Consider the following 61,362-nt stretch of genomic DNA (forward strand, 5'->3'; position numbering starts at 1 on the left):
CGTGCCTGCTCCACCGTGCACCAGCACCACGACTGGCCTCCTCTCCTTGACGGAGGTGTTGAACTTCCCTGTTGTCCAGGGTTGCCAGGGCCTGTCTTTGTAGTGCTGCTTGCAAGGAAATCCCAGTGTACTGCCTCCCAATTTCAGGCCCTCTGGGACCACCCACGACACACAGCAGGTCATGGAAGAGTAGTCTTGGTAACACTAAGGTAGTCTGGTTCCCAGGGCGATAATGTCATTTGTTTTCCAGTTAAGGGTAAAAGGAACACAGGTGTTAACAATTTGCAGACCTTGCTTGTCCGACTCACTGTTGCAGAGCTCTGAGCCATGGGTCCATGGCTGGGCACAGACTTATAAATTAGAAATTCACTTTACTCCCAGGGTAATGGAGAACTGGACCCTCTGCTGTTACCTTTGCAGATGCCTTGTGACGGGGCTCAGCTCCCTGCTCGGCTGTAGTTGCTTAGTCATTCTTTCTGGAAATCTGTAGGATTAAAATATAAAGTTCTCCACTGTTCAGAACCTTCACATGCTGTGAAACTTCACCAATAGAATTTGTATTCTTCTGTAAAAAATAAATGTGTCCCTTAACTTCCCAAAAATATCCTTTGCCACTCCTTTTGATAATTCTTTTTTAGAAATCATTTACATTTGTCTTCCATATTTTTAGGGTTGCCCGACTTTTCTCTCCTCTTACATTTTTCTCATGTCTTTACCAGTTTTCTTTGGTCTAGTTTCCAGACTTGTCCTCATCTATATAATCTTTTCTGTCCATTCCATATTTGGAGTTTCATTTCTCATCACTTTTTATCAGTTATTTTTAACTTTCCCAGTGTTAAACTGCTATGATAAACAGCACTGAGACATATGGCTTTTATTGGACAATGTCTGCCAATATTAAAAAGGAATCTCTACTTTGATCCAAAATTACATTTGAAATAATTTATTTAGCAGATAACCTGGCAGATATGGGAAACAGCATACTTCTGAGGGTAATTTTGGCACTGTGATATATAATGTTCAAAGAGTGAAAATAAGGCTGGAGTCGTAACTGAGGTAAAGCTTCAGCTTGATCCCTAGCACAAAGAGGAAGTGCCCAAAGCATGAAGACAACAGTGAAGACAATGGGATTAAAGTATTTATCAGGAGAGGACTGACTGAAAATCAGTATTATGGAGAAAATTCTACATAATGCTTAGTTACAAGGCAGAGCTCCAAATAATGACTACTGATAGAGGATGATAGAATGACATTCAAATAATGACTACTGATAGAGGATGATGGAATGATATTCGAAGATGCTGCTATGGAGAGTGGGATGTGGAAGGGCAGGGTATTTTTGTACATGTGCAAAGTGTCTCTAGAAGGACATAAAGGATGCCAGTGTTATGGAATAATCTTTTTGTACATTGTAAAGATGTGTCTTTGCCAAGGCACCTTCGGATTGGACTGATAAGGAGCTGACTGGCTGGTAGCTAGGCATAAAGCATTTAGTCAGGAGAGCCAAACTGAGAGGATGCTGGGAAGAAAAAGGGCAGAGTCAGGGAGCTTTCAGTCACAGGTAGAGGAAGCAGGAGATGAACATGCCATACTGAAAAAAGGTACTGCCACTGGTAGAGCACAGATAAGAAATATGGGTTAATTTAAGATGTTAAGAGCTAGTTAGTAACAAGCCTAAGCTATTGGATGAGCATTTGTAATTAATAATAAGTCCCAGTGTGGTTATTTGGGAGCTGGCTGGAGAGACAGACCTGACTTGTGTTTCCAATGGGAAAACTCCACTTACAAATGGTGCTCAATGTGGGTTACCACTTGTAGCAATTTCTTTTACCATTTATTATAAAATAAAACTTGGGGACAAATAAAGATAAAATCCTGAGATAATTGCAAGCAACCATGGCATACACCACTGCCATCTGCTTCCCAGCTCGAAAGGGACATGCAAACTTCCAGTGGCACCTCTTCTTCTCAGGGGCCTCTCTTTCCGTAGTCTACCAGGGAACTCCATGATCCATTCTGACCAGCTGAATGTGAACCCTGCCTCTCTAATCAATGCCTGACTCCATTGGACCTTGGACCACAACACAGACAAAATTCTTGTACCATGTTGGTAACTCTCTGACACTGGGAGGAAACTGTATGTAAGAGACAAGGATGGGAAGGAAATTTGATTTTCCTTTCTTTTTCATAACCCATGAATTGTATAATATAAACTATCCCATCACAAATTTAAAGTGTCTACAACAAATAATATAAGAAAATGAGATGCATATGTTTGACTGATTAAAAATGCAGAATTCTGTGAACTGCAACGACTGTTTAAGGAAATAGAAAGGGTACACAGATACCAGGCTCCACCCTCATTGGAAACTATGGAACAGTTCTGTCTCTATATTGTGGCTGACATTCCCGTACATTCTAGCTCTATAAAGAAAATCATAGATGGACCTGGAATGTTGGAAGTTGCTTTTCTTTTGGCTCTTGAAGGAATGGAAATTACTAACATTGATGGGGAAAGATGGAAGAGATTTTGCCTCATTCTGAACCATTTTCAAGCAACTGAATAGTTCTCTTACTGTCAGATTTCTGGATCCATAGGCTACACCATGCATCTGGGGTATATAATACTGCTTAGAGCAGGGAAGACTGCATAATCTCCTGAAGGTTATTGGCCGATAACCCTTCGATCACAAAGTGCCCTGTCCTTATTCCAATCCTCTAATTCTTCGACTGAGTTTTAAATTTTGCTGATATGCTTTGGCCACCAGGAGTTCTTTTATTGCTGTTTTCATTTTGAAAAACAGGCTTAGTTGTGTTTATAGATAAAACATTTCTCTTCTCTCTGAGAAATTACCAACAGTATTTTGGAAGTTGCCCTCTTTCTACAGTTGCGTTTCTTTGCACCATGGTCTTTTGTCCAGGCTGCTCTCTATCTTGAAAATCAGGAGACTGGATCTAAGGTTGGAGTTGTGAGCATTTGGATGCTTTTGAGCAGTGTGAAACTCATGTGATCTGCTGAGCTTTGTAGCTGGGCATCCAGGATCCTGGCAGTATCTTTGCGAGCTCTTCCTGCCCTCCGTCCCCCAAGCTCTTCAGGTTTCTGAGCAAAGCTTTTCATCACTTGCTGGAAGCCTTAAGTTCTAAGAACTTGGAGGAAGTTGAGGATCTCAGTATTAGTGCAGCATCGGGGGCGGGGCAGTAGAGTCAATAGATCTACCTCTCAAGAACTAACTTACACTTATGGGGCTGCAGACAGATATGCTCCTGTCCAGAGTTGTGAGGCAGGTGAAAGATCTGTTCTGGTGGCCTTACTCAGGGTTGCATAGTCTGAGGAATATGACCACGCAAAGAAACAGGAAGGCATTGTGTGCGATTCTGTTCACCACTAAGGCCTACACCCAGGACCCCTGTGCTCTGCTTTGTCCTGATGACTGTGGCTGTGGGGCATCAGAACCCATCACACATCGCACCTCTGAGACTCGACCAAAGAAGTAAATTTGAGTGTTTGCCTTTGCAACAATTTAGACAGAGGGCTGGCTATTTCCACCTTGTGAAAAAAAAAAAGCCACGGGAAAGCAGCTCCCTGGAGAGGTTTAGTGTAAACAGAATGTTACTCTCACTCAGTGTAGCAGACTAGGAACAAAGACATGCTGCTTTCAGGGTCTGTTCAAGACTGGCACTTGGGAGTCAAGTAATAGAAAAACATCCCCAAGTCTTTCTTTCATTGTGTGGGCACTCAGGGGCGAGGGCATCTGTTCATTTGGGAAAAGAAAGCTTAGAAATAGTAGCATGTCTTTCACTTCAGGAATCCAGGCCAGGAGTTGATTGGCAGAATGTTAGCTTGTTGCTACACACACACACACACACACACACACACACACACACACTCACACACACACACACACACACACGCACGCACGCACGCACACACACTCTCTGTCTCTCTTGCTGTCCAGTTCAACCCTCTCCTGCTGATTGACAGACTTCCTTATCGCATATAAGTCAGTTTCTATAACTTGCATCACTATTAATGTTTAGAGAGTTTCATCTGGGCTCTTTAAGACCCATGCCATTTATTATAAGATGCAAATTTCCAATTTCAGTTCCTACCTTTTCTCCATTATGACAAGCTATAGGACCCTGAGGAGATATTTGAGTTGAATGTGTTGGGGGGTGCAAGTCATGTCTTCTCCCATTGTTCTCCTTTCCTGGGACACCCTGGAATAGGGAATCTGAGACTTTGGCAGCTGGCTGATCCTGGATGAGGTTTTGATCTGGACCGTTGATGTGCACAAAATTGAGCAGCAATTTTGTTCTAGCCATAGTCCACTGGGGCCTTGCATCCTGGTCCCAGGGAGGTCTGGTGTACCTGTTGGCTCTACAGGCCCTCTCTTTAGAGCGAGAACGTCATGACTACACTCCTTTTCCCATCTTGGTTGTCCTTTCACATTTTCCCCCCCTCTTCACTCATGGCTCTGCTTCAGGGCAACAGACACGAACCTCATGTGTTAAACAGACATCCAGCGGGGAAGGACACAGTGTGCTCTCTTCCTGCTGACATCCAGCGCGGAAGGACACAGTGTGCTCTCTTCCTGCTGACATCCAGCGGGAAAGGACACAGTGTGCTCTCTTCCTGCTGACATCCAGCGGGGAAGGACACAGTGTGCTCTCTTCCTGCTGACATCCAGCGGGGAAGGACACAGTGTGCTCTCTTCCTGCTGACATCCAGCGGGGAAGGACACAGTGTGCTCTCTTCCTGCTGACATCCAGCGGGGAAGGACACAGTGTGCTCTCTTCCTGCTGACATCCAGCGGGGAAGGACACAGTGTGCTCTCTTCCTGCTGACATCCAGCGGGAAAGGACACAGTGTGCTCTCTTCCTGCTGACATCCAGCGGGGAAGGACACAGTGTGCTCTCTTCCTGCTGACATCCAGCGGGGAAGGACACAGTGTGCTCTCTTCCTGCTGACATCCAGCGGGGAAGGACACAGTGTGCTCTCTTCCTGCTGACATCCAGCGGGGAAGGACACAGTGTGCTCTCTTCCTGCTGACATCCAGCGGGGAAGGACAACCTGCTGACATCCAGCGGGGAAGGACACAGTGTGCTCTCTTCCTGCTGACACTGGGTGTTTGCTAGAGGATCCATTTAAAGATAACAGAAGTAGAAATTTGGACACCTGGACACCATTGGATGCAGCCAGAAAAGGCTTCAACCTGCCTTAGGCTTTAGGCAACTAATAGGACTTGCAGTCATAGGAAGGAAACACCAGACTTAGAGCTCATTCAAATCTCAGAGTTTATTTTTGTTGTTGTTTACGCTCTCTGAGTTACATATATTTTGGGCTCAATCTTACCTGAAACTCATAAATCCAAAATAAGCCAACATTCAAAGTGCTCTGGACACAGCGGTATTTGTCAGTTCTTGTTGAATGACTCAGGATGGGAGAACGGGGGTATCTGGAGAACTGCTGTTGGACCCCATTGCTGGAAACCATCTGCCTTTCTTTTCTTTCCTTGCCCTCTCTTAATTTAAGCATGAGGATGTCTGCTTTTCTTTCATCTGGGGAGACGGGCAGCAGATGTGAGACATAAAGGAGTCGGTTTGGGAAGAAAGACTGAAAACATACATGCTCCCTCCATCATTAACTATGCAACACAAAGCCCTCAGCAAGGCTCCCGCTCCGTCACTTGCTCCAGCACAGCTTGTTATCTCAACTCCGTCCTTTTGTCACATCCCTCCGTTCTAGCTGCTTCTCCCACTCCTGCCGAAACACCTGGGACACTATACATCTTCAGTTTGCAAATGTCATTTTTTTTTTTGGTTTACCCTGTCCATTTCTCAGGAGTTCTGTCACATCTCCAGCTCACAGAGACGTCTTCTCTAGTGACCTGGAGTGAGGCACACTCCAGATGGTGGCTCTGTTGTCTAAGTGTTGGTGGTAACACCATATGTGCCTCAGTGCTCTTCATTGTGCCACGCTCCGGTCTTCTGCCCTGAGCCCTGTAGACAGCTCACATCTTTTGGTAACTCTAAGCAATAGAAACTTAAACTGCAACCCTGAAGTCCTGTAGCCCTTAGGGGGCAGTGGGCAGAAGACACAGCCCACAGTGTCTCTTACCCAGGGTCTCTGGACTTCAGCACAGCTAACATTCTAGTGGGAGACTCTTCTCTGCCTCAACAGGTGCCTTGTTGGTCTCCACCACCCCCTGCCCACTGCTTCCTTCAAACACGTTCATTTGTGGATTTCTTTCCATGTAACCATTTTAGATAAAACTGTCCACCATCTTCAATGCTTTCCACACATACACAGTGAAGTCTCCCAAGTCCACCTGGAGGATATAAGGGTGTCTGTAGTAGAAGACCAGCAGAAACTTCCCAAGCACAATGCTGTTGGAAAGTAAGAACTCTGAACCACAGGCATGGTAAACAGTGACATTTATAAGTGATGTTATTTTAGAAAACTTGTATAAAAGACTCATGGGATTTTGGCTGTACCAGGCAAGCCTGGTGGCTGGTTGCACAGGATATGTGTCAACAGTTCACATCTAGTGAAAGGTATTAATGTGGAGGGAGAGAAGGTGAATTGTCATTGCCCTGCATTGGCCGCATCATGCATATGCAGGTTCCTATGTTCATTACAGGTACTAAGAGTGGGATGATATTTCTTCTCATCAGGCTAAGGCTAAATGATGGCTTCTGGGATTCAAAGTGGCAGCTGGATGGAGAGACAGAGCACAAAGGCAATCACTACCACAGAACTTTGCAAGACGACAGAGCTGTAAATGTGATACTTCAGACATGGGACACAAGTGGTTGTGAATTCCCAGCTAAGTGGTAGAGACCATGGTTTTAGTGCCCAAAGACGAAGTGCACTTCAAAAGACCACGAGAAGGGCTTCCAAGCTGTTTTCGGTTAAAATTGTTACAAACTACCAAAGGACTGCAGCACTTGCTCAGCAGCTGCTTGGAATTCACCCCATCTCCTCTCTCAATGTGACATTCTGAGTGACAAAAATTACTATGTTTCCTCTTTTAAAATATTACTAAATTGCTTAAAATTGGGGATTTTAAGGACTCACAGGAATTTAAGGTACAGAATTCAGGATTAAAAAATAAAATATATACTTTTATTCTTACAAAGTTTCATATAATTACTCAATGTGTACTGATTACATTTGCCCACTTCTCCCCCCCCAGCTCCCTCCACTGCCTCCCCAGCCTGTCTTCCTCCTGGTTTCGTGTCCTTTTTATTGCTATTAATAACTCACTGAGTACAATTAGTGCTGCCCATATGCTCACTGGTGTGTGGCCATTTACTGTAAAGCAGAGTGACTGTCCCTCCCTCAGCAACCATTAACCACCCACAGTTCCTCCCAAAGGGGCGGGGCCTCCAGGGCTCCTTGCCCATCCCTGGTGAAATTTTGGCTGGCAGGTAATTATGGTTGCTGAGAGTTCCTGTGAGCAGTAGCCATGTCACGCTCAGGCAGACTATGGGATTTCTTCACTGTATTCCATCAACTGCTGCTCTTGTCAGTTCCCGAAGTGACTGAAGCTGCCTATTATACAACATGATTAAATACCGTTGCAAAACAGCTGTGGTGAGAGTAGGTCCACAGCTTCTCTTTCCACTGTGTTGAGCTCTGACTTGAATGACTCCTTTCCAGAAGCTGGCATACTTAGTTAGACAGGGGCAGAAGACAGAGGGACCTGGGGCTGGCATCACTCAGCAATAGCTCCCCTGGGATGCTGAGGTTATTTTTAACTACTTATTAAGTAGTTATTTCTAACTACTTAAAGAGAGCAAAGTGGATTGCATGTCATCTAGCTCATGTTCCCAGATCAACATGTGATTCCTTTTTCTTCTTCATCAAACAATAGCAATTGTTTGGGTGATACCAGATGCCAAGATTTGTATATCTATATCTACATATTCAGTGAAGAAAGACTTTAATTTGTGGTAGTGTCTTGTTTTGAAATAATAGGGGCTTAGGTTTGAACTTGAGGCCCATGTACTATGCTGGTGGAGAAGGAGTTTGTTTTCTCAGGACCCCAGCTTTTAGGCCTACACATCTTTGCACAATAGCAGCAGGTAGCAATTACTGCAGTAAAAGCTGCATTTCTCAGAGTGTGATCCTTTGACTTTCAGAACAACTTTCTTCCCTAAAGATGGATTTGGACTGAACTGTTGTTATTTTATTGCTTACTTCCGTGGAGATGGTGCGTAGAACCTCCTGGGCAACAGTAAAAAGAGATCTCTAGACTTTGGGAGTCAGGCTTCATGGCTTCTCTCCACTGGAAAAGATGAATCAGAAAGGAAAGAGAGAAACTACTGAAAAATGAGAAGTGAAAATATGGAATGCAAAATAGAGGTACAGTCAAGGGGTGGGGCTTAGGAAGGAAGCAACTGGGCCTATGTAATATTTTAAAAGGAACAATGCAGATCTTGGGAAAGGGATGGATGCTGGGGGCATACACTAAAATTCTTGGAGACTATTAGGCAGATTTCCATGAAGTATTTTTTAAATTAGTAATTATCATAAATATATGTATATATGATGTGTGTGTCTTTTTCTCTGTGTTTGTCTGTGAGTTTGCATACATGCCACAGCACTTGTGTAGAGATCAGAGGACAACTTGCAGAAGTTGGCTGTCCTCTTCCACAGTGGGTTTCAGCTCAGGTCACCAGGCTTGCACAGTGAGTGTTTTTTAAGTGCTGCATCATCTTACCAGCTCCAGGAATACCATTCTTCCAAAGTGTGTGGCTGTATCAGGAATCTACTGCTGGCTCCCTAGGAAAGGCCTTACCAGCTCACGGCAGCTGCCTCCTGACAGCACAGCAGATCGGGATGAATACATGGAAGGCAAATGTTGTAAGCAAGGTGTTCTGTGAGCCCCAACACTTCCTTATTGAGTTATACACAACTCAGGTTTGACCCCTGCAATGACAAATGCATCAGGATCTGATATGCTCTATTCTTGTCACCAAATGGAGATCTGAGTTTGCCATCTCTGTGAATGATGCCGCCATCCACCTGCTCAACCAGACAGGAAACCTCAGGCATCCATACCCGGCTTTTCCCACTGTCTCAAGAGAGTGGCTGTTGGGGAGGTTCTGAGGAAGCACCTAAAGCTCTGGTGGGGGCGTCTCGTTCACAACCTGGGTAACTCACTGTTACCGCTCCTATTTTGTTCATATTCATTTCTCACTATCACTTGATGAGCAGTAACAAATGCTATTCTTTAAATTGTGTAGACATAAACTTCTTTAATTCCTTGATTTTTCTCACAACAAAAGGGTTAGTATTTTTAAGGGAGAAAACTGAGTCTCTGGAGGACTATCATCTATTTTTGTAGTCACCATGCAATCCCACACCTCAGTTCCCTCCTTGTAAATTATGGGAACAGGATTTTTGTGGAGGAAAGGGCACTTTCTGCTCTAACACTCTGCCACACAGTACACACCAGGCAGCTTGGGGAGATGTTGAGAAGTCCTCTGGTCCATCTCCATTTTTCCAGCAAAATTACTGGTGAATCAAAACCAGTAAAACCGTTTGATTTGGAAATGCCCATTTCTTACCTCCCAATTCCCGTCCCTTGGGAATTGCATTGCCTTGCTGGAGAACCACCTTTCACTGTCTCCAAGTCTTTCCTCTGAACTCAAGCAGTTTCTCTGTGCCTTGAGACCTCTTTTTGAGCAAGGTGGCATTAAGGATGAGGCTTCCTGTCAAGAATGTCATGGTTCCCAACATCATCAGGTGGCCATTGTGCCTTCCCAGGCAGGACAGGAAGAGACAATGAGGATGCATGCATGTGCATGTAGAAAGAAGGGCAGCAAGGCATGCTAGTTAATGTTCTCCTTGGCTACATAAAACTCACTGAGTTGGCACAACAGACAGACTATCCAGGGATCTCTGAAAGGAGAGATCCTGCCTGTGTCATGTTGATGTTCTGTCAGGCAGGGAAAGTCAAAGCCATATGCTCTGATGAAAATATTTTCTGATAATGTGAAACAAACATTCTGTTTCTCATCATCCCTCAGAATTGAGCTGCACTTGAAATCAGGTTAACAAGAGCTAAATTTAATCATTGTGTGACCTGATTGGGTATTTGCAACCTGGGGTATCAAATATCCTACTTTCTGTTGCTCTTCTCAATTTCATCTTTTATTTCCTTAGGGACTACGAAGCAATGGTAGGCAGCAAAATAATGAAATGTGGTAAATCTGGTCAGAGAAAAATATGGCTAAAACACTTTCCTTTGTTTTATTTCTACAGCCCCATATTTAGTGTGGGTTATTTTGGTTTACAAAGTAGGAAAGCTGGCTCTTAGAGGAAAGAGGCAGGCAGAGTTATTGCTCTGCAGGTTACAGGCATTACTCTAAACATGCAAAAGTCCTTCGTTTTATATATATATATACATATATATATATAATAAAATATACGTTATAAAAACAGGTCATAATCACTGACTCCCATCTGTGCAAGTTTGCCGAGCTTTCATGGAATTGACTGAGAAAGCCTATCAATGGTCCCCAGCACACTCAAGGGCTCTTACATACCCAGTGCTTCTCCCCTCACCACTGACCAACTGCGTGGATCTGGAGACCAGAGGGTGCCAGGGAAATGTGTTGCTCTGAGAGACTTTGGACTCCCTGATAAAGAAGACTGAGTATCTAACCTTTCTGTTGGTAACTGTGAGAAATAACACTTGTTTCTCAGCACTGAGAAGCTAGGAAGAATTTTAGCATTGGCCCCAAAACATTCCAGACTGATTCTCAAGGGAAAAGCAGTAGAACCACATCCTTTTACACATCTACATTTTTAAAGAGCCTTGTTAAGCATGGTAGTTCTATGCACTACCCTGAATGCTTCCCTTACCACCGAGGGAAATGCATGCTCCTAAAAGAAGTAAGTTTATGCCTGTGTTGGTGGCACATGCCTTTAATCCCAGCACTTGGGAGGCAGAGGCAGGCGGATCTCTGTGAGTTCGAGGTCAGCCTGGTCTACATAGGGAGTTCCAGGACAGGCTCCAAAACAATACAGAGAATCCCTGTCTCGAAAAACCAAAAAAAAAAAAAAAAAAAAAAGAAAGGAAAAAAAGAAGTAAGTTTATATAGGAACGCCAAAAGAGAAAGAAAACTGAGAAGGGAGACTGTTATCTGAGGAAATGTATCAGAAGTTGTATGTACACAGACTACTCAGTGCTTGAAAACAACCATGTAAGAATATCTTCTCTACCCTTTCCTTATATTTTAAAGTAGAGCAGCAAAAAAACAAAACAAAAATAACAAAAACAAAACAAAAACTAATCCAAAAAACACCACACCAGTTTTCAATCCTGTTCTAGCTTGCTTTCAATCACTGTGAATATCACTGACCAAAACCAATCTGGGGAAGAAGGCATTTATTTGGCTTTCAGATTACAGTCCATCATTGAGGGAAACAAAGACAGGAACTTTTTGTTTTTGTTTTTTGTTTTCAAGACAGGGTTTCTCAGTGTAACAGTCTTGGAACTCACTTTGTAGACCAGACTGGCCTCAAACTCACAGAGATTGACCTGCCTCTACCTCCCAAATGCTGGGATTAAAGGTGTGTGCTTTCACCACCTGGCAACCAAGACAGGAACTTTAAAGACAGGAATCTGGAGGCACCATCTGAAGCAGAGCCCATGGAGAAATGCTGCTTACTGGCTTTTCCTGCCTTGCTTGCTCTGCTACCTTCCTTATATAACACTCCAAGACATAGCACTGACTATAGTGGGCTGGGCCCTCCCACACCAATTATTAATCAAGGGAATGACCACACAGTCATCCCAATCTACAGGCCAATCTGATGAGAGCAATTTCTAACTGAGGTTCCTTCTTCCAGATGACTGTAGTTTGTGTCTAGTTGACATGACAAAAACAGAAGTCAAAATCCAGTAGACATATATGTAAAATTACTAGAAACACTTTCTACTAACAACTTAACAAACAATTGACCCCTTGTAAACTCATGCTAATATCACAACACAAAAAATATTATAACACAATCTTTAAAAATCTGGTACCTTTTAAAGTTCAAAGTCTCTTTAAATAGCCAACGTCTTTTAACTATGGGTCCCTATAAAATTAAAACAGAAAAAATTAATACTTTCTTAATCCAAAAGGGAAGATTCAGGGAATAAAAACAATTACACTTAGGCAAAACCAAAGTCCATCAGAGGGGCTCCAATTCTTGTACTGCAATGTTGACATCTGGAACTCACTCACAATCTTCCGAGCTCTAAAGTGCTTCGCCATCCACTTCTCTGCCTCTGACATTTTCATCTCCCACACAGACAGCTCTGATAGTCTCAAATGTCATAAACTAAACCTCCATTGTCTGCATTGCTCTCAGATTCTTACCTTCCAAACTCTCACAGAATAACTCAGTAAGTTCTGCACACTCAATACTTTTTCCAGTCCAATGCTCCAAGATCCTTCCATAGTCCTCTTCCAAATCAACATAGTCAGGTCCATCATAGCAGTATCCCACTCTCTGCTACCAACATCTGTCATGGTTTGCTTTCTGTTGGCATAGACCAGCTGCTTTCCTCTTACAGCATCAGTCTTCTTCAAGAACAGTCAGTATGGATTAGTACTACATTACCCCTATCTGCATAAGATAGGGTCTGAAGCCCAGCAGATCTCAGAGACATATAGAAGAGCAATTGGTACAGAGTGGTACGCTCCCTAAAAGAACTAACAGCAGGTCTCCTGAGAAGAACTCTCAACAGGTAATCCCCTAATCATTAATTATCAGTTGGACCAATATTTTCAACAGTGCACAGATATACTTGGGGTCTCCATAGCTTTATTCTCCTCTGCTGTAGACTGCTATAATTCAAGCAAAGCAGTCATCATTGTCATCAGAGTGGGTGAAGAGGTTCATTGTACTCACTAAATTACCCCGTGATTGCTCCCGCCTGCACCTCTGTATAATTCTGGCCTAATCACATGTAATCTTATGGTCTTGGGAGGTACTTGTGTATACAGTGTGGAAAGGTAGCTGAAGAGGGACTCCATTCAGCTATGGGGATGTCATCATCTACACAGGGTTAAGACGTTTTAGTGGTATGGCTGCTTGGGACCTATAAGTAATCTCTCACTCATGTTCTTTAATAAACCCAATAAAATCACTGGTTGGACTCTGATGGAACTGTACTTATATCTGTTATTGGTGCTCAGTCTTGAGGGAGCAGATGTCTCCCTAGGAAAAAAAACCTTGCATAATATGCTCTGATTTGTAGAGATGGGGAGGGGGGCCCAATATAACTTGCATACACATTTTCCTGTGCTTTATATTAATATTCTCAAGTACTTTCTGAACAGTTTTCCTTGTAACATCTACTCCATGTCTTTTTTAAAACTACACTGTGCTAGTTTTCTCATGGCTGTGACAAGAACATCTAGCATAAACACTTTAAAATGAGGAAAGTTTTGTTTAGCTCTGTTTCAGTCCATCACGGCAGGGAGGGCATGACAGGACAGAAAAATTCACATCATGGTGCCTAGGAAGCAGCGACGGGATATGGTCCCACCTTCCATAGCTCCTTCACCTCCTAAAAGTCTACTCAGATTTTGATCCCATCAATGACCTTTAGGCCAGATTCCTCAACAGAAAATGGGGTCACATTAACTCCTAGACATGTTTCTTAGTCTCCCAGACATTTCTCAAGTCAATCAAGTGAATAGTGAAGGTTGGCCATTACATACACTGTGTTGCAGTATTTATTATCCTTCACCTGGTAACACATTACCCCCAACACTGTGTCTTAAAACAGGCATGAGGGTTTATCTCATACAGTGTCTGTGGGTTTGGGATTTGAAAGTGGTTTGGGTGTGGGATAGATGGGCCAAGCAGGACTCTTTGGGAGGCATTTTGGAAGCTTCTGGGTGTTCATAAAACCCTGAGTGAATTGTATATTTCTCCTCTCATTGCAATACCGACTATATATAAACTCTGTTCCTCCGTGCATTCTCAAACATCTGGGTAAGTTTGAGGGTTGGGACACTTTGTAAGTAGACAGATATGCTAAGACCTCATTAGTTTTCAACAGGTCTCATGAGAACAGTCATGTTTGCTTTTTAAGTTAACAAAAGATACATTTCTGGTTCTCTTGTTCCTTTATAGTTAATCTTCAAAGTGACACATCGCTATTTCAGGTTAACAATGGTCATATGTATGCCTAACATGGAGCTTCCTACATTTGCCTTTTATTCTCAGTTCTACCTCTTGGCATCTTCATATGTATTAACTAAACTGGAAACAGCTAATGATTTATACCAGAGTGCACATAAATTGACTTCTTAAGAACAAGTACTATAAAGTAAAAGTCATATAAGATGACTATAGGCCAAAACTACAGCTCAATGCACTATTCATTAACCTTTTCTAAAGAAAATTCCTCCAATGGCCTGATGTAATTAGACCATTTAATTTCATGCTACAGCAGCTCATGTGTAAAATTTATATTCCAGTTCTAGCTAGCTCAGCAGTGATATTTTCTGAGAACTCTTTCTTCCTAGATCTTGTTTAAAACCTGCAGTATCACCTTAGAGAAGCATTTCAAACTCTTACCAGTTACACAAACTGAAGTTACACTTCACCTTGTACAGGAGAAAGCCCTTTTAAGCAATGGTCAGAATTCCCACTTAAGGACCAGATGAAGAAGATGAGTCATTTCTTCTTCCATTCCTATACTTCCAGAACAGGAAGCACATTTCACAGAATGGTGTTAGATCTCTCCCCTGCACAGCAACTGGCCTAAAGAGAGCCAGTGCTTAATAACTACAACAGGACTATCTTTCCTGGAGGAGACTAGCTCAGCTCACCACATAGGAGCAACTTGTAGGTTTATTCAGCTCAGGGCAGATGTATTTACCTTTCTTGTGACTGTTAACCATCTTGGAGACCAGGAGCCATAGAAGTCTAAGAATAAAAACCCAGAAGTCTGAAGCCCTGAATTTTAGTCTTGATCCTGCCACTCAGCTGGATACATTGGACTGAGCAGATTTTAGAAATTCACGAGTCTTTTTTAAACTCAGGAGTAAAAGTTTATCATAATTTTATCATATTATTAAATTTAGATGGAAAACCATAGCGAGGTGCTTTTAATTAAAACTGTATTTAACAAACTATTATCGTAAAAATGTTTTTTCAGGATTTGGTAAAGATAACAATAATCTCCAGAAAGCTTTTTGAACTTAATTAGCTGTAAACATTTAAAACTTGTCTTGCCTGTAAATGTTTAAGCTATCTTAGCTGCTTTTCTATTGTCATGATAAAACACCTTGATCAAGGCAACTTATAAGAGGAAACATTTAATTTGGGGCCTATGGTTCCAGAAGATTAGATCATGTCCATCACAGTGAGGAGCATGGCAGCAGGCAGGAGGCAGGCAGGCATGGTAGCTGAAAGCGACATCTTGAGACACAACAATGAAACAGAATGCCAACAGGGAATGGCATGGGGTCTGAAACCTCAAACGCCCACCCCAGAGACACACCCCCTCCAATGGGGTCACACCCCCAATCCTTCCAAAACAGTTCCATCAGCTGGGGACCAAGCATTTAGACGCAAGAGTCTATGGAAGACATTCTCATTCAAACCACTCTGAGCTATTTCCAAACTACACATTTTCATTTAAACGTCTCACAAATATACTTCCCTCTCTTTTTGTTTGTTTTTCAAAGCAGAAGGAATTCTAGCCCATCTCAGTTTCTGTAAGCTGGCTAATTTGTCCATACTCCGAAACACTTTGGCTAAAGCAGTAATCACTTTATTTTTTTAAAAAAGGATTTGCCTACTAAGGTTTTAGAATTATAGCTAGTTCTATATATAGACAATGTCAGGTATAGAAGAAGGAAGAATCAGGTAGGGACTGGGGCACAAAAACCCTGTACTTCTCCCAGATTCAGACAGTTACACATTCTACCGTGCTGGTGGAGGCTCACAGAGAACACAGGTTACATTACAAGGGGGGGCTGGCTCCTAACACTTGCTCTCCTTTCTAGGCGGAAATCAATCATCAGGGTCATCAATGGCCTTCACACAGCAAACCCCAACAGTTGATACCATCCTTCCTTCTACTCCAAAATTTGCTTTTCAAAAAAAAATCTCATCCTTTTAAGCAATCAAGCCACAAACACTAGATTTATTGTGGATACTCCCTGCCCCAGGTGACAGGCTCTACCCCTCACAATACCACCGAACCATTTTTAACTTCCTTACCTGCTGCACCCATGGTGGTCTTGGCATGTCTGCCTGGGCTCTGAGCTGGTCTCTACTTCACTCCTATTCCTTGAGCCCCAATCTGTCCATACCACTGCATCCAGAGTATCGTGCAAACCCTGTCAGACTGGATCACTCTGTGGAATAAAACAAATGCTCTTCCCAGGGTCCACAGACTGGATGTGATCAACTTCATTCTCCCTCCTTGGCTTCTTTAACTCCAGCTTCTCCAGGCTCCTTGATGCTTCTGAACCGCAGGCTTCCTTGTGCCTATAAACCGCCTCTTTCTTTTCCTGTTGTAAACCAATGTCATGACTCCCTTATAAAAGTGCTTGACACATAGCAAGTACTTTAATGAAGACCTTTTTTCTTTTTCAAAACAGGGTTTCACTGTGTCGTCCTGGCTGCCCTGGAACCTTCTTTGTAGACTGGGTTGGACACAAGCTCAGCGATCCATCTGCCTCTGCCTCCCAAGAGCTGGGACTGGAGGCGTATACTACCACCACTGCCCAGCTAATGAATAATCTTTTAATGATGGGATGAGGGTCCCTTAAGAATAAAACTCTGTGATGTACTAAGGACCTAAGCTGGCTTAGGAAATGAACTATAGTGGGAAAGGAATTTGCAGGGCCCCGAAGCCCTCCCATCTCTGTACAGTCACTGTGACATCTGAAAAGTACATTCACTTGAAATGCCTTTATTGTTTGTCATCTGAAATAATATACAATGTGAACATCCTAAGCATAAATACATAAGGGCCATACATCTTTAAACCTTTTCATTGATTATTTGTAACTATCAACAAGTACTCATATATTAGCAAGTCCAGCATAAAAGTAGATCATATGGAACTTGAAAACAGAGTGAAAACTGTTTGGTAAACTAGTCAAATAAAAGCCAAACACTGAGATACTAGAAATGTTTATCTTATTTGTAACAGTGAGCAATAAACATAAAGTAAAAATAATTATAACATAATAGGAAATATAAAACCAAATACAAATATAGTAACCAGATAATATACAGGAGAAACATTTCTACATAACTTTAAGTATGATTCTTGGCATTAATTTTGGCTTATTTCTGCTAATTTGTTTTGGTGTGGTGGTTGATTTCTAAGCCTTTGGATATAGGCAAATATAAAGCCATTTATGATTTAAACCTGGAATGGCCCTATAATGCAGAATTGGAAAGAATTTTTGGAAGGAGTCCATACTGCAAACAAAGTATCAAAGCCTTTAAAAAGTAAAGTTTGTTTTTTCCACGTGGTTATGCAATTATTTTGGTTCTCAGAAATTGAAGTCTTTTAAAAATATTTTTCATTTTATGTTTATGAATGTTTTGCCTGTCCTGCATGTATTATGTGTGTGCCTGGTGCTTGAGAGACTGGAAGAGGGCATCAGATCCCCTTGGAACTCGAGTTACAGATGGTTGTGAGCAGCTAAATGGTGCTTGGAAAACATGCATCCTTGATAAAAGGAGCAAATGTTCTTAACAGCTATCTTCAGCCCCCAGAAATTGAAATCTTTAGTATGAACCAGAATCTTCATTGATTTATCTGGTGAATTTGAGAACAGAAATTTGGTGTGTGTGTGTGTTTCATTAGAATAAATATTACAAGACAAAAATGCGCTTTATTCTAAGAAACAGACTCATAGAGATTCGTTTTAGCATAGCAAGCCTTGTAAGTAAATGCACACTTGTCTAAAATGAAGTGCTGGTGCTTGGGTTATAGCTCAGCTGGTAGAGTGCTTGCCTCACATGCACGAAGCCCTGGATTCCATCTCTAGCATGGCATAAACTTGGCATGCTATAATCTAGTATTCTGGAAGCAGAGGTGGGAAGAGCAGCTGTTGAAAGTTATTCTAGCCTACATAGTGGGTTCAATGTCAACCTGGGCTACATGATGCCTTGTCTCAAAAGAGAAAAAGAAATAAATATTAGAATGTTTTCAGTTCTAAGTAGTAAAATTTAGTACAGTAGAGGAAGAGGAATGATCAAGACTCTGTAAAGAACTGGAAAACACCATACATGGCTTCAGCAGTAGACTCATTTTTTAACTAGTTTGCTGAGTTGAGTAATATGATATCTTCACTGCCTAAGGCATAATGATGGAGCAGCCTCACCAGTGAATGATGGTCCAAGAATGACCACATGTGGATGACTGTGCTGACCACATATGCATATTTCAGTACATCGCTCTCAAAAACAAATACATTTCTACACAAGTCCTGGTCTTTACTATGGTCGGGTCTTCTGGCTGTCCACAATGTGGGTTGCATGAGAAAGGAAGACTTAAAATGGACTTTGAGTTAAATGTATGTTCTCCTTATGAAGATGGTAACTTAGGAACTAGAGATAGTTCTGGAAGGTAGCAGTGCTCACAGTAAAGGTACAAGAGTAAGTTAATTACTAAGCACAACTCTGGGAGTGGGAGCCACACTCACATGTGGAGGAGGTTAGCACTTTTGTTTAACTGCAGTGCTGTGATAAATTTGGAGAAGCAGCAAACCATATTTAAACAATCATAGTTCATCTTACATTTGATTCCCTGCTGGTTCTTTTTATATGATGAAGGATTATTGTGGTAGGCTATTCAACAAAGAGTTTTGACCTTTAAAAACATATGCCAATTATATGTCATCAAATCCATCTGACGCCTAAAAGTTTTGAAAGTGAGGAAGGTTCTCATTTAGTGAGAAGTACTACTTGTGACTCTCGCTTCCATTCCGCCAAATGCCAGAGGTGTGACTCTCGGTTCCTTCCTCCAAATGACAGAGGTGTGACTGTTTCTTCCATTCCTCCAAATGCCAGAGGTGTGACTGCTGCTTCCATTCCTCCAAATACCAGAGGTGTGACTGTTGCTTCCATTCCTTCAAATGCCAGAGGTGTGACTGTAGGAGGAAAACAATGAGGTTAATTCTATACTATCAGGAACAAATTCTGCAGTCTCAATGTGCAAGACAACTCTTTCTGCATACTGAGAATCCGTGACTATATTGAGAGGCTCTGTAAAGTCTTTAAGTACCATGAGAATGGCATATAACTCTGCCTTTGGTACAGAATTGTAAGGGCTTTGAACTACTTTACTTATATTTCCTGATTTATACCCTGCCTTACTTGATTTGTTTGCATCTGTGTAGAAGGTAAGAACTCCAGAAATAGGTGTTTGCCTCACGATACGCAGAAGAATCCAAATAATTTTCTTTATGAATTTGATTCTCTCTGTTTTGGGATAGTTATTACTAATAGTTCCCAAAAAGTCACTGCAAGCTATTTGCCATACTCATTATCCTTCCATAAGGAGGAAATTTCCTCATTCGTTAAAGGTACAATAATTTCAGCTGGGTCTTTCCCAGTCAGTTCATGAAGCCTTAACTTACCTTTTAATATCAAATCAGAGACTATATGTACATAGGCGGTGAACTACGTCACTAACCAGGCCCACTTTTGGGCATGGTTAGGGGGCATTATGGGGGAAGGCATAAAAGATTGAACAACGGAAGTCTTGGTCTCTTTTTCCGGCTTTTGGCTTCCAGTTCGGTGGCGGGAAACTACCCGGCTCATCTGGGTTACTTGTTTGGTATCTTGTGAGTAATTTCTACAAAAAATACTTAGTTTTACTTTCAGTAAGTGTGCCGTTTATCGTTACAGCATCATGTGACTGTTGCTTCTATTCTTCCAAATACCAGAGGTGTGACTCTCGCTTCCTTCCTCCAAATGCCAGAGTTGTTGGTGGAGGACAAAAAGGTGGTTCTAGACACTTGGTTCATCACATATATAACCCTAAGCCTGAACCATGGGCCCACATGAGTTTGCTAAAGACTAGACTCAGCCTTCAGGGAAAGTCCATCCTTTACCAAGGTGGACACAGAACATGGCTCACTGCCTGACATCTAGCAGGACTAATGGACTGATGGGCACAGAAATCTGTACTACAATAAAGGCTCTAATTCTGTAGTAAAATTGAACTCATGTCCCTGGTGGCTTCCTGATGGCCACATATAAAAACAAAAGTAAAATTTAGTGGAATATAGCACATCACGAGCCCCCTAAATAAACATTAAGATTATGAAGAAGCACCGTGGTTACGAAGCAGTCTTTTTCCTAGCATAACTGCACGTCGTATGGTCACTTTGGAGACAAGCATAAGGAATACTCTCAAAATGTGCAGTATAAATACACACGTTCTTTCTTTAAAATCCCCTATATCTTGCATTGGGTAATATTCGAGAGTGTTCATGAGTGAAATTGTGTGATTCCTTGTATTTGCTTTAAAATGTTACAGTAAAAAGTATCCTGGAGGGACAAAGGAGACAGTGCCAAATGTTAACAGCCAGCAGATCTGGGTGACAGGCACTTAAGTTTCTTCATGCTGCTATCTGTTATCTTTATACTATCGTATCTGTGAAGCCCCTACCCATTTGATAATAAAACAGAATCACTTCAAACAAATTTCAGTAATAAAAATAGTAAAGGAAAAACAAAGGTATTTTCAAGTATCAAAAGTACTCCATTGGATAAGGTGGCACCTGGGAGGCAGAGGCAGGCAGATCTCTGTGAATTTGAGGCCAGCCTGGTTTACATAGCAAGTTCTAGGATAGCTGGAGCTACAGAGTGAAACTCTGTCTTTAAAAAATAGTGTACTGTATAACTTACAAGATTCTGTATATAACAATTTACATGACTTATAATACTGAAAGATTGCAAACAACTTAGGTATTAATCAGTAGGAAGTTAGTCAAATATGGCATATCCATATCTAATAAAATACTATGCAAAAATGAGAAAGAACAGTGTTGAGGAATGCAACAAGGGTCCCAGGGCAACACACACACACACACACACACACACACACACACACACACACACACACACACAGTCTTCTTGCCCACAGGCAATGTCTGGAAGAAGTTCAGCAGTGTTCTGAGTAATCATCCCTGAAAAGAGCAGTTGTAGTTGGATTTTTACTCTTTAGAAATTTGTTATTTTATGTGTATGGGTGTTTGGCTGTATATATGACTATATGTGCAAGCCTGATATTCACAGAGTCCAGAAGATGGCATTATATCCCCTTGACTGGAGTTATATATTGTTGTGAACCACCATGTTGGTCCTGGGAATAGAACCTGGGTCTTCTGGAAGAGGAATCAGCGCAATTCATGGCTAAGCTATCTCTCTAGTACCCAATTTTTAAAAATTCATTTATTGAATTACTCCACATTAGTAAAAACAATTTTTAATAGAAGTATGTACTGATTCTATAGCTGGGGATCACTATAGAAACTACAATTTTCTCATTGTGACATTCTTCCTAATAGAATGGTTTCATGTTAACATCATGACAGGCATTAAGTAATTCAAAATGAGAAAGGAACCATACTTCTGAGGACATGGAACCTAGAACAGATTTCTCTTATCTCTAAAAATGCAAATAGCCATTTCCAAGGCACATACAATATGTTCCTCAGCCACATGAGAGCATTAAAATGAAGATGTTTAAAACTACATAAGATATCACATCATATCATATATAGGAATAGACTTAGGTACCTTTTAGTTAACTTAAAACAGGTTGAAGATTCTATTAGCTATAGAAAGAAATAGCATTTGGAAAAGAAAATGTTTTCTAGTTGGTTCTAGTTGGAATGTATGCCAACAATTTTATGTGAAGAATATTTATGGATGTTTTACTAATGTTTTCTCTTAGAATAGAACAGATGGCAACAAGGAATAAAATGTTATTTCCAGATGTACAGTTTTGTGGATTTGGTGCCAAGGACCAAATTTAAGCATAGTTGGCACTGTAGCACTTCAGGGGTAGATTTCAACTTAATGATTAGCACTGGGACTTCACTTGAGGTCTGTTATTTGGGTCATGGCCAAGCAGAAGGACATTTTAGTGGGGTCATAGGCTTGCATGTTCGGTCAGCTGCTGTGGCTGCAATGCTGGCTCTGGCTTCCTGGTCAGTGAGACCCCAGGAGTAAAGAGAAGGGCGACTGGGGGGTTCTTTCTGAAAGCCATTCTTCTTTGGGTCTACACAATGGAAAACAGTTGTCTATTCACAGGGTATGCTGTTCCTACTTCCTTGCTAGTTTAAGCGTAGCTATCTCTATGTAAGTAATTTAAGTGAAATGAGTACATACAATTGCAGTTACTTGGTAAACAGTCTCTGTTCCACACTGTACTCAGCCTCTGGAATGCTGAAGGAATTATTAGGCTTTGTTGTATTGGATACCTGTATCAAATTGAAGAACAACATTTTGTTAAAAATTAACCATATTACTAACAGATTTGATTCTTAAGCAAGTTGGTCTCTCTTTTTAAAATTCTTTTGACAATTTAATGCATGTATATAGTGAATTTTGGTCATTTTCATTCCCAGTACCTCCCCAAACCCTTCTTCCTCTTCTACCAAAGTCCTTTAATACAAGTATGCTCCTACTCTGATGTCTTTATTTTGCTGACCAACTGAGTTTAATTTTGGTTACTTTCATGAGCATAGTGGGAAGTTATTTGCTGGAGCATGATCAACATGTCAGTGACTACACCACCGAAGAAAATGATACCTTATCCTTAGTATCCCTTAACAGTTTATATTCTCTCAGAGTGAGTGGGAACTCATGAGCCTCTTTCCCATTCCCATGAAATGTTGGTAGGCCCAATCTTCTTCAGGTCTTTTGTAGGGAACCATAGCTAAAGTGAGTTCATGGGTGCAAGGGACATTGTTTCACAGACCCCCTTCCCCATCCTCCAGCTCTGTCATCCTTTCTGCTGCCCCTCCTACAGTGTTCTGTGAATCATCGATGTCCTTTGTGATGTTTTTATTTGTTTTTTGAGACAGGTTTTGTCTGTGTAGCCCTGGCTGTCCTGGAACTTGCTCTGTAGACCAGGCTGGCCTCAAACTCACAGAGATCTGCCTGCTCTGCCTCCCAAGGCCTGGGATTAAGGGTGTGCGTGCATCATCACTGCCCCGCTGTCCTTTTTAAGGTGGAGCAAGTGGGCTTTCTTAATAACCACATTTCTAAGTCAACCTGGGCAAATTATTTACATTCTTATTTAAGGGTCTAAAAGTCTAGCCTATTATGAATTTTTCCAGATTGGAAGAAAATGCAGATCTTCACCTGTTTCTTAGAGGAACCAGGTTGCCTCTGCTGTGCAGCATTAGAACGATGCTTTGTAGAAGATTTTGAAGACTGGAGACATAATTTCCATCTGTTCTTCTGGGATGCTTTGCTCGATATCAGGCCATGTTCAGCTCCATCTGCTTCTCTAGTTAGATTTGCCAATTGTTGCTGTTGTACTTGGGAGTCTTCAGTTTCTAAGTCTGATTCAAAAATGTGTGGCTGGCTTTTGAGTTTTAGTGACTCGTGGCTTTTCCCTAAAATTTGTGTTATAAAACTGCTTGTTAAATTGTCCTTTCCACTGGCGTGGCTGTCAACAGCATTTCTTATTGAACTTACACTGTTACTTGACATTTGTGTCATGGCAGTAGTAGGCAGAGGTTTGCCTGCACTGAGGTGCGCTGTCAGTTTAGCAGCAGAAGAGGGAAGTTCCCTCTGGAGCTCCCAGGTATCAGTGCTTATCCCTAGCGGAGGTCTGAAGCTCTTCTGATTGATGTTCCTAGCCTGTACTTGAATGTTACCGTCTGGTGCTTTTCTAGTAGCTGAACCTAAACTTGCTTTGCCTCTCTGGGTTACTCTAGTTTTCTGTGTCAGTAGGATAGGCTCTGTAACAGTGCTCTGGTTTCTTTCCACGTTGCCAAGCGCTGAGATGTCTTTGCTTGCTTGCGCAGATTTCCTTTTGAAGACTGGTATGAATGCCGGGGCTCTCTTACTTTGTGAGCAAGGGTGACTGCGTTGAACCTGTGCATTTTCTCTGCTGAGCTTTGACTCCCCCACAAGTAGCTGTGGTGCCTGGTGAGGCCAGGAGGGCTTTCTGTCCTGAGGAGAACATGGCTGGAAGCTCCCAGCTGAAAACAAGCCTGAACGCGGCTGGCTGACAAAGGGCTCCACCTTGTGGTTGGCTGCTGTTGGCTGAGGGACCAAACATAGAGGCCCTGTGGGGTTCCGCAAAGGGGCTTGAGTTAGAGAAGCTCTGAAGGGTTTCTTAGTCGTCAGATTGGGGGGTTTGACTTTATTTTCCTGGAAGGGTAGAGATTAGGGGAAATTATGTAATAATTGTAAGGGAAAATTGAAGGAAAACACGAAGTATCAGGACAAGAATATAAAGTAACACTAAAATGCATAGAACCGTTGAAAAAGAGACTATAAATGAGCCTTCTGGTGTAATGTGTAGATTTCTCACGGCACACTGTAACCCTGTGTAAGTCAACTGTAAAAATCACACACAGCTACCAAGTCCAGATGTGCTCAAGCACTCTTCTAGCTTCCTGAGGTCCCTCTTCCCAGCTCTCTGTTGTGGCCTCTCCTTTCTTTAAAGTCCTATCATGAGTCCTCCACCAGTCAAGCTATGGAGGAATGACCTCTTATTTCAGTTTTCAAGGCTCCCTTACTAGTTAGTATTTATTCATCATTTAAAACACAAGGTTGTATGGTTTCGTGCCTTAGTGTGGAGTGTAAGAACTGTGCTCATTTAGTCTTATCTCTTCCGAAGTTACTGAGAAATACTCACTAAAATGATCTAACAGAGGGGTGGATACATCTACACAGCACCTTTAAGTGAGACTTTGACTTCAGGGAAGAGAGGCCTGTCTTAAGCCTGCTTATGTGTTTATGTCCACCACAGTTTCTGGTGTCTAGCAGTGACTCAGCAAATATTTGACTAGTTGGATGCAGCCAAGCGATCCAAGCACATCCTCTCCTTTATAATCTGTTTGCCTATAAAATCAAGTTTTACCATGCTCACTTCTGAGCACACAGACTAAAACTGTAGTAATTCCGAGATTAGTATGGCCTCTGAACAAGAGTGACAGGCAGATTTGTGAAGTGCTCCATATTTAGAATAAAGAAACAAATGAAAAGAAACAAATGTTCCCATTACATTGTTCTAGGTGCACAATTGGGAGTCCTCTAGTACACTTACCACTGAACTGGGTGATAGAGCTGTCACCTACATTGTCTTCATCCCACACAAAAACAAAACTTTGTATTTTGTAAATAATAATTCACACTTCCTCTTACACTGGCATTCTGGTAAGTTCTGCTCTATTTTCTTTTGCTATGCACCTGCTCATTCTAGATATGAGATCACACAATATTTTTCTTTTAGTGTTGGCTTTATTTCACCTAACATACTATTTTTTCAAGATTCATGTATGTTGTAGCATGTATCAGAGTTTCTTTTCTTGTGGTTGACTATTCCACTGTATGTATACATGACAGTTTGCTTATCTGTTCAGTTGCTGATGGACAGTATCTCTAATGTTTTAAAATAAATGTTTACTGGGCTTCAGTTTCTAAAGAACAATTGCACTAGTTAGTTTTTGTCAACTTGCCACAAGTTAGCGTCAGCTGGGAATAGGGGGTCTCACCTGACTGAGGAACTACCGATATCAGATTGGTCTATAATTAGGCCTGTAGAGGTATTTTCTTAATTAATCATTGATATATGAGGGTCCAGCCCACTGCGGTGTTCTTCAGTTACATAAGAAAGCTGGCTTAGCAAGCCATGGAGAGCAAGCCAGTAAGGACCATTTCTTCACAGTACCTGCCTCTGCTCCTACTTGAATTCCTGCTGGGTTTCCTCTTCTCTACAAAGAGTACTAGATAACCAACATCTCCACAAACCACTGTCCTTGCCTTATACACACTATGTAAGCACACAGGTGCTGTCATGAGAAAAATCATAAGTTTGGCTGAAATTCCACCAAATACATTGTCAAACTGATTGAGTAACTCTGGAGAGCAAATGTTTTCCCATTGCCTTGAAAGAAACATATGTAAGAACAAAGTTAAAATTGATTATTGATAAGCAAAGAACACTTGCCTTTTAGATCCTTGGGTTTCACAAACTGTATGTTTTTTAATGTATTCATTACTTGAGGTACGCAAAGAAAAACTCTAGGCAGATTTGGGTAAGGACAAATTACTTGCTTTCTGAGATGTGTTATATTCACACCAGCTTTTCTTCACCTGTCTGAGACGCACATCTGGTGAGAGTAGTTTCCAGGATACCAGTTTGGCCCCTCACTTGTCAATATATTATTCACTCTGTTTTAATTTTTAAAATACCATACATAGCCAAAAGGGAGGAAACTTTTAGGTTTCTATTCAAAATGTATAGAAAAGCAAAAGGGGCCTATGTAAACAGCAGATGAGATCATAAATAATTCACAGAACTTAAATAATCTTAAACTGTCAGCAAACTGAAGCTCTGTGAAGCCATGAGTTGATTAAAAAGCATATGCTTCACTATTCATCTAGATGTTGTTGGAAAATGTAGCTTGGTAGAATTTTAATTTCCCAGATGTACATAATGAATACAACTTTGTTTAATGATATAAAATTATATGAGCTAAAAGTTTTACGATATCCAATAGAATGCCAGTACTAAGGTAATTGTAAGAAGAACTTGAGAAGTCTACCACTTATCTAGGCTATGTGGTTGGATGTCACCGAAGGGGAAAGTCTTTCTGTTGCACCCAGGCACTTGGTGTGGGAAGATCAGGACAGTGTCTTCCTTCCTGTTAACCATAAAACATCCAGGAAGGTTGAAGCAAAAAGGGGACAGGATGCTAAGGCTTAGCAACACACACACACACACACACACACACACACACACACACACCATGATTGCTGAACCTGGAGATAATGTAATCCAGGGTGCCACACTTTGTCAAAACTAGCAGTAATGGGCAGTGTTATAGAATGTCAGGGGAGGGAGCGATAAAATTAAAAAAAATATTTAAAAAGAAAATTGAAAATTAACCAGAGTGACTAATCAGATGTTCATTATTTATTAAATTGTGGTTATATGTGCGGCACCACACTTGAGGAACACTCAAGAGGGTTATGCAGCTTGGATATTGTCCCCTATGAGGAGCAATGGTCTCCTGACAGGGTTGACCTTAGCTGTGGGAACATGCTTTGGCTGCTAATTTCTTTGCTTCCTTCACAGGGCTCCCTGTGTAACTCCTAAGGGCTGACTCTGACAAACATGTGAGCCCTGGACTCCACCCTAGAATGCTCCCCCCGCCCAATCTGGGACAAGTGCTCTCATCACTACCACTGTACCTCACCCCTTTTTCAGCTGAGGAAACTAAGGCACAAGGAGATCAAAGGTCTGCTCCAAATCACGAAATGCCAAGGAATTTGGATCCAGACAGCCATTTTTCAGAGCCTGAGCTATCAACCAGAAATCTAGGGTTTATTTGAATTCATCTTCTTGATTATTGTGCTAAGAATCTGACCAGGCTTCAATTTTAAGTCAGAAATGTATTGACTTTGTGTTGGTGAGGACACTTGAACTCTGTGCTGTGGGTCCCACTGTAGCATTGAGAAAGCAATTCTTAATCCCAAGAATCCTTACTGAAAATTAAATGAGGTAGTATACAGAAGCAGCTGGCACATAGAATATCAGGCATAAGTAGAATAAAACCTCATTGTCAACAGCAGTGTGCAGACAAGAATTTCAGTTAAGTGCTACTGTACATTTATGAAAAGCTTTGCAAATTGGATATGGGCTGAAAATATGATGTATGCAATATGTAGTCAATACAAATGTATGATGTGTCTATTCAGCAAAGATTCCTCAGATTGGATTTGGCAAGCAATGTAATTTTTAAAAATTTGATGCCAGCCAGACATGGTAGTGCATGCCTTTAATCTCAGGGCTCCAGGAGGACTAGTGGCAGATCTCAGTGAGTTTTAAGTCCAGCCTACTCTACAGAGTGAGTTCTAGGACAGCCAGAGCAACATAGTGAGATTTTTGTCTTAAAAATTAAAAAAATCCATACTTTTGTTAATTTTGAGATATAATATAGGTATCAAATAAGGCATTTGTCCACTCACACTCCTTTTCAGGAAAGCATGTTGCAGAATGAAGGGAGATACGGTGCTCTATACAGCTGATGAAGAATTCATGCCTAACATGCTATAATAATACCTATCAATGAAATTGGCAGACAGCCTTTCAAAACAGATATCCAAATATTAGTATACATAAATAATCAAGACATGCACATTAAAAGCAGATGATAATAAGCATATCTGCCAGAGTTGCTAAAGTAAAGGTCAACAATACCACATATGAATAAGGGAAAGGAGCAACAGCCAAAGGTTCACAAACTGCTACAGACACACAGACACTGTGGGAGATAGCCTGGAATAGTCCTACACTTGGAAATACACATACTGATTCTACATTTATGAGATATGTGTACATGGCCTAGAGGATGTCTACTAGAATGTTCACTACCACATTACTGCAAATAGCCCTCAAACAATCCAGCTGTCAATCAACAATATTCTGGAAAAATTAACAGCTATGGCATAACCACATAACTGTATGGAAATGGAAGGGAATGGACTGTAGCTTAGTGGAACAACACAGATGAGTGTCACAACACTTTTCTAAAGCAAAGATACAGTCTTAGAAACACAAACAATGCTTTCTCCTGCATAAAATTCAAAACTGGACATCACTAAAACCTTGCTTTTACATACATGCTTCCTAAAGACAAAGGACCATCAGAGGAAGTCATGACAGTGGTTACCTCTCTGAACATACAGTAAGGAAAATGAGAGCAGGATGCTGCACTGGGTTACACGAACAATTATACAACAAGATGTATGTGTATCCTTTCTCTGTGTGTATAGAATGGCACAATACAAACAGATTGTAAAAGGCAGGGGTGGGGCCAGAGCCAGAGGTAACTCTCCTCCCCTTAAACATTTCCAGCCCTAGAAAATATAAAAAACCGGAATAGTTTTCAGGTTGTGTCTTCCTCCCCTGTTCTGCTAAGTCTGGGGTGTAGCAAAATTCCCAAAGAGCCATATCTTCTGACACTTGTCTGTCTGCAGGGAGCTGGGGAGCCAGGTTTGTGTGCTGGTTTCCTCCTGAAATTATTGCAGAGGCAAACACTGGTATGGCTTTCCTCATGCTGCAGGGTTCAGAGACACCCCTTCCTGACTCCACCTGGTGGGCAGCTGCCACCAACTTCTACTGAACAGGCCCGCCCTCTCCCCCAGCCCCCGCATTCAATATGTCAAGGTGAACACGTCACAAAACTCTCTCTTAATCGACAATAACCCTTCTTGTGCACATCTAGATATGGATGAAACATATCAGAAGCAATGATTGTGTATCATATGAAATACAATAATAGCAAACTGCAGGGCAAAGAGTTAAGTAACAATAACAACAAATAGCATTTGTGAGACGGTGTACTGAGAAAAGTTTACTAAATAATTCAGAGACCCTGGATGAGATAAAAGTACATCTTACCTGTTTTTGTGGTCTGCTAAGCTCCTGTGTGTAGTAGCATGGCTTATTTGTCATCTTTATGGGAAATCCACATATGTGTGGCAGTTTAGATTTTAAATCTGAAAGGAAACTTTTCAACACACCTTCCAAATCCACCCTTGGGAAGAATTGAATGGGCTGACTTCTGATGCAGCTGAGAGGGTACCTGAGCACGATTAAAGATTAAAGAGCAACAAAAGATTTCTGTCTGCAGGGCAGAGAAAATTTTAAGCTGGCGGCAATGTCCACAAGACATAGACAGACAGATTCTATTTTTATGTTACATCTTACAGTTGTCAAAGCTAAAATGCATTGTTTCATTCCTCCTATTTTAAGTTTATTTTTATTATCAAATTGTGTGTGTGTGTGTGTGAGATATGACACAATCAAGGTGACTCACTGTGTCTTCATTTTGTAAATATAATTGTAAGTAGAGTAGATTACAATATCTCAGGAAAGATTTATAAAGAATGTGCCATCCGTCACCTGTACACACAGAGAAAAAGAACAAAATTTGTGAACAGTAAACTGCTCCTATTTTCAAAAGCAATGAAAAACTTGGCACAGAGAAGAAACACATTGCAATTATATTCAAACTTCAAAAGCAGTCCTTCAAGGAAAGCAGTCGCTTTTCATAATGAGAAATCTTCTAAACACTTGGGATAGTGTTGGCATATAATGAAAGGGAATTGCTAGCAGTGTCGATTGTAGGTTTATTGTGCATTATCTGGATTAGGAAAGAGAGCAGAACATGGGCTCTTCCATTTGTAAACCCCAGCCTGTAAGAATGGTGAAAGCCAGGCTAATTGAGATTCAAGAGCTCCACCTAGTTACTCGTGTTCTGTTTCTCTGTATATTTTAAAGTAATAATAAGAAAGATATTTTCCTAAATCAATGCAGTGTGTTAAGTGCAAGTCAAATCTAAAAAAAAAAAAAACAAATCTTTTAAAAAGGAAGATCTCAGTAATGTTGAATTTAACATTTTCAATAATGTCCAATCAACACTGGGGGAAATCTTGACTTAAGAGAGTCCTACAGTTGGTTTCTTATGTTCTACTAGGAAATACATGTATATATGTTTTCCTATTCTGAATTTTCTTTTCTTGTCTAAATTTTGCAATAGTCTTTAAAGAAAAGTCCTTATTGTAGGGAAAAGGGTCCAGCCAAAGAAACACACCTTGAGCACAGCCAAAGAAACATACTTTGGCCCTGCAACCAGAACCAAAGAAATGTACCCTGACCCTGAAACCAGTGCCAAAAAAACACACTTTGTCCCTGGAATCAGAACCAGTGAAAGAAATACACCCTGGCCCTAAAACTAGAGCCAAAAGGCTAAAAAGGATCAGAGAAAGAAACACACTTTGGCCTTGAAACCAGAGCCAAATCTGATCCTAAACCTGTGCAGAAAACTAACCAGTCCCTGAGCAGGAGATCTAGTCATCATAAGCTCAGGATCGAAAGCTGACCAATCCCCACTCTGGAAAACTCCACCCCCTAAGAATCCCTATATAAACCCTATATCTGTTCAGCTTGTGGTTGTTCAGGCTGCCCTGCTGTCCTCTGCTACCCTGGCAGAGGGCAGCCACTCTCCTGGATTCTTCTCTCCCAATAAACCTCTTGGATGGGCTTTGGGTGAAGACCTTCTTTTGCAGCAGAGTAGAGCCGACCCTGGGCAGAGCAGAGCAAGCAGGGCTGTAACACTTCTGCCGGGGAAACCTTCCCCTGGCAGAGCAGAGTTGCTACACTCTGCTCTCCACTCTCCAAGAAGCAGAACTGAACAGTAGTAACTTCACCCAGGAAACCCTTTCCTGGTGGAGCAAAACTGCTACACTGGGAAAACATCTCCAGCTGGAAAACCCTCCCCTGCTGGAGCAGAGATGATACACTGATGAAGCTTTCCCTGAAGCGGGGCTGTAAGCTGCTATGCTTACTGTGACTTGTGGTAGTTCTTGGCTCCCGAGCTCCAGAATACCTTTCCATCCAAGCTGTAACACTCAGAATTCCTTGGCTCCCAAGTGCCACAATCCATCCCTGTCGAAATGCTTACACTTATAGCCTAGAATGGTAGTAATTCCAGCACTGAGGAAGCTGAGGCAGGAAGAATGACCAGTTCAAAACTAGCGTGGGTTACATAACAAGACCCTATCTTCTTCCTGTCACCAAAGTGGTTTCATATTAGAAGCAGTTAAGATCTGCTGGGTCTTTTATTAAGAAATGAGAGGTTGGGAATACATCTCAGCTGGTAGAATGAAGGCCTGTCTTGCAGTAAGTGCTGAATTCAACCCTATCCTCAGTGTAAACTGGATGCGGTGGTGTATGCTTGTAAGAGAAGTACAGACAGGAGCATCAGAAATTCCAGAATAGCCTAGGATACACAGTGAGTTCTCAGTCCGACTAGGCTATATTTTACCAGTCTCAAAAAAAAAAAGAACCAAAAGTCACATAAATTCTCATTAGTATCATTTCCCAAGCTAAATTAAAACAACTATGCAGGAAAAGAAGTGCCATTAAATAATGTCAGCATGGGGCATGAACAAAGCTGGCTCATAAGGCAGACAGAAAGTATCTGTTATCATTAGTGTGCAAAGGATACGTGAAGGTCTTTTCTTTGATCATTTTGAAATAGATGCTACAGTATATTTTCATATCTCCACAGTCTGCTGGAAGTTTATAGCCATACTATAAGGTAAGCACACATTATAGATACATTTAGAGGAGGCTATTCTTACGTTACATGGAAAAAAAAAAAGAGATCAAATAAGATTTAGTGTGGTACACATGTGATCCCTACCAGGTCATCCCAATGCCTCTGGAAATCTTCAAAGGAATGATAGGGACATTCGGGTGGTGCAGTATGAAGAAAATTTATTATCTGCCCCATTTTCATACTATGAAAAATGAGATTTGATACAGCATTATGTCAATGTTTAAATCCAGCTAAATGTTGTTTGAGAAGTTAACTGTGCTTTGGAACATATTCTAAAAGACTCAGCAAGTATGCTACTATCCACATACAAACAACAAACTAATTACTTACACCTAGTGCCAAACTCAATCGCATTAAGGCTTTTGTCTTGACATGCAAATTTTAGATATATTTGGTATGCTTTGAAATATAAATAGGTTATGGAATGCCTTAATCAACTTAATATACACAGTACTTCACATATGTATATGTTTTGTGGTAAAAAAATACTTAAAATCTATTGGTAGTGATTTTAAAGATCAGATTGTTGATATTAACTATAATGTGTTGTACAATGGATGTCTTCTTTTTTAACTTATTTCTCCTGTCTGGGATTCTTTATCATTGACCAACATTTCTCTACTATAGTCCTAAGCTCCATCCTACTCCTAGTAATTGCTATTTTACTGTTTTTATGAGTTCAACTTGTTAGATGCTACATATAAGATCACATAGAATTTGTCTAGCTTATTTTGCTTAATACAACATGTTTCAGGCTCATAGTTCTTATTGTCACACTCATGACACGATTGCCTTTCTTGTCAAGGCTGAATTTTGTTCCACTGTAAACATACCACGTCATGATCTATTCTACCTAGATACAACCTAAGTTGTATCTGCATTTCAGCCAATGTGACTAGTACTGCAATGAATCTGAGTGCAAAAATAACTCTGACATAGTGATTTTATTTCTTTTTGATATAAAGGATGATCATATGGTAATCCCAGTTTTACCCTTTTGAGAAATTTCCATATTGTTTTCTATAATACTTATACTAATTTACATTCTCATGAGCAGTATGCTGACATTGCCTTTACATGTAATACTTACATTTTTTAAATTTAAGGATTTTGTACATGACTACATTGTATTTCCATCCTTTCCACCCTCAACTCCCCATATTCTCCCAACCACTCCTTTTCAATTTATATATATATATATCAAACAGAGGAAGTCATATACATATATATATACATATATATATGTGTGTGTGTGTACATATATCATACCTATACATGAATATATCACCTACTGAGTCCTGTTAGTTTGCACTTATTTGCATTTGTTTAGAGCTGACTTTTGAGGACTGTGGTTTTGTCCCTAAAACCAAAACAACACCAAAAAATTGTTCTCTGTCCTTAGTAGGCTTTGCCTACAGCTTTTCATCTAGGTGAAGGATGTCATGAATTTTTTCCAATTCACATTGGTGTGTTGATAAGTGTGGTATTTGCAGGTTTTGTATAGACAACCACACTCGTGGAGAGTTCATGGGTGCAAATCCCCGTCCAAAAGAAACTACCAGACAGCAGGCATCTCAGCCCTCTGGTTCTCAGTCTTTCCATCCCAGCCTCCAAGATGTTCCCTGAGCCTAGGTATAGGTGTTGTGTTACAGATTTCCCTTTGGGGACTGGGGATGCCACAGTCACTTGTGCTCTACCTGTTGATGGGTTGTGGATCTAATAGTCTGCTGGAAAAAGAAGCTTCTTTTGCAATGAGAGCCACACTTATCTATGAGCAGATGGATGAGTATGCAGAAGACAATTGGAAGCTGTATCACTTCAACAATAGGGCCCTGTTCAGCCACAGATTCTTGGGAAAATTTACAGTAGCCGGTGGGAGTTACCTCCAAGTGAGTAGATGGGGTTCTAATTAGACATTGCTTAGTTGCCTTCAGAATACAAGCACCACTACTGCACTGTCTTCCAAGTCCCCATTACTGTGGTTCTCAGGCTTTAGCATTGGGTAAGACTGGATATCTTTCCTTCTTAGGCATCTGACACAGCACCTTCTAACACATGGCAACTAGCTTCAGGGAGGAGACTCCCAGATAAGTTTCAGCTTGGTATCTACAGGTTCTGTGACCACAGTTTGAAGAGTCTTCAGCAATCGGGTCTTACCTTCATGTTTTGTTAGGCAACCAACAACAATGGACTCCTTGACTAACAACCCAAGGGAAGCAGCTGCTGCCTGACACTTGGTTTTTTGTTAAATAGTCCAAGTCTCCTGGGAGGAGCATTATCCTGCTCTGTGGGATAACTGCTTCAAAACATGTTCTCTCTATCCATTTATATCATACTTATATTATGTTTCCTCATGCTCCTCAGTTAAATTCCCCATCTCATTTCCCCCTTCACAGCACCCATGTCCTGGTATTCCTCTCTCTAACACTGCTTTTCCTCCCTCTTCCAATGGTCTCTTTCTACTTCACAGGCTTCTGTGGGTACTCCAAGTTATACACTTCCAACCTATAGATTCAGATTTAGAACCCACAAATAAGAGAGATCATATGCTGTTGGTCTTTCTGAGTCTGGGTTATCTCAGTCAATGTATTTTTAAGTCCCATTCTCCCACCTGAAAAGTTCATGGTTTCATCTTTCTTACAGCTGAATAGAATTCCATTGTGGATGTGTACCACATTTTTATTTTCCATTAATCACTTGATGGACATCTAGGCTCTTTCCATTCTCTAGCTTTTGTGAATAGAGTGGTACAGAACACAACTGAGCAAGTCTCTGTAGCAGGATATCAAGTCCTTTGGGTACACACCAAGGAGTGGCATAGCTGGATCATATGGTACATCTGTGTGTGTGTGTGTGTGTGTGTGCGCGCGCGCGCGCGCGCGCGTGCGTGTGTGTGAGCATTTGCTCTCAGTTGTTTAAACTTAGCCATTCTGACTGGGGCAAGATGAAACTTTAAAGTAGTTTAATTTGCATTTCCCCATTTGGTAATGATGGTTTTTTTTTTAGAACTTTCTGTTAATATCTTGTATTAGTTATTTTCCATTGCTGTGATAAAATATCAGGAGCAAAAGATATTATGGAAGAAAGTTTTTGTCGTTTTGTGGACTACTGTCATTATCCATGGCCTTTTGTGCTTTTGTATGTAATTTTGAGTTTTTTTCTGTATGTCACATATAGTTTAACTGAGACTGCATTGAATCTGTAAACTGCTTTTGGTAGGATGGTAAGTTTCACAGTATTAATTCCATCAATCCATAAACATGGAAGGTCTTTCCATTTTCTAGTGACTTCTTCCACTTATTTCTTAAGAAATTAAAATTTTTCATTGTAGAGATCTTTCACCTACTTAGTTGGGTTTACTCTCAGGTATTTCTTTTTCTTTCTCTCTCTCTTTCTCCCTTCCTTCCTTCCTTCTTTATATTGTGAATGGGCATGTTCCCATAGATTCTTAGCATGTTTGTTATTGGTGTGTAGAAAGGATATTGATTCTTGTAAGTTAATTTTGTATCCTGTCACTTGCTGAAACTGATCATTTCTAATTTTCTGGTATAATATTTGAGATTCCATATATATATATATATATATATATATATATATATATATATATATATCGTACCATCTGCAAGTAGGCATACTTTAACTTATTTGTATCCCTTTAATTTCTTTCTCTCATCTTAATACTCTAGTTAGGGCTTCAGTACTATATTGAAGATGAATGGGGATAGAGGATATCCCTCTCTCATTCTTAATTTTAATGAGATTGCATCAAATTTCCCTCCATTTGGAATGTTGGCTAGTGGGTGTCATTATATAGCTTTTGTTATGTTGAGGCATACTTCTTCAAGTTCTATTTCTTCTGGGACTTTTATCATGTAGGGATGTTGAATTCTGTCAAATGCCCTTTCTACATCTATTGATAATTTTTATTTTTGATAATGCCATTCTAACCTATGTGAGGTGATATGTCATTATGACTTTAATTTGGATTTCCCTATTATTGTTGAATTTTTTGTGTATTTATTAGCTATCTGTATATCTTCTTTTGTCTATTTAAGTTGAGTGTAGTGGCATCTGCTTTTAATCCCGGCACTCAAGAGACAGAGGGAAAGAGGAACACTGTGAGTTCAAGGCCTAATAGCAAGTTCTAGGCAGTCAGGGCTTCACAGAGACCCTGCCTTGAAGAATGAGGAGGAGGAGGCTGAACAGGAGGAGGAGGAGGAGGAGGGGGAGGAGGAGGAGGAGGAGGAGGAGGAGGAGGAGGAAGAAGAAGAAGAAGAAGAAGAAGAAGAAGAAGAAGAAGAAGAAGAAGAAGAAATGTTTGTTTCTTTGTTCATTTGAAAGCCAAGTTGTTTTCTTGCTACTGAATTGAGTTTTTGTATGTCTCTCCTAAATTTACTTGACAGAAGGTTCTGTTCACAGTGATGTAATTATCTCAGTTTTGGGTTCCTTACCAAATAGTAATCTTGGCCTTTTTGTGTGTCTTTCTGGCCCTCTCTTTGCCTGCTCATCATGGAATGATGCAACAAAGGACTCTCACTTAAATGTAATGCGCTGGCACTTTGATCTCAAACTTCCTAGCCTCCAGACCTATATGAGAAATAGGCTTGTGTTGCATATAAATTACCCAACACCTGAAATTCTATTATAGAAGCACAAAATATTCTAAGAGAAGTGTGGTTTAGAAGTATTTTCTCCTACTTCACCTGTGATCCTCATTCTTTTGACTATTTTCTTTGGTATGCAGAAGCTTTTTAGTTTGATGAAGTTATACTGATCTACTTCTACTTTTGTTGTAGTATATATATTAAATATAGAAATATACATACATATATATATTTCATCCCCAGATCAAAGTATGAAGTTTTTCTGAAGTTTTCATAGCATTAAATGATTATATTTTTAATAAAATGAGAAATACGGGTCTAATTTAATTCTTCCATGTAAAGATTTACAATTCCCAGCATCATTTTTGGAAAAAACTATCTTCTCCATCTTGTCTTTCAGGTAGTTTTGTTGAAAATCATTTGATCATGAATACATATTTGCTTTTGAACATGTTGCTCTGTCCTGTTAGTCTATCTGCCTGGTTATTGTTTTAATTACTATAGTTTTGTAGGATAGTTTGAAATCAGACTGTGAGGGCCCCAAAATTTCTATTTAGCTCCTTGGGGTCTTTTATTTCTATGTGAAAGTAAAACCTTTTTTCCTATTTTTTAAGAATAGTATAATTTGGTAGAGAGTGCATAAAATCTATAGATTTTTTTTCTTCTGGTATTGTAGACATTTAGAAAGTTATAATTCTTTCAATTCATGACTGAGTTCTTTTTCCAATTATTTATGTCTTCTTAAATTCCTTTTAGAAGTGTTTTATAATTTCACTTTTCACTTGTTTTTTGGTTTTTACGAGACAGGGTTTCTCTGTATTGTTCTGGAGGCTGTCGGTCCAGCCCGGCCTCAAACTCACAGAGATCTGCCTGCCTCTGCCTCCTGAGTGCTGGGATTAAAGGCGTGCGCCACCACCACCCGGCTCAATTTTCATTTCTTTGGTTAGATTTATTCCACAATTTCTTTTGTTAGATGCTTTGAATGAGATAATTTTATTTATTTCTTCTTTATATAGTTCCTAGTTAAGGTATAGAAATGCTGCTGGGTTTTCTTGCTGTTGTGAGTGAGTGGTGGTTTGAAACTTAGTCTTGCTATGTAATCCAGGTTGATCTTAAAATCATTGTCCTCCTACCTCAATCTCTTACATTCTGGAATTACAGGCATACACCAGATACTATGGATTTTATAAGTTGGTTCTGCAGCATTTAATTTTTTGAATTTATTTCGTAATTCTAGGTTTTGATGGAGCCCATAAAGTTTTCTATTTGTAGCATCAAATTGTTGGTTAACAGTACAGTTTACCTTCTTCCTTTCAGTTATGATGCTTTTCATTTTCTTCTCTCTCTAGGGCTAGTATTGTATTGAATAGAAGTAGTAAAAGTGAAATTCTTGTCTTGTTTCCTATCTTAATGAAAATCTTTCACTCTTCCACCATTAAAAATGCCCTTGCTGTGGGCTTACTATGTATTGTTTTTTACTTGTATTAAATATTAATAACTGAAATGATTAGGGAAACCTGAGTTGAACTGTTACAAACAATGTGCCAATAAATCACAAATACATACAAAATAGAGGCAAAAATGTTCCCATCTGCAAGTGTGCCTGGTGCTTGTTAGATTACAAGGAAAGTTTGTTAAGAACTAAGTAAGTTCTTAACAGCCCCCTTCCATATTTACCATCTGTAAGCTCTTTCTTAATTTTTTTGAGCAAGCTAAAATTTCTTCTCAATGAGGTTTTTTAAAATCAGACATGAGTAATTTTTTAATGATAACACAAAACCAGTTCACACTAAATTATAATAAATCATCATTAGGTAAACATTCATAGATTTTGGCATTAGAGTTGTTGTGGCATTGAAAATCTGTTAATTTTACTATTTATTAAAAGCAGAACCATCAAAAATGTAAGTGCATAATGAATTATTTTAGTGATTCAAAAGTGGAAATTTACTGCTTCCGCTACTATGATAAAACTGTTCTATTACTCTTCACTTTTCTTTTTTCTGTATACCACTGTTTTGCCTACATAAATGTATGTGTACCACATGTGTGCCTGGTGAAGAGACCAGAAGAAGATGGAAGATACTCTGAAAGGAGTTACAAACAGGTACAAGTTGCCATGTGAGCTCAGAGAACTGAACTAGGTCCTCTTCAAGAGCAGCAAGTGTACTTCACCACCAAGTCATCTCTCCTGCCCTGATCCAGTATTTTATAGGGCCATGATTATGTTTTTAAAGTTCAAAAGCAGTTTATGGTTTTGCACAAAGTATCACAGAAGCAAAACTATAGATATTACTGTATTTTGAATCCACTTGGGATGGTTTATCTTCATTATCAACTCACTTGGATTTACAATTACCTAGGAGGTTGCTGAGGGACACTTCTAGGTGTCTCTGTGAGGAGAACTCTAGAAATGATTAACTGAGGGTGGGGTGGAAACTTATCCTACATGTGAGTGGAACATTCTCCAAGCCAGAGCACTCAGATAGAATATAAAAATGGGAAAAGATAAAGCCTGCCAAGTACTGGCATTCTCCATCTTCTCATTTTTGGCTTTGGATGACATAAACTTTGCTGCCCCACTATGACTTCCATGCTTTGAACCCTCTAAAACTGTAAGCCCAGAAAAATCTTTCCTATCAGCTATTGTGGTCACAGTGGTGCAAAAGTAGTCACTACACCATTTTTATATTACAACCTTAAAAATCTTACCTTGGCAAAACGTAGCACCAGTTGCTTAAAATGGAATGTCTCTCAATGACAGCATTCTGGTTGGTATGAAAATCCTCTATAATATGCTGGGAAATATCAAACTCCTTAAGCTTTTAATTGAAATAAGATTTCAACATATAAGTCTTCAAGGAATTTGCCACATTAAAAAAACATTACAATAATACACACTGACAGTGGTTTATGACCTAATCAGTGTTGTAACACACCCTGCCTCTACACTGCACAGTACACCAAATGGGCTATGCTTTCCCTTTCATCTCCCAAGTCCAAAACTTTATTTTCTTCTAAATTCAATCAATTTTTATAATGGTAACTTAGGGAAGTCAAGTACCTTCTAAAGGTGTGTGTCTGTGGGTACACATTTGTACATTTGGACATGTGTGAGCTGAGCCCAGAGGAAACCTGTGGGAGTCACTAGTCTGGCTGAGCAGACACTTTACCAGCCTAGGCCATCTTCCATGCCCTATATTAACCTTTTAATAGAATAGCTTCTGTGACAGAGCCAGTGTCAACTCTCCTTTGATGTCCCCATTCCATTTCCTAGAACACTTCCTTCCTATTCCTCGGATATCCTGGGATATCCTACCCAGACCGGATTCCAACTTCTATACAGACAATAAGTGTCCAGCCACTCTGGACTGAACTGTAAGATATTTACTCAATTCAGACAGATGCAGAGAAACCTCCGATGAAAACATAGTATCAGTGGTTAAATGAACACTAAGACTACAGAGGTTGTGTCACAACCCCTCACTCCTTATAAACAGCAAAGTGACTCTTGGGAACAATGTTCTCACTTCATTCTCTGCCTGCTTCTTTAAAAAACCCTGAGCTAACATAGCCAACATTGTATTGTGGGGACAAGCCATTAGTATATTAGTGATGTTGCTTAAAGCATAGCTCACATTTTGATATTTCGACTCCCAGTAGTCAAAGCCTACATCTAAGTCTAGACCCATTTATCCTAATATCACTTTTCTGAATTCCTATGCCATTCCTTAAGACTAATAAAAAAGTTCCACTTCTTCCCATAGAGTTACTGGCAATTGTTAACTACTGGGAAAGTAAAGAACAGATTTTGCTAAGAGTGTAGCCCCTTACAAGTTGACCATATTTCTTTTTTGGTTTTTCGAGACAGGGTTTCTCTGTATTGTTTTGGAGGCTATCGGTCCAGCCTGGCCTCGAACTCACAGAGATCCGCCTGCCTCTGCCTCCCAAGTGCTGGGATTAAAGGTGTGCGCCACCACCGCCCGGCTCAAGTTGACCATATTTCAGTGGAAAACCGCACATTCAGGAATATTTGGAAAGAGCAAATATTACTTGAAGGGTATTTTAATAAAGACAGAAAGTTGGGTTAATAGGGAAGGTAGATCTGAGAAGACTTGGGGGAGGTTAATATAATCAAAACATGTTAGACAAAACTTGAAGCTCTCAAAGAACTAACTCGTCTAAAGGGAGTAATGGAAATATGGGAGCAAAGAAAATAAGGAAAATATCAATGTGGGAAGAGATGATAAAATATGCTAGGGACATATATTAGTGGTGTAGTGCTTGTGTGGCATATGAAAGATTTCAGAGTCTACCCTTAGCACCAGAAGAAGGAAGAAATATCAGTAAAAGCAACAACAGTCTGAACTGATATGGACATAGACTGTCCTGTGCTATAGAAGAGGTGACTTTTTAAAATACTTTTACTTTTATTTATACTTATGTTTGTATGTAGGGAAGCCAGGAGAAGGTGTAGATGCCCTATAGGTGGAATTATAGGTAGTTATGAGCTACCTGATATGAGTTCTGAGAATAAAATTCAGTCTTCTGGAAGAGCAGTATATGCCCTTCCCTTCTGAGCCATATCTTTAGTCTCAAGAGGCAAATATTATGATGTGATGTACTGTGCTTGAAAACTCTGTTACTTGAGCTATGCTATGAAAAAATAAGGAAAGAAGGAAGAAAAGAATAAACAAATAAAGATGACCATGGCAGGGAGCCATGAAGGTCACCATATACTGACATCAGGTAGAATGACTAGCTTGGGAGAAAACAAATTCTAAAACAGAATCCTAAAGGCAGGCACTAAATAAAATGTTCAGAATTTGTGGATTCTCATATATACCTACTTACACAGCTTAACTACATATCAACACTATTCAGAGACCCAAGCCAATTGCTGCAGTGATGTCCACACCACCAGTACTTGTCTTTATCAACACAGATTATTCTGAACACCAAAAATTTCAAACCTGAGATGAGTGCAGCCTGAAACTGCTCCCTTTCAGAGAACTACTACTGAGATTAGCTACACCTGCCTCCTTGTTCAGCTGCATACCATAAACTTGTCTCCTTGATCCAGATGTATAAAATAAGTGTTCAGAATTTCTGGATCCCTGTTACAGTTGGTACCCTACAGTGGAGTAAAGCCCATATGATCCCTCCCATCTTAGCTTTTCTGTACATGTGTCTGTGTTTGTTCTTTATTCTTTCTCTTCACCCCAGCTGGTCAGATCCTGAAGCTGTGCAGGGTGCTGCACTTTGTTCTGTAACCATGGGCTCTGACCTTCTGGAACCATAAGCCCAAATAGACTCTTCTGTAAGATGCCTTGGTCAAGGTGTTGTATAACAACAGCACAGGAAAGTAAGTGATGTGGCACCTAGCAGCAACATCTGTCACCCCACTGACCACCGCGGTTTATTAGGCTGATAAAGTGGGCTAGACAGATGTCCCCTTCCTCCCTGTTTCATGTATGTCCCTCCTAAAGCTTCATGCTAGGTCGAGAAGTACAGCCTTTATGGATAGAGGAGAATCTTTCTTCAGCCAAGGGTATGAGTAGCTATGCTCCCCTAATAGAATCTCCAAACAAGCACTTGACCTCAGAACTATTGACACTGGGGTCAGATGATCCTCTACTGGGGTAGTGGTGGTTTTTGTTCCGTGTGAAACAGTTAGAGCATTCCTTGCTTCTGCCTGCTAGATGCTAGCAGCAAAATCATGTAGTCCTTCCCTGACTGTAAACCAAAACCAGCCTCTAGGCTTTTCCCAGTGCTTCATAGAAAGCAAAAACATTCATTTTCTCCTTCATCCTTCTCTGTCACTGAGGGACCGGTGGCACCCAATAAAGGAAATAACATGTACCAAGTGACTTCAAATGTGTAAAGCTTTATGCCAGATACTATGGGAATTAGTAAAACAGAAGGCAAAGACAGAAAGCATGTGGTATAAAAAAATAGATGCAAAATGATACTAGAATGTCAAGAGCAGAAAGAAGTCGAGCATATTTACCATGAGATGGGACTGTATTTTTAATATATGGAGATGAAAAAGCTGAAGAAATTGGTGCTAAGGCAGGGTAAGGTAGTGACATTTTGGATCTCCCTAATGATATTTCTGACAGGAATAATAGGACTAAAAAATCTGTGTTAAATAAGAATGATATTAGGGGAATTTAGAAAACATAGACATGTCAAGCATTTAGCAGCACATTCATTTTATTTTTTTTAAAGCTGGGCATGGTGTCTCGGGCCTATAATCCTAGTACTCAGGAGCCTGGGGTAGGGGGATAGCTACAAGTTCAAGGCCAGCCTGGCAGATACCAACTACTAGCCAGCTTGAGCTATAAAATGAAACTCTGTTTCAAAACACCAAAACTAAACAAATAATAACAACAAACAACCACTAAGCCCTTTTAAATGTTAGCATAAAATAATGGACTTTATTAAGACATTTAAGTGTATATTTGTTTTTGCTTACAGCCCCCATTGGTCTCTTTTGTCTACCCTGCACTCCTGCTGGTTCCCCTCTTCCTTTTCCTTCCAAACAGTGCCCTTCTGTTTTCAGATATGTATGCATGCATATATATGTACACCCTACATATGAGAGAAAACATTGCAAGTATTTTGGTAACAAACCCTTCCTATCAGCTTCCATATTAAAAATTTAAAAATCAGATAGCATGTTACTAAAAATAACATGCATATATTAAGTATATAGTAAATATAGGAACTTATAGAAATCAAATAATTTTTGTACCTCAGGTGGTGGCAATCTGATAGTACAGACTTCTATACTTAGACAAACTTGTGTTTCTGTTACATTGATGTCTAATACTGAAAAAGAATCATGAATTTTCTAGAATTGGTATGCTGTCATATCAAATGAATCATTTGAGTAACACACATTACTTTATCCAACTTATACTTTAAGAACAGTTTTACACATATAAGAAAGTTCAATAGTGAACCAGTATGTTTGGTCGTCTACAAATTATGCTTCTAAGACAAGATATGAAATAATCAGAATTGCATGACAGGAAGTCCCAGAACAGGATGTCAGTAAGAAAAAAAAATACTTCCTACAGCTTATAGTACACTCAAGAACATTTCCTGCAAATCTGACATCTATAACTAAATTCCAGTGATGTCTCACACCAGGCTCCTGACCTGACAGTCGTTCACTAGACCTCCTCCTAGAGACCCTCCTTACTCTCTCATACACAAAGCTATGCTGACATGGCAGAGTCATGAGGACCTTGGCAGAAGATTCACAGGCTTTGGAAGCTTCAAGGATGCTGACGAGGCTATTTCCTGAGCAGAGGACCAGTTACAAGGCTGCATTGACTTTGTAAACTTTAGTGAGCATACACCTAAAATGCCCGAGTTTTACCTAAGTACATAACATTTAAATAAAAGTAAAAACAAAAAAATCTTCTAACACGAGTCCAAGAAATTTGCTCTTCTAAATTGTGATCTTGACTCTCTAGCTAAGGTCTCATGCTAGTGTAGTGAAGCTAAATTTAGGTAACAAACTCATTCATCCAGGTTGAGTTGAGAGCTATGGCCACTGTCTAACTGAAACACAGAACTAGTGTGAGTCAGGCACATGGTTCAGCAGTCTACTCAGCTCCAGTGGTTGTGGGTTATAGATGAGGATTTGAAAATTATGTTCAAATGATGGGGGGACCCGCCACGTCTCATCATTAATGCCTATGATCTCCATCCATCTGCTACCTCAGCACTACTGTTTAGGAAACTACCTACTCTCGGTGCAATATGCAGAGCAATCAATTAGATTGGATGTTATAATAAAGTCTATCTTTGAAATTATTCATGTTCCTTTAGATAATATTTTCAGGAGAAATATAATATTCTAATAAAATAAACTTTGACATATGTAATACAATTTTAGATAATATAATTTTGGAAAATATATTAAAAATACTTACAGAATTAAACATCTTCATAGTCATTTTCTTAAGTAGAGAATATTAAAGCACACCTTTCTTCCCAATTAAGTGAATCTTTCTCAAGTAGTAAATACATATTTTTAATGAGAAGTAACATTCTAGGTGAATTCTGATTGCAATTATATCTTATGTTAATCATCAAGATTGTGACGATCTGATTGGTTTTTAAAGAACTGTTAGTAATATTCTTTGTCTATTGTTTTGTGTGTTTTACTTACCAACAGCACTTTGCTTTCCCATATGAGAAAGAAAATCTCGTCCTTAAAAAATTCACAGAATATTATTAGAATTCAGAAATAATCATTATTGACAAACATAACCATTTGAAGTACTATGAAAATTATAAAAACAAATATATAATGCAGCTCTTAGAAAAATACAATCTCTCAAAAAGTATCTGTTCCCTGAAAAGGACCAAAATACCCAATTCTTCCTTCAAAAATTTAATCTCTTGCTATAAAATACTTAGAAAACCATCAGAGTTTAGCAGTAATTCAAGATGGCCATTTGGGCCCAACAATACTGACCATCTTTGTTTATTTTATCAAATCCTTCATAACACACTTATTCTTAAGTCTGAAGTGCCATAATAATAAAACATTTTAAAGCAGCATTGACAGGCCTTTGTATATTATCCCCATGTAAGGAGGTGACAGTGGTGTTATTGTTGGTCTGTATTAGAATGTTTAGAGTTAGAGATCTAAAGGTAAGATACATTGAAATAAACAGATGTACACATAGAATCAATCTAGTTCAGATAGTCCCTATGACTGGCAAGCAAAGTCACCTTGTACCAGGAGATGACCTGTTCTATTCCAGGTTGGAGCAAGTCGAGCAGTGAGTGAATATGAAAGACAGTTTTGAAGAATGACAGGAATTACTCTTTGTGGAGCCTCCATCTAAACATTAAAGAAAAGATGGGCAAATTAAGAGAAATTGCTACGTATTGATAAATGCAGATACTATCTGCAGTCTCAGATCAACATCCAATAAACTATGCAATTCTAGATAAAAATTGTCATTGTTCCTGTAACTACTACTATTTAGTTATAAGGCTGAAGAATTTAAAGAGATACTCATTTTGAAGCCACCACTGTGGCAATGCTATGTACCAAGATTTCCTGCTTACACTTAAGTCTAAATTGTGATTAGTCTTCACCCATGTATTCTGCTCTACACAGAGGAACTCAAGCAAGAATACTATGGTTTGTTCATTTTTCCCCTATAGTTTACCATTAGAAATGGCTAAATACAATATCACACATGCACCAAATACATATCTATGTATACAGAGTTAATCTTTAATATTAAGGCTTTCATTGCTGATGTCCAAGCAATTGGAATTGAATTTATTTCTCCCACATGAAGTCTTTTCTTAAAAAAAAAAAAAACTGGGCAAGCCGGGCGTTGGTGGCGCACGCCTTTAATCCCAGCACTTGGGTGGCAGAGGTGGATCTCTGTGAGTTTGAGGCCAGCCTGGTCTACAAGAGCTATTTCCAGGACAGCCTCCAAAGCCACAGAGAAACCCTGTCTTGAAAAACCAAAAAAAAAAAAAAAACCAAAAGAAAAAAAAACTGGGCAAGTTATTTGAAGCAATGGTTCATGAAATACTGGACATTATGGAATGAAGAAGAACTATTCTCTATAGAGGAAAAGCCAACAAGATGAGCCCTGGGAAACCACAGAGCTCATCTTGTTGGTTTTTCTTTTATAGAGGATAACTTTTTCCCGGTTTATTGTATAAAGAAGGTTTTCAGGTTGTGCTAATGGAAGAGACAATCTATAAAGAGGGGTGTTTCCAGGCTATGGTCATGAAAGAGGCAATCTACAGAGAGTCTGTTGGTCTCTGTGAACTGAAGACAGAGTTGAAAGTCTGCTGGAAGCCAAAGAAGCTAGAAAGTTCCTGAGAAGACAACACTGGAGGGAACAGACTGCAGACCAGCAGATCCCTTGGGTTTTCAGCTGAGAAAGGATGAGCACACACATGTGAGGGAACTGCTGAGAATCAGAATGAAAACCAAGTTTGTTTGCTATATAAGTACTCAATACAATTCGGAAAAATCTGCAAGAAAGACAAGCAGAAAAGTGAGAGCCATAAATTGTTTCCCAGTATTAATTGCTGGGATTTCCACAATTATAGGCAGAGATTTTTGATACCCTGATCCCCAAAATTGGCACAAGCAAACAGAAAACAAGAATGTAGTATATTTATTATTATCAGCAAATGAGACCCACTTGACGTTTATAGGATACTAAATACTGTAAGTTCAGGATACATAGTCTTGTTAAGATGAAGGAAGGAACATTTACTAAATCTATAGTAGTTTATAATCTGCACCCTAAAAAACAACCCTCAATATATTTTCAAAAATTTGAGCTCTGAATATCTTTCTAAATAATAACTGAATGAGGTAGATGCAAATAGATCCTTGGAAAACCCTCATTTGGAAACCACATAGCCTGTTTGTAGCATGCATTAGGAAGCATTTGTAATTGAAAAGTTAAAGGAGACAACTACATAAAGAACATGTATAACACTGAATATGTACTAGAAAGGAAGGAAGTTCTTAACTCAGTGACAACAGTCATCATTTTAAGAAACTAGAAGAAGGAGGATAAAACAAAACCAAATTAGGTAGAGGAAAATACTACAGACCAAGGAGGAGAGGAATCAAGGAAATAAAAAGTGGCAAAACAATAGAGAAAAAGCAATGAAACCAAATCCCCCCTCCTTAATCCTACCAATCTGTCAACTCTCTAGCCAGACTGATCAGAGAGTAAGAAAAAGAAGAGAAGAAAGTCAAAAGATCACAGAAATCAGAAAGGAGACATTGCTTCAGATTTACAACAAAGGAAATAAGAGAACACCAAAGCAACTTTATCAAAACAAATGTGAGAGTTTAAATGAAAAGGACAAAATCCTTGAAGTAATTTATTAGTTCTACCTGTTAAAGTAAAACTATAGTTAATTTTTTTTAAATCTAAGTTCCAGATAGCCCTATGGGTGAGTTTCATAAAACATTTAGGGAAGAAATAACAAAATCAGACATCACTTCTTCCAAAAATGTTTTTTTAAAGGGAGGGGACATTTATTCCTAATGGTCAGAAGTGGTCAAATTGATTGACTTGAGAAGTGCCAAAGGGATGAGTAAAACACACTTTCGGGTGTGTCTGGGGTTTCCAGAGAGGACTCACTACCACTAGTAGGACCCACTCCGAACGTGGCAGTACCATTCCCACAGGCTGGAGCTGAGGCCAGGCTGAAATACGAAAAAGAAGAAAGCCCAAGAGTGCTCGTGCTCTCTCTCTCTCTCTCTCTCTCTCTCTCTCTCTCTCTCTCTCTCTCTCTCTCTCTCTCTCTCTCTCTCTCTCTCTCTCTCTCTCTCTCCTCCCACAAGGGTGACATAGTTGAGCTGCTTTTCTCAGCTATAACTTCCCACTACAATGTGCTTTAACCTCTGGAGCCTTGATGTACTGCTCCCACCCCCACCTTTAAGAAGCTCACCATTAGTAGAATACAGTTTATACTTTTGTTTCTCTATATATTAGCTATATAATTGTAGCAATAATTCCAACTCTCAGGATTTTAATTTTTTCTCATGTAAAAATGGAGAAGAGAAAATTTAAAGGAAATGTACAATTTTCTGGATATATATCACTACCAAAATTAAATCAAGAACAGATAAGCAATTTAAATAGGTCTATAACCCCTAATGAAATAGAAGCAGTCATCAAAAGTCTCCCAATCTTTTTTTGGCCAGGGCCAGATGGTTTTAGATGGTTTCTACCAGAAATTCAAAGAAGAACTAATACCAATACTCCTCAAATTATTTCACACAATAGAGGCAGAAGGTTCATTGCCAAACTCTTTTTATGAGGCTACAATCACCTTGGTACCCAAGCCACACAAAGACACAACTGAGAAAGAGAACTACAGACCTATATCCCTCATGAACAATGATGCAAAAATACTCAATAAAATACTGGTAAATCAAATCAAAGAACACATCAGAAAAATCATCCAACATGATCAAGTAGGCTTCATCCCAGGGATGTAGGGATGGTTCAACATATGAAAACCTGTCAATGTAATCCACCATATAAACAAACTGCAAATTACAAACCACATAATCATCTCACTAGATGCTGCAAAAGCCTTTGACAAAATCCATCACCCCTTCATGATAAAAGTCTTGGAGAGATCAGGGATAACAGGAACAAACTTAAACATAATGAAAACAACATACAGTAAAACAACAGCCAACATCAAACTAAATGGAGAGAAACTCAACCGGATTCCTCTAAAATCAGGAACAAGACAAAGCTGTACACTCTCTCCATATATTTTCAATATTGTACTTGAGAAGTTCTAGCTAGAGCAATAACTCAACAAAAGGAGATCAAGGGGATGCAAATTGGAAAGGAGGAAGTCAAAGTTTCACTATTTGCAGACGATATTATAGTTTACATAAGTGACCCAAAAAACTTTACCAGGGAACTCCTATAGCTGATAAACACCTTCAGCAAACTGGCAGGATACAAGATTAATTCAGTAGCCCTACTATATTCAGACAATAAATGGGCTGAGAAAGAAATCAGAGAAACATCACCCTTTACAACAGCTACAAACAACATAAAATATCTTGGGTAACACTAACCAAATACATGAAAGACCTGTATATAGCAAGAACTTTGAGTCTTCAAAGAAAGAAATTAAAGAAGACACCAGAAAATGGAAAATCTCCCATGCTCTTAGGTAGGTAGAATCAACATAGTAAAAATGGCAATCTTGGAAAAGCAATCTACAGATTCAATGCAATCCCCATGAAAATACCGGCACAATTATTCACAGACCTTGAAACAATAACAACTTTATATGGAAAAACAAAACAACCCTGTACAGTAAAGGAACTTCTGGAGGCATCACTATCCCTGACTTCAAGCTCTATTATAGAGCTATAGTCCTGAAAACAGCTTGGTATTGGCATAAAAATAGACAGGAAGACCAATGGAGTCGAATTGAAAACCCTGATGTTAACCCAAACACCTGATTTTTGACAAAGAAGCTAAAATTGTACAATGGAAAAAAGAAGGCATCTTCAACAAATGGTGCTGGCATAACTGGATGCTGGCATGTAGAAGACTCCATATCTATCACCATGCAGAAAGCTTAAGATCAAAGACCGCAACATAAATCCAGGCACACTGAATCTCTTAAAAGAGAAAAGTGGGAAGTACCCTTGAACGAACTGGTACAGGAGACTGCTTCCTGACCATAATACCAGCAGCACAGACACTGAGATCGACAATTAATCAATGGAACCTCCTGATAGTGAGAAGCTTCTGTAAGGCAAAGGCCACAGTCAACAAGACAAAATAGCAGTCCACAGAATGGGAAAAGATATGCAGCAACCCCACATCTGACAGAGGGCTAATTTCCAAAATATACAAAGAACTCAAGAAGCTAGTCACCAAAACACCAAATAATCCAATTAAAAAGTGGGGTACAGCACTACATAGAGAATTCTCAATAGGAGTCTAAAATGGCTGAAAGACAAGAAAGTGCTCAACATCCTTAGCCATCAGGGAAATGCAAACCAAAACAACTCTGAGATACCATCTTACTCCTGTCAGAATGGCTAAAATAAAAAACACCTGATGGGGGAAGTCCTTCTGTGTTTAAGTTTGTCTGATTGGTTGATAAATAAAGTACTGTTGGCCAATAGGGAAGCAAGATAGGTGGGACTGGGAGTCGAGGAGGAGTCTGGGAAATTCAGTCAAGAGGAGCGAGTTGCCATGAGATCCTGGGAGGAGAGGGCGCAAGTCCAGCGTTTTCAGTAAGACAAAACCTTATAAAAATATATATTAGTAATTATGAGTTAATAATTAAGTCAGAGCAAGCCATTAAGAAACCATAGCAAATGGTCAACAGCTTCATAGTTAATAATAGCATCCTGCATGTTCATTTGGGACTGGTGTGGCTCTGGGATCAGGCTGGTGGGAAGAATGCACATTACAAACACCAAGGACAGTTCATGCTGGAGAGGATGTGGAGAAAGGGGAACACTCCTCCACTGCTAGTGGGAGTGCCAACTCATACAGCCACTTTGGAAATCAGTATGATGGTTCCTCAGGAAAATGGGAATCAGTCTACCATGAGATCCAGTAATTCAACTCTTAGTCATATACCCAAAAGATGCACATTCATACAACAAGGACATCTTTTCAACTATGTTAATAGCAGCATTACTTGTATTAGCCAGAACCTCGTAGCATCCTAGATGTTCCTCAACTGAAGAATGGATGGAGAAAATGTGGTACTTTTACACAATGGAGTACTACTCAGTAGAAAAAACAATGGAATCTTGAAATCTGCAGACAAATGGATAGAACTAGAGAAACCATCCTGAGTGAGGTAACCCAGCCACAAAAAGACAAACATGGTATATACTCACTCATATTTGGATTTTAGAAATAGAGCAAAGGATTACCAGCCTACAATTCACACTGTCAGAGAAGCTAGGAAATAAGGAGGACCCTAAGAGTTGCATACATGGTTCCCCAGAGAAGGGGAAAGGGACAAGATCTCCTGAGCAAATTGGGAACATGTATGGAATGGGATATGGAGTTGGGAGAAAGAGAAGGGGAGCAGAGGGGAGAGGAGGACATGAGGGAACAGGAAGATTGAGTCAGGGGAAGAGGAGAGGAGAGCAAGAAAAGAGATACCATAATAGAGGGAGCCATTATAGATTTAAAGAACAATCTGGCACTAGGGAAATGTCCAGAGATCTACAAGGATGACACCACCTAACAATCTAAGCAATAGTCAAGAAGCTCCCTTAAGTGCCTTTTGCCAATAATGAGATTGATGACTACCTTATATGCTATCCTAGAGCCTTCATCTGGTAACTGATGGAAGCAGAAACAGACACCCACAGCTAAACACTGAGCTGGACTCCTGGAATTCAGTTGCAGAAAAGGAGGTGTAATGAGCAAAGGGGTCAAGACCAGGCTTGAGAAACCAACAGAAACAGGTGACCTGAACAAGAGGAAGCATTCCACACTCTCTCAGCCTAGACTCACGGGGGAGGGCCTAGGCCCTGCTCCAAATGATATAACAGACTGTGAAGATCCCCCATGGAAGGCCTCACCCTCCCTGGGGAGCAGAAAGGTGATGAGCTAGGGTATTGGTGTGGGGCAGAGGAGGAGGGGAGGAGACGGTACTGAGATTCACATGTAAAACAAGCTTGTTTCTAATTTAAATTTTTTAAAAAAGAAGGGAAAAATGGAGAAGAACCATTAATTCCTCTCTTTGTGTCCTTAAATAATTGCTTGGAAAAATCTTGAGTTCTTTTCCCATGCATAACAAAAACTTGTGAGAAAGATACTCCAAATTTTGTTTGTTGACTGTACTGGTTAGGTTTTGTTTGTTTATTTATTTATTTATTTATTTATTTATTTATTTATTTATATTTTTGCAACTCTGCACAAACTCGGGTCATCCGGAAAGAGGGAACCTCAACTGAGCAAATGCCTCCATCAGGTTGTCCTCTAGGCTAGTCTGTAAGTAATTTTTTAAAAATTAGTGATTGATGTGTGCGGGACAAGGAGAGTATGGGTGCTGCCACACCTTGGTAGGTAGTCCTTTGTTATGTAAAAAGGCAAGTTGAGTGAGCCATGTTGCAGGCCTGTATGTAGAACTCCTCCATGGTTATGGTCTGTGCTTCAGTTCCTGCCCCAGATGTCTGCCCTGGTTTCCTGTGATGATGCATTATGATATGGGAGTATAAACCAAATAAATACTTTTCTCTCCTAAGCTGCTTTCTGGTAATGGTGTTTTATCACAGGAACATAAAACATACTAGGACACTGATAAAAGAAGAATATTCAACCAATGTAACACCTATATTATTATTTTGAGCACATACCTTAGCTTCATATTTTTCAATATAGGCATTAAGTCTCCCAGATTTAAAAAATGGTATCTGTAACAGAAAGTCCACATTTGCAAAAAGGACTTAACATAGATGTATAAGAAAACATTGCTGTACATTAATATTTTAAGCAAGATACAACAGAGGGCACAATTTTTGGCTATCGTTCTATATTGTATAGTTGAAGTTGCCTGATATTGACATGATCTCCATCCAAGCTGTATAAAAAAAAGCAAATAAATTTCCAATAATTACTTGACACCTTTTAAATATATAGACATACTTAGACATGAATATGGAAAATGGACCTAAATAGAAGTTTAAATTCCAAAAGTTTCAACCTACTAATGAAAGAAATGTCAGTATTAGCAGGCTAGTAGATATTACTTTGCTAAACAGGCATGGTATCAAACTGTCATGTAAATATATATATATGTACATATATAATATATAATATACATATATATTATATAACTACATCTTATGCCAATAGCTTATGCAGCAGAGAAGCTTCTTATGCTGTAGGTGGTGATTAACACAGAGACTCACAGCTAGTCTATGAGTGGAGAATGAATGGCTATGAGCTGCTCAGCCCTAAATGGGAAAACTATGCCATACTCCCTACCCCTCCCCACAAGGCTCATGGGACATCACGGGGGAAGGGACAGACAGAAGAACTGTTAACAGCTAAAGGTCAGGGAGGACTGCTGTGTAATGGTTTCTTCTGGATGTAACAGGGTCATTGCACTCAAATTCACTGCAGTTGTGGTGGTCTGCACAAAACCAAGACAACCAACATTTAAGCATGGATGAGGGAGGGACATGCAGGACCCCACACTTAGTTGAAAATCTATTGAGAGTTGATGGCCACTAGGGGAGGGAGACTCTGTTTTCTTCAGGGGCGTGGTTCCTGTTAGAACGATAGCCCTACCACCATGCATGTATGCTCTAATTAGAGTAGGTGGACTGTGTTTTAAGAAAGAGGATATAAAGTTGGGAGGAGGAGGAGGGTGTATATGGAAGGATTTGGAGGGTGAAAAGTAGAGGGAGAACGTGATTCAAATAAATGTATGCATATATGAAATTCTGAAAGAATAATAAAAATGTTGACTCACTGAGATGAGAAACTTAAGTGTAACTAAAATGCTGATAAAAGACATTGGAGTCCATGCTATCTTACACTTTGTACCATAACATGTTCTATTCATTAGTAGTCTTTATTTCAGCATTTATATCAGATAAAGCTAACTATTAATTTAGAATCACAAGGTAGATTTAAACATCAGGCATTTCAAAGTTAATGGGACATTCACTCAAACTGAAATGTGGGGTGGTTAGTCCTCACAAACCATCTTTAACTTCTGCTATCATACTTGCACTGTTGTTTATCAATATTGCTTCCAATAATCAGTAATACTAACCGACATCACTACCCAAATTTGGCTTAATATTCCAGGCACAGGTGCTGTAAGAATGTCCTCATGCAGAAACAGCAACTGCCTGTGGAGAGGAAACACATTATTTTCAAATTGAACTTGTCTACCATCTATACTTGTATGTTACTGAATTATTTAGAAACTTTTATGCTTATTTATTTAGCTATTTTTCACAGGGGTCAGAGGTAATTTGTAATAAGTATAACTAAATTATACCTGAACAGCAAGGGTACAGATTTCCTGATGCACTTGGGGACTTAAGATGGAGTACACTCGCAGGCTCTCCTGCCCATTTCTGTCCTTAGCATTCTGTTGTTTCACAACCGTCTTGCTATATAGTTCAGGATACCTCTAACTTGAGATCCTTGTTGCTCAGCCTCCAGCCTGCTGACATTATAGATACTTGCCTATCCAGCTTGCTCCTAGTAACCTTACAGGTTTTATTTTTCTCCAGGGTAGTTATTTAAATATACAAATTTTTCTCCAGTCCTTCTATGGATACCTCAAACAATTAAAGGAACTAATCAGATGACTGCTTAATAATCAGGGTTCAGTTGAGCTGTTCCTTAAAGATTATCTTGGATCAGGAACTGCAAGATAATTCTTAGACAAACATCCTCCACTGTCATGTTTTGACATGAAAGGTTAGGATTAATCTTTTGGTGTCTTTAAGTGCCTTGTAAAGAGTAAAATGCATTACTTAGTACATTTTTGGAGAGCCTGATTTAACTCATGAATTCATGAATTAAGTCTTACAGTGAATGATTTTTTTTTATTTTATGTGCATTGGTCTTTTGCCTGAAAGTGTCTCTGAGGGTGTCAGTCCCTGGAACTGGAGTCACAGACAGTTGTGAGCTTCATGTGGGTACTGGGAATTGAACCCTGGCCCTCTGGAAGATCATCCAGTGCTTTCAACCACTGAGCCATCTCTCCAGCCCTGAAAAGTTGAAATTTTTAAAGCACACAAGAGGACACAAATATAAAAGCTCAACGGCAAGATATTTATCTCAAGTATTTTAAGTCTCTTTTTAAATGTAATCTAACATACACGGGTTGTTTGCTTTCAAAGCACACATGCAGATTTAGTAAACGTTCTAAAGAGAACCCTTCTACAATAGCTATAATGGGATTTTTTAAAGTTAAAGGCATAGTTAGAAGACACATGTTTACCTGCACATCTTTATCTGCGTATTCCTAATCTCTGTTTCTGTCACCTTGCTACTCAATATTATCTGGACAGCACAGAGTCTGTGTAAATCTGGAAGAACGATAAAGAACAGGGATGGAGGCTTGGACTCGTTCATATTTTCTTGTTGACTATGTGTTTCAGCAACCAGATCTTCAGAAACAAATATCTGTATAAAGCAGATAAACAGTTTCGGCTGTAAGGTTTCAATACTAACTCAGCAGATTCTATTCAGTGTCATGTTAGAAGAAGAAAATAAAAACAAGTTAGTAAACTTTACCTGCAAAACCATCACCATTTCACCTTCATGGGTTTCTAAATCACTTGTGTTTAGACAAGTTTTATTAAGATACTGTTCTACAATTATCAATGCTTTTTAAACTATATTCATAGAGTTATACACCTATTATTGGAATAAATTAGAGCACTTTCATCACCTCTCCCAAGATTCCAAATTCTCAGTTTTACAACACAAATTGAACGACTAATTTAAGTACAAATAATAATAATAAGCCTAATTTATTAAATGCCAAAGTCTTTCTAGGTACTTGCTATATATCTGCCATATTTTGTTTAATAATTTCACTCCACAGATCCTGGCTATCCTTAAATTTTTGTTTTCAGAAAAAATCTTTCCTCTCACATAATTTAAAAATAAACAGATGTAACCAAGACCTCCACTATTTCAGATTCTCTCTACAAACCACTTCAAGGTTAAAGAATACATTAATTTTTTTACATGAAAGAAAATCTGTAACTGTAACTGTTAAGTAGATTTAATTTCCAAGAAACTACTTGGCTTCACAGCTTCTACTTGGAGGCACATTTTAAAATTGCTAATTCACACGCAGCCTTTGAAGTGTGTACCTCACATTACAGAAAACTGGAATGTAAATGCAGAGAAGGCAAGGCAAGGTCAAGTACTCTAAGGAGCTGCACAAACACACCAATGGCAGGTGACCTGGGTTAACCTTAACACAAAACCTATCTTCTCTCTTCAGAAAGAAACCACCAGCCCCGGAACTGCAGTGCGGGTGGACTTTAGTCTTTTCACATCAACCAAATGCCTCTGGCTGTTGACTGAAGAGTGCCCGTTGTGCGTGACCTTTGACTTGAACAAAACTAGCTTTCCTCTAAACCACCGTGTTTGAAATTTTCTTCGGGAACATTTCAGAGCTGGGTTCACTCATGCTTCCCGCAAGCGAGCGTGCAATAAGTTCCCTTCCCTCCTCGGGCTCCACGTTCCCTCGGTGACAGAAACATCTCCCAAGTCTTTGAAAGCAGATTTTAAAAGGTGGTTCTAGAAGTTTCTGGAGCTTCAACAACCGAGACGCATGCATTTTTAACAGAATCATAACCTTTTCCTGGCCCTAAAGCTGTCCCAACACAAATCCAGCACGCTCTGTTAACCAGGGTCTTCCCGGGACGCCATGGAGGCCTGGCCTGGCTCTAAGGGACGATTCTGGCCTCCTCCCTCCTGGCGCATCAAAGCCTCCCGCAGCCTCTTCTCTTACCTCAGTCCGTCAGCCCCCGTGCTCCCCTCCCAGCCCCGGGGATGCCCTGGGCTCCCTCGAGCCTCGAGCTCTCCTGGAACCTAGCTCCTGTCAACTCGCACGCTCGAACTCCCAGCAGGCCTTGTGCGCACACAGGGTCTCCTGTCGGGCCTCTCTCCCAGCAGGCCCTGCGCGCTCCCCGCTGGGCAGCCCCGTGATCCCTTACGCTCTGCTCTCTGGTCAGGTCTGATGCTCCCAGATCCTGCTTCCTGCGCGGTCCTTCCGCAGTGGGGTCAGGCCCCAGTCCGCCTCGGCCTCCTCTCAGCCCTGGCAGCACCCCACATCCCTGCCAGGCCCAGCGAGGGAGGACTCATGTCAAGTCTCTGCTCCCACTGGGCTCGCGTGCTCACACCGGGTCTGGAGCCCCCGAAAGCCCTGTGCTTCTCAGTGCCTCGTCGTGGCTCATTCCTTGTCCCCAGCATGCCTTCTGTTGACGGCATGCCACAGAGCCTTGCTTTCTTCCCAGACAGCTTCAGTGCCTCGTCCGCATCTGCATAGCGAGCAGCTTTCAGCATGGCCTTCTGTGTCAACATGTCCCGAGTTGTTGGTCCCACCATGCAACACATGCATGTGGTGTGTTCCATCACCACCCCAGCACGACCCCATGGGCTTTCCCTGGCAAAACCAGAGTTTGCTTAGCACCTCGCACAGCCCACCAAAATGCCTAAGTGCAGGTGGCTCCCGGGTCAGCGCGACAGGGTGGCTGTGAAGCCGCAGCCCACACATTTGGCTGAGACGAGTGAAAAGTAGGCTGGTGGGTTACAGGAAACGTTCCTGCTCGGTTCTCTTTGCTCTGTGCAACTCCCGGAACTCCTTTGTGATGATGAAGCCCACCACTGTAAGGTCTTAAAAAGCTTGTAAGAGCCGAGTGGTGGTGCACGCCTTTAATCCCAGCACTAGCAGAGACAAGCGGATCTCTGTGAGTTTGAGGCCAGCCTGGTCTACAAGAGCTAGTTCCAGGACAGCCTCCAAAAAAAAAAACAACAAAAAAACAAAAAACAAAAACTGTCTGGCAAAACCAAAAAAGAAAAGGAAAAAGAAGAAGAAGAAGAAGAAGAAGAAGAAGAAGAAGAAGAAGAAGAAGAAGAAGAAGAAGAAGAAGAAGAAGAAGAAGAAGCTTGTAAGATGCTTCTCTTTGTTCAAATGGCAGGTGTTATTGAGCACTTAACACACTCGCTGCTTTTCCAGGCGTTTGATGAGCATTAAGCGAACAGTATTTTCCACCACAGCAGAACTTACTCGGAGTAGGAAAAGTTAATAATTCCGAAGTGAACTCATTCTTGTCCGACTCACAGAAAACGGTAATTGGGAAGTAATGAGAGCCCTGTCATCTCTCTGTGATAAGTTCTTTTGCAAGACTCCGGAAAGCTTTCCCCTTGCAGATTTTTGTGACGAAGCTCACCTGTAATTTTCTTCAAAACTGCAGCACTTCGTACAAAATGTGCTTGCTAGAAGTCATGCCCAGTAATGGATCCCCACCAGTGAGGTCACCCTAACTGTTGAGAGGCCTCCCACACTAATGAATTTTGTGTACAAATAGCTCTCATGAAGTCCTTTCTTTTTGCCATCAAATAGTTCTTTTCCTCAAGCTTCTTAAAGATACTAATAGTTCATCATGGTACTATAATTCTTAATAGAAAAAATGTATCTCAGAAGACTTTAGTATGGCCCTATTTTAGAAATAAGTGATAGTTTTCTAATCAAAGCCAAACAATGGATTGCCTAGACAATTCCCTAACTTCTGACCTGAATGTCACCATCACCACTACTTTCTGGGACTCTCAAGGATCCTGAATGCTTTACACAGTTAAGTATAGTACCTGTAATTCTCCTAGTCATATTATTTTAATATTGTTCTTGCTTGTTACAAGGGTTTCTACGACCACCATGGCACCATAGGTAAGAAGGCAGTTTGATTCAACATGAGTCAATAACTGGTGTTCAAACTTCTGGATTCTGACACCAACTGATTTATTTTAGGAATATTTAAGTACAGCATAATTTGGTGAAAACTTATTCTGATTATGATTAACTCAATTCCATATTCACAACATAGCATACATAAATATTTTTTACTCTTTGTAAAGTCCAGAAAAATAGCTTCCATAGATTGACTGAGAAAGACAAGCTTACGATAAGGGCCTGGGGAACTATCCAGTGCCAGACAAGTCTCTAGCCACACAGATGGAGCAATTGTGAGGCGGCTTGTAAACACATTTGCTCCAGCCTTCTGCATGGATATTGGCCATGGCATTTCTTCCTTTAAGAAACAACCCTCTGTGCTTAACATTCCAGGTTCCCATAGTGCTTATCTATGAGCACAAAGACCTCAATGGCTCTACAGGTTATGCTGAAGACAAAGGAATTGTAAAATCAATTTAGCATTTAAACCATTACCTATAATCATTTATTAGTCTTACTTCAAGGAGGACATACAGGCAAATGTGCCCAAGATTGTTCTTAGGGTTTGAAAATGAAATGTTCATCATGTTTGATTTCTCTAATGAGCTGATTAACCTCTGCCACTCACTCCCATCCTATTATGTTTGGTCCAAGTGCATGGGGCCAAGTGATCATGTACTGACCTCTCTGAAACCGTTAACTAAAGTCAGTAATTCTCCTTAAGTATTCAGTTGTTTGGTTGCAACCATGCAAAATTAATTAATATAAGAAAATTTATAGCAGGGTGTTCTGCATATAATTAGCTTGTCATTGTTTGAAGTTACTGTGATTAGTGGCTCTATTTCACCAATGGACTCCAGATGCTTTTTTAAAAAAAGTTGTTTATTTTTGAGATTGCAATTTAATTACAATGTTTCTCTCCTCCCTCTAACCACTTCCATATACCCATCTCTGCTCTCCTTCAAACTCATGACTACTTTTTTTCATTAATTGTTATTAGGAACATATATAGCTAAATATAACCTGATTAGTTCATATGTTACTTGTTTTAATGGATGACCGTTTGTGATTAGACAACCAATCAGTGTGCTCTTCCCTAGCAAAGATCACATCTCCAGATACTTTTATTAGTTGTGCAGACAAATATGATCAGCTTGTTGTACTCCAATCTCATTCTACCTCTGAAAGAATCTCAGTAGCAATTTTGGTGTTTATCAATAGTCATAGGATAAAACAACTTCAACCCTTAGAAAGATGCTTTATTTTCAAGTAGATGGACAATTATTTAGATTTAATTAAATATGCACAAGAGACAGAGACATATTTCTAGAAAGGAAAAACTATACTACACTATCATGATATTCAAAAGACACAAATATAATGCAGATTTCCTGTGTTCATATCTAAATTGGAGCCTGTGGTCATATATTATTTATGATTTATTAAAACTTGCCTGAGGATTCAGAAAGCAAAGTCAGCCTCAAGCTATAGACATCAGGCATTGATGGTACATACACCTTTAACCCCAGTACTCAGGAGACAAAGGAAGATGAATCTCTGTGAATTCAAGGCCACCTAGGGCTACATGAGGTTGAATCAGTTTAAAAGAGTAACAGAGCTCACACTTTAATCCCAGCACTAGAGAGATACAAAAGATAGGAGCAGGGTCTCAGGATTCTTCAGTCACATTGAGGAGATCATAGCAGTCTGAGTGAATCTGAGGAGCAGTGAAGTTGGGAGCAGTTTGATGGTCTCCCCTTTGGTCTTAGCTGAGGTAGAGGTAAAAGTTTTGCTTCTCTAATCTCCATCTTGAAGTTTGAACATCAGTATCTTTCTCTGGGTCTTTTATTTATCATGTTACAGGAGCCATTTTGGTAGAAAAGTTAATTCGATAATGATGGACAGAGAGAGAGAGAGAGAGAGAGAGAGAGAGAGAGAGAGAGAGAGAGAGAGAGAGAGAGAGAGAGAGCAAATACTTCTTAGATTATATTTTTATTTACAAAAGTTTAGGATTATAATAGATTTTCTAAATGTTTATTGCAATGTTCTTGCTGGAGAAGTCCGGGGGCATTTGTAATATTTGTGTACTTTTAATTTCTCAGGTTTCTGTGTCTAAATTTGCCTGTTTACAATACCTTTCCAGGTAGGTTGCTTCCTCATACCTGTGTTTTAGAATAAGGAAGTCTTATTGAGTAATAATAACGATTACACTAGGCAAACTTGACTGATTTCTGTGTGCTAAGCTTAGTACTAAGCATGAGTTAATGACTTACAACAATTGCTAACTATGCCACGTATATGTGTCCTGGTGGCTGTGCAGGTGTATGTACATTTATGTCAAGGCCTGAGGTTGACATTAGGTATCTTTGTCAATAATTCTCTACCTTATTTA

General features: G+C 39.9%; 1 protein-coding gene and 1 non-coding gene across 2 annotated transcripts; one reads left to right on the forward strand and one right to left on the reverse strand.

The window, feature by feature from the left end:
- Positions 1-22,407: 22,407 nt before the first annotated feature.
- On the reverse strand, positions 22,408-55,633 carry CUNH18orf63 (chromosome unknown C18orf63 homolog). Its single transcript, XM_013123407.2, has 12 exons — positions 55,500-55,633; positions 54,315-54,393; positions 52,888-52,944; positions 45,747-45,858; positions 45,178-45,219; positions 43,747-43,823; positions 39,702-39,811; positions 32,470-32,566; positions 32,272-32,357; positions 29,661-29,844; positions 23,378-24,397; positions 22,408-22,491 (listed from the first exon to the last, which is right to left on the reverse strand). The coding sequence occupies exons 1-12, from the start codon at positions 55,631-55,633 to the stop codon at positions 22,408-22,410; spliced, it is 2,082 nt and encodes a 693-aa protein (XP_012978861.2).
- On the forward strand, positions 25,114-25,216 carry LOC121144433. The gene has a single exon (XR_005881784.1). It is a non-coding gene; the product is annotated as a U6 spliceosomal RNA (small nuclear RNA).
- Positions 55,634-61,362: the final 5,729 nt, after the last annotated feature.

Source organism: Mesocricetus auratus, unplaced genomic scaffold, assembly GCF_017639785.1.
Source record: "Mesocricetus auratus isolate SY011 unplaced genomic scaffold, BCM_Maur_2.0 Super-Scaffold_100015, whole genome shotgun sequence".
NCBI classification, from domain to species: Eukaryota; Metazoa; Chordata; class Mammalia; order Rodentia; family Cricetidae; genus Mesocricetus; species Mesocricetus auratus.

What these genes read in the sequence shown, in the direction of transcription:
- CUNH18orf63 (XM_013123407.2), bottom strand. Translation starts at nt 55,633, where the DNA reads ATGAACGAGTCCAAGCCTCCATCCCTGTTCTTTATCGTTCTTCCAGAT. An exon ending in ACGCAGATAAAGATGTGCAG is followed by an intron (nt 54,394 to 55,499) that starts GTAAACATGTGT and finishes TCCTCTCCACAG; the next exon opens with GCAGTTGCTGTTTCTGCATG. An exon ending in TCAGATTGCCACCACCTGAG is followed by an intron (nt 39,812 to 43,746) that starts GTACAAAAATTA and finishes TTCAATTAAAAG; the next exon opens with CTTAAGGAGTTTGATATTTC.